The sequence below is a fragment of the Rhipicephalus sanguineus genome, unplaced genomic scaffold (assembly GCF_013339695.2).
Source record: "Rhipicephalus sanguineus isolate Rsan-2018 unplaced genomic scaffold, BIME_Rsan_1.4 Seq994, whole genome shotgun sequence".
Lineage (NCBI taxonomy): Eukaryota > Metazoa > Arthropoda > Arachnida > Ixodida > Ixodidae > Rhipicephalus > Rhipicephalus sanguineus.
The window spans coordinates 1-60,001 of NW_023616444.1; the positions used below are offsets into that span (position 1 = coordinate 1).

Consider the following 60,001-nt stretch of genomic DNA (forward strand, 5'->3'; position numbering starts at 1 on the left):
AGCTCGACACTTGAAGCACGCTAGTTTCCTTCGCTGCTTCGGCCACCTTTGCAACAGGAGCGCTGTTCAAACTGAGAGTATCCATTGGCGAGCCTCACTTCGTATAGCATTAGTTTTTTGCTATCGCATTCATTGCTTCGCCCTTGCGGCGAAGCTGTGACTTTTTTTATGGGAACTTTCAACCCTTCTTCAATCGATCGTGCCCCGAAAAGGGTACGCACCAACGCAACGTCACTGTTCTGTCCTAAAAGCAAAGAAACATTTCCGAAATTTCATGTGCTTCACTACGAGCAACCGACGACAAAAGCTAGAGCTATTTCGCCATTCGTAGTGGCCTAGTGCCTAAAAGAGACGATTGGAGCCTGTTACAAGGCCACAAAGATGGCAAGAGGGGATCTGCTGCTCGAACTAAAAGAAAAAGAACAGTTCAACAAACTCGCTCATTTAGTAGGTTTTGGTAACATCCCTGTATCTGTAAGTCCGCACCGAACCATGAACACAGTCAAAGGCGTAGTGTCGGACGAAGACTTGATGACATTGAACGAAGATGAACTCCTCGACGGATGGGAGGGACCAAGGTGTAATCCTTGTGCAACGAATCAAAATCAGGCGGAACAACATCGAAATCGCAACGAAGCATCTAATAATTACCTTCAGTCCAGCCACACTACCCGAGACTTGAAACCGGCTATGTCAAGCTTCATGTCCGACCTAATTCCTAATCCCTAGTTCGAGGCGTCGCTTCAAGTGCCAGAGATTTGGTCAGGAATCGCAGAGCTGTCGAGGGCAGCTTATTTGCGCTAAGTGTGGCACCACCGGCCACAGTACTGATGACTGCAGAAATGATAAGGTCCACTGTGCAAACTGCGAGTCACCCCGCATGCTTCAGAGCTTGCCCGGCCTGGAAGGAATAAAAGGAAATAAACACTGTAAAGGTAAAGGAAAATATATCATTCCGCGAAGCAAGACAAGGGATTTCATCGGTATTCCCACTGAAAACATCCTTCGCCGAAGTGGTGCAACGAGGGGCGGCACTACTAAGGCCCCTGGGAGTTGCCCGGACCACGCCTAGGTACCGAGGCTAACGCCACTCGCCCCTACGGCGGGAGCGGCCAGCGCTGCCCTGCCAACTGTAACCCAGTCCGCACCAGTGGCCTTCGCAAGTTCTGGCAGCAGCCGAAGGGGTCCCATCGACCTGCGGCTTGGTGGGCGCGAAGACTTCGTCAACCGTGGCGAAGTCTACGCTACGGAACACCGCTCGGTAAAGCGACTGTCTGTCGCCTCTGAAGAGGCGATGGACACTACTGGTGCACCGGCGCAGGCTGCGCCGAAGGAGCGGCGAGCATCCCTCGAGCCCTCCAAAAAAGACAAAAACCCTAATCACAGGGCCTGACAAAGGCTCTGTAACATAAGTGACTCCCCTTTTTTGCGAGATGCAGCACACGCACACTTTAAACATGGACACAATATTACAATGGAACATTAGAGGGCTGTTGCACAATCTAGACGATATTCATGAACTCCAGAGTAAATTGTGTCCAAAGGTGATGAAGGTGCTGTGTGTACAGGAGACACACTTAAATCCCAAACACACAAATTTCGTACGTCAATATGTTGTTTTCCGGAAAGACCGCTAGGATGCTGCCGCGTAATCTGGCGGTGTGGCAAATATACTGGACAGAAATGTAGTATGCCAGCACTTCCCACTCCAAACGGCACTGGAGGCAGTGGCGGTTCGTGCTATACTCGCAAACAAGCTTATAACTATCTGTTCTGTATACATACTTCCTCATTACCAGCTACACAAACACGCATTCCAATCATTTATAGACGAGTTGCCCGAGCCTTACCTCGTTCTCGGTGATTTTAATGCTCACAGAAGCCTGTGGGGCGACTCCCGCACCGACGCGCGAGGTCGCCTCATTGAGAATTTCGTTTTTTCCACAGGCACATGTTTACTGAACAAGAAAGAACCCTCGTTTTTTAGCCTCGGGAACACATCTTATTCAGCAATTGATCTTAGTATCATCTCTCCATCGATTTTACCTGATTTTAACTGGGAAGTGGTTAAATTCCCTTACGGGAGTGACCACTTCCCAATACTCCTCAAAACACAAAAACAAAATGAATGTCCACCCAAGGCTCCTCGGTGGAAGCTTGACAAAGCCAATTGGGAGGAGTTTTACGAACTCACTAAGATCTAGTGGGCAGACATTTCTTCTTTTAGTATTGACACTGCTGTTGAGTATTTTACCGCTTTTATAATTAACGCTTCTCTTAGATGTATACCAGAAATAACTAGGGGAACAAGGAAGCGTCGTGTTTTCTGGTGGAACGACGAGTGCCGCAAGGCTCGGCGGCAACAGAATAAAGCGTGGGGGATTTTGCGTGATTCTCCCACAGCAGAAAATCTTATAAATTTTAAACAGATCAAATCGCAAGGCCGCAGAATGCGCCGGCAGGCTAGAAGGGACAGCTGGCAGAAGTTCATATCTGGCATAAACTCCTGTAGAGATGAGGCCAAGGTATGGGATAGCGTAAAGAAAGTACGAGGTCTACAATCCTATTCAGTACCCTTAGTAGACACCCAGGGGGAAAGCCTGGAAGACCAAGCTGACTCTCTGGGAGCGCACTTCGAATTCGTATCAAGTTCCACAAACTATTCCGAAACCCTCCAAAGGTATAAAATGAAATTGGAATGAGAGCGGTTAGAAAGAAAATCTAAAAATAATGAAGCATACAACCAACCGTTCCGCTTAGCAGAGCTGCAGGCAGCACTGAACTGCTGCAACAAATCTGCCCCAGGTTTTGATCGTATTATATATGATATGATGAAACACTTCTCCCACGAAACACCAAAAACACTACTTTCCCTCTACAATTCCATATGGTTTTCCGGCAAAATACTTACCTCCTCGAAAGGGGCTATTGTGATACCTATTCTGAAAGAGTGAAAGGATCCATCCTCTGTCACTAGTTACAGACCCATCGCGCTAACAAGTTGCCTGTGTAAAGTCTTCGAAAAAATGATAAACTGCCGTTTCATATATTTCCTCGAAACAAACAAATTACTTGACTCGTACCAGTCGGATTCCGAGCAGCTCGATCCACAACCGACCACTGAATACGTATTGAGGCTGAAATTCTCGAAGCATTTGTTCATAAGCAGTTTTTTCTATCAGTATTCCTCGACATGAAAAAGGCCTACGATGTGACTTGGCGCTTTGGAATACTGCGGTCTCTTACGAGGCAGAATGCTGACCATAATAGAAAACTACTTGTCCGATCGCACTTTCCGTGTCCAAGTGGGAAATGTGTTATCACGAGCATTTGTCCAGGAAAGTGGAGGGCTGCAGGGTGATGTCCTCAGTTGCACACTTTTCCTAATAAAAGTGAATTCCCTGCGTGTGTGCATCCCGCGTACCATGTTTTACTGCGTGTACGTGGATGACGTACAGATAGGTTTTAAATCTTGTAATCTTCCAGTGTGTGAGCGGCAGGTAAAACTTGGTTTGAACAAAGTTGCCAAATGGGCAGACGAGAACGGGTTCCATATCAATCCACGAAAAACCACACGCGTCCTGTTCTCTAGAAACAGAGGCCTGCGCCCTGATCCGGACATTAACCTGTATGGTCAGCGGCTACCTGTCCAAATGGAACACAAATTCCTAGGTGTGATATTAGACTCCAAACTGACATTCACGCCGCACATTAAATATATTAGGGAAAACTGCATGAAAACGATGAACGTTTTAAAGGTTCTGTCGCGCACTGCATGGGGTAGTGACAAAAAGTGTCTTATAAATTTGTACAAGAGCCTCATGCGCACACGACTAGATTATTGGGCCATATTATACAGTCAGCGACACTCACCACTTCAAAAATGCTCGACCCTGTCCACCATCTAGGCCTTCGCCTATCTACGGGTGCTTTTATGACGAGCCCCGTAGAAAGCCTACACTCTAAACAGAAAAACGCCCAGATGGGAGTTTTTGGCTTGTCCTCTAGAACACTCCCATCTGTACATCTTTCTATGCCCTCAGAAAGGGCGTAAAAAAATAACTCCCATAGGAGGGCGTGTATAGAGTGTACGTTGGGAATAAATGTTACTCCCTTTGTGTCTGAATAGAATATTTCCACGAGAGACAAAGGGGGTTATGTCGTTCTCATTAGGGAGGTTTTTCGGTGTAATAATGGTGGCATATAACTCCCTTAGATGGGCATTTATGGGGCTTACGTCGGGCATAAGTTTTACTCCCTTTGTGCACCAATAAAATATTTTGCGAGGCACAATGGGGGGTTTTATCGTTCTTATTAGGGAGCATTTAAGGCGTAATGCAGTCGTTTCTAGGGGGGGAAATGGGAGTTTTTGTTATTAAGCGAGCACGTTTTTGTTTTGTTTTTTCTTAAGTTTGGGAGTGAATTCGGTGCTTTTAGGGTACTTTAGCTTACTCCTCTGGGGAGTGCTTGCGGTAGTAAACGGGAGTAACCTTTGCTGTATAACTCCCTCTAGAGCTTCTATGCCATTTCTACATTGCCAAAATACAGTCTCGCAAAAACTGAAGCCATGCTAGCATTCTTGCAAAACTGTATCTCGACAATTTAGACATTAATAAAAGCTTTGGGGGGAGGGGGGGCTTTTCAGCAGAAGTGGCGATGCAGAACTTCCGAAAGGGTTCCTGCTTGCGCCGTTGGAGAAGACACACACCAAACATTGACAAAAATATTTACTGTAGGTAAATGTCCAATAGCATATATAATACAAGTCTAGTGTTGAATTTCCGGCAGCGAGCACTTCTGCGGACAGAAACATACAAAATGCAGGTATTGTATAGCAGTGCCTTAACTGCCAGTAAATGATAAGCCTATATAAATGTAAAAGAAGGTGGCCCTATCAGATATCGATATCACACATTCATGACATTTCTATAAACTGAAACAGCTAATTGCGCAGTACTATGTGTAAAGCACTTTCACACATGACTAGAGATCTGTGCTGTCAACTAAATTTAACAGCAATTTTCACGGCTGCAATTATTCTGTTCACCATGACTTAGCACAATGAAATAAATCGTGGATACCTTAAAAACATATTGAGACAGGTCAACTGATCACATTTGTTTCATGACAAAAAGGCTGACAAACTTGTAAACCTTGATACCTTAAATATAACCTATAATATATGGCTACCACATATACCATACACAAACAATACAAATGCAAGTAAGATACCTGTAGTCACCATTTTATCACTCATGATGTCACAACATTCAAAAGTGACTAGGCTTTCTTACTGAATACTCAAGACCTGGGTGGCCCGTCTAAAAATTGCAATGGTGGATAAAACATTTTAGAGCAAGTAGCCAACCTGCGAGGCCATGGGCACATTGTTGACATCACAAAATGAAAATTATTTTTATAAATGCTGCCAGGCATGGTTTAATAATAAAAAAAATTTTAAGAAAGGGAAAATAGACAACCACCCATTTGTAGCCTGAAGCGACAAGGAAATCAATATGGATTTCTCAGAAAGAAAAGCTTTTTAGTTGCAGAAAAATTCGTTCTTTTCTGGGGTCCCCAGACCCCGGACCAGGAAAGATTTTTAGGCAACTAAAAAGCTATGAGTTCTGTGAAATCCCGCAAGGTGGGGGAAAGGTTAAGAAAGAGAAAACAGATAACCACCCGTTTGTAGCACGAAGCCACAAGGCAATCCATACGGATTTATCCGAAAGAAAAGCTTCCTCGTTGCCGAAAAATTCGTCCTAGTCCGGGACCCCAAACTAGGACGAATTTTTTTGCAACGAAGAAGCTTTTTTTTCCCTAAGAAAGTTGCATGAATTTTCTTGTGGCTTCATGCTACAAACAGGTGGTTGTCTATTTTCCCTTTCTTAATCTTTCCTCCACCTTGCGGGATACCGCAGAACCTGTTTGCAATAAAAAAATGTACACATTGGTTGTACAAGTGCACGCCGTATTCTACATGCGACACATGACCAAGGTTTAAGAAAAAAAAAACCTTGCACAAAAAAATGCAATATTAACATTTGTCTGTCACATTTCTTTTTTTTTCACCTCTTCTCAAGGAACAGAAGTCCGAAATGCCAGCTTGCACAATGTACTTGAAGAAAACTACAAAACTACAATTGTGAAACTAAATGTTACTCGTTAAAAAAAATTTATAAGTTCCAGAGCTCTGACACTCGGCTTCACGTGTGAAAGGTGTAGGAACGCGTGCTCAAGGAATGTGAGCATTTTGTGTGCCTTTTTTTTGGGTATTCCACATGGAATACCCAAAACGATGCAAACAGGCACGCCATTCCTGCAAGAAGTGATGGCACACTCAAAACGGGCTCCCCGTCAATGTGTAGAGTAAGTCCTTCTTTCTCCACAAGGCAAGGTGTGAGCAGGGCTTGTTCCTATGATTGAAGAAAAAAAAAGAATGCTGTTAAGCGTGATGTAACTTTTAGTGTCGATAATGCTGAACCAAACAAAAAAAATATTCCTTAGAACTATGCAGAAGAACTGCCTGTTCTGATAAGGTCAGCGAGGCATGAGGGGTGATCCTTTCTAGTTTTCTGCCACTTCATCTGCTTCCCCAAAGTTGAGAATAACGTAACTGAGCATCTTGAAGCCACTCTTCATTTCATGGAGCACACTTCTTTGGAAAAAGAGTTCAAACTCTGAAAGTAGCTGGCAAAAAAAGATAAGAAAGATCGTTCCCAAAATATTTCCCCTATTTCCAAGTAATTGCACAGCTAATGACACTTATTGAAGATGATATGCCAGACAGAACAAGGGTTGAGGTCTATTTGTTACAACCATAAGGACAAAAACAGTGCAGCGAGAGAAAGGAAAATGAATGTGCACAAAAAAGGACTTGCTACAGGTGAGAAACACACACAATCTACTGCAGCAGCCATCCTTTAGTTTCCTTGGGATATATGTTAAATTAACTCTGGGAATGTCATCCTGTGCCAGTGAGGGCCAAGGAAGCAGGAAAACATCTATTAAATGCAAAGCATTTCTCAGCAAACCAAATGCACTTTAACTGCTTCTTTCTGTTTATCTATCTATTAAGCCGCGTATGCCAGGGCGCTCTCGTGGTCATCTCCTTACCGTGGCACATACCGAAATTAGCATATGAAACCGTGAGTATATGACAGACACGATTCACAGCTGATGTCTTGAACGAATGAACAGCCCCAAAGAACAAGGACAAACAAAAGAAGCTAAAAATGGCACAGGTTCTCATTTGGCTCTTCATTGTTGCAAAAGTGCTTGTAATCCATGTTTAGATAGGACAGAAATTTTGCATCGGCACAGGGATCAGCACATGCGAGAAATCATGGAAGCCTTTTACATGTCACTGGAAGGTCACAAGTGCATCAGCCAACCTTCGGTAGCCTTATCACAGGCATATGTATCATATCTCAGGAATAGTTTGCCTCATGTTCATGCATAATCAGCCACTTGGATATCTTTTGTTACTTTTGTTACCTTGTGCATGCATGATGATTGTTTATAATCCTTCTCCAGTTGCTAATTTATTCTGTTCATTTCAGAATAACGCTTTTAGTTGTGAGTTAGCACCGTTGTCTTGTTTCGTTCTTGTTCTTTCGCACTGTTTATTCGTTCAAGATGGAAGTGCACTAACTTGGCCAGTTAAATGTTCTGATGTCACAGCTGATGTCCTGAATAATGTGATGACTGGTCAACTACAGTAAAAGCACATTAATTCAAACTCAAAGGGGAGTATAAAACTGTTCTAACTAAGCGGAGTTCGAATTAGCGTGCGGGCACTAGATTGAACAGATATCGAGCCACACCGTGTGGAGAGAACCCAGAGAAGCCACCTCTGGACTCGTTCCTGCAAATTAGGCGATATTACACATTTGTGGCAGGTAATTTCGTAAGTTAAGTTCATGCTCAAACAACCAACAGAATTTATTGATCAGTCAGTGATATGCCAGAAACAAGCAGGGACTTGCATTCACGTGAGCAGTCAGCCTTAATGCCAAAATATACGAAGCTATTTGTGCTCCAAAACATGTTCATTTACATGGCACAGTTAACACAATCAAAATTTAAGGTCTTTCTTTCTTAGTTTACTTATAGAAAAATATTGAAATTGTCCAAGGTAGAGCACTGCACGGGCCCGGGCCGGCCCGAAAGCCCGCGCCCGACCCGGCCCGGGTAAGGGATTGTTGGATCGGGCCCGGGCCGGGCTCGGGCCCGAGCCAGGCCCGTATTAGGCCCGGGTCTCATACGTATCTGTATAATCACGCTCCGGACACCCGACACGTCACGTTGACGGGGATCGCTAAAGAGGCCGCCGGCTGGTTCACTTCGGCGCTCTAATAGACAGTTGTTTTGGAAGCCCTTAGTCCGGTCTCGCTTTAAGGCGTAACATTTTCAAAGATCGAAGGCGGTCACACGAAGACGACGAGACAGCCATCTTCAGGGAACAGCGAGGACGGTGGCTCGCTCTCTAACGGGTGTGCCTCGCTGTGACAGATCTATGGCACTGCGGTGGCGGTGACTCGGGGAAGAAGGGTGGGACAAAGAACGTTCTTGTTTTGAACACGAAAACGTTGTGTACGTTGGGTGCAGTTGCCTGCCGAGGAGTCAACACGACAGCTTTAATTTATGTAACGCTGCCCAGCCTGGTGTATTCCTACCAGAAGCAGCTAGAGCACGTTTTTTTTTTTCATTGCATTGTGCAATAGATGAAGTTTGCAGACTTGCTACTTTTACTCAACAGCCCTAGCTCGTACGCAATTAATGTAAAACTTAAACTAAAAATGCCTCCCATGTTTTTTTTTTTTCAGTTTATGGAGGTATATATTGTAGTCATTCTTTGAAATGCAAAAATAAGATTGCGTGGTTAGCACTGCGTGCGTACATGAAACAGCCAGCTATGACTCCAATTATATTTTATATTGCCCGGCAATTATTTCGCAAGAGTGTTACGGGCGTAATTAACCGAAAGTATACACAGTACCAGTGAAAGTCGTGACACTGAAAGAAGTTCCCAAAACAATCTCTAGAAAATATCTTGTGTGCGGCAGGTATCTTCACAATAACCGAAGGTTAGACAGTGCCTCCTTTATGCTCAAGGCATAACTAGCTGAAACGGGTCGGGTCGGGTCGGGCCGGGCCCAAACCTTTCGGGCCCAGGCCGGGTACGGGCCACATTTAAGAACACAGGGCCGGGCTCGGGCGGGCCGGAGCATGGCGTTTTCGGGCCGGGCCGGGCCCAGGCCGGAAAAATCGGCCCGTGCAGTGCTCTAGTCCAAGGGGACACGGCTAAAGGCAAACACTGCCTGACTGGGCCATGCCACCCATACAGCAGTAGCAGCAGACAGACGACATTTGCAACCATAAAATCATACATGGAAATCAATCACTACACTTGTTTTACAGATGAAAGTAATGAGTAATTTGGGTGATCATTCTGGGCCGATTTCTGTGAGGAGGAACGAAAGCCAGAGGGCTCCCAGTTTGAATTCACCGTTGTAGATACCAACGCATTCGAATTATCAGGAGTTTTCCCCGATAGAAATACATAGGGCTGTGCCAGGACCAGGGCGTCAGTTCATATTAGCAGTAAGTTCGAATTAACCAAGTTTGAATTAACGAGCTTTTACTGTACCTCATTAAACTCTTCCCACCAGCAACATGTGGCACATGCCTGCATACCACAGCCTGTGGTATCACAGGTGATACACTGTCTTTACTAGCGACAGTGAGAATAGACTTTGGAAATGTTAACATGATAGTGCTAAAGAGAAAACCATGTGCCGGCATTCAAAGCTTGAGCCAGAATCAAACCCAGGCATTCTGCACAGCATTTAAGTATTCTACCAGAGACACCAGTGCTCCAAGCTCTTTTGAAAAAAGACGCTGCAGAAGCATCATGTCAGGGCAATGCTAATTATGGTTGCAGTGCCTGCGATCCACTTTTATAACAGCGTCGCAACCATTACATATGTACTCCTGCGACTCGGTAAGGTATGGTCAAGCATTGCTCAAATATGCCAGTCATCACAACGCAGTGTGGACTTCATTGCAATGAAAGTGACATCTACGTTGTAACATGAGTGACAATGTTACATAGAACCATGAGCTCACATTATTCTTGTCATTACCGATGAATCGTACTTTTCATACACTCATGTCTTCCAATGCCAATTTTAGTGTCTACCAAGGAGACATGATCACAAGAGTACCACGACATAGGGGGTTAGGTAGATAGGTGGGCAGATGAAACAGTCAAAGTGCCTGTGGTTCGTGAAGAAATGCGTTGCATTTAAAATAGCGCACAGAAAGAAAACATGCTGCAAGTGGAAGCTGCATCCACCACACAAACATGTAGTACACGCCAAGCAGGTGAATAATAGGAACTGGGCTCAGGTCGCGCATGCATCAGCATTTTTTATATACTTTCATTTCACTATTAATTATTGTATTTAACTATCAATCATACATAATCGTGTAACCATGCTTCGCTTGGATTCACTGACTGCATTTTTACAGTTGCAAATAAACGTTCAAGCTCCTGGTCTCCTCCTTGTTATTATATATTCAATCCTCAAAGTTGGCAGTATTAATGCCAAATGAGGATTCATCCTTGGTATTATTGACAGGAGGATAGCAATAAAGTAAACTGGAGAACCTGAACACTGTGGATGTTTCAGTAAAGCACAACATGAATTTGAACAATGTGCATTTGGCTGCTACTTGCAGAAAGCTGCCTTTTCATCCAGTTTGACTGCACTTTAGCTTATTTCAAATGACAGTTTCCTAATCCCTTCTTTGGCATCATTGATGATGATGATATATGGTGTTTTATGGCGCAAGGACCATTGATGGCCAAAGAGCGCCAGGACCTGATAATTTGGCATCATTGTTTTCGCCTTGCATGAACAGCCACTAAATATATCAGCCAGTATTTTAAGGAGTTGACGATATCCCACATTTACAAGGCAAATGAAGTTGTATGAATATTTGGACTTATCCACATTGCTGCACTGACTGAAGCACATGTCTTGGTGATTGGATGAACGCTAGGTACTCTATTTCCTAAACCATGATTCTGTTTTTTACTAATGCATTGCAGTATCAGTCGATTGTTGTGCTCTGGTCTACATCCTTTATCACTGTTGAGAAGGTTTGACACAGTACTCATCCCGAAGTACCATTCAGTTTTCATATCAGATTTCATCACTGCAGCATAAACCCATGTTATCCTGTGATAAAAATGACACTGCAATTACTGCCTGAGATACACAGGAGCCACTAAAACAGACAAACAAAAAAGAAAGCAAAGGGTCTTGCTCGAACTTACCAATGCCTCAGTTCCAAGAAATGGAAACAGTAAAAGAGCATCCGACAGGGTGAGGCTGCGAAGCTCCTATGCCTGTCCAGTGCTGTTGCCCGCAACCTTGGCCTTCCTGTAGCTTCATCGTGGCAGGCTGCATTATTCTGGAGCCTTTCGTTATGAATTTGCAAGGACTCAACGGTTTCTCCATATGTAGTAAGATGGCTGCAGTCCTGAAATGCAAGAAAAATGAAATGGTGCAGTGCAACTACAAGAATGCAGACAATCACTCATCCAAAAATTCAGCAGGTCCCACGCATCACGGGAATCTGTTTCATGCAAAGCAGACAGCAAGCAGCTGTCTATGCTGCATTTTTTTTGGCTTTGTGTGAAGCATTACGAGGTGGACTGCCACGTTTTCGTAAATGAAGTAGTTGTGTGCAAATCGTGCTCTTACTGGGCAGGCTGACTACATTGATGTTTAATGGGCCTGAGGTAAAGTCAGCACTCATGTTAGAGCAAGGACCTCGGTTTTATTGAAACGAAGCGCACGCCACGGTGCGACTCACATTTCGCAATGCTCGACCCTGGAGCAATACCCTTACGAATGCTACGTGTGATATTCACAACATCGCACGCTACGATGTGACACTGCGAATATGATACGTAACATTCTTTAGTGTATTCTCCGCATGCAAATTCGGCACTCAGCAGCTTTGGACTTTATTGCGCGCGCAAAGCCACAAAACTCAAACAACGCAGAAGCCGTTGAATGCCAAGAGCTTTCAGCCGCAGTCCTCATGCTGGCATAAAACTTGATTGCTATGTCGCGATGAACAAACAATCAGTTGCCAAACATTTTATCAGAGAAAAAAGTACCGTCACATATGTGGTGGTGTTGGTGGTGGCGGCGGTACGTTATAAGGGAGGGGTGTAGAGCACACTTCAGGCTAATTAAACACTGGAGTCTTGTGCCATGGTCACCATGTGAATGCAGTCACAGGATGACTAATGCGGCTTTTACACTGCTCTTATGCAAAGAAATACAGGATGTACTTATTTATCAGAAAATGAAAGTGTATTAACGTAACAGGCATTTGTTTATTGATTTCTTGATACTTTCAATAACATGGCACTCTGTTAATTCGGTCATTTTTTTTTCGGTCTGATGATATCCAAATTGACGAGCTTTTATTGCACAATGTAACTAATTTATTTTTCCTGCATTTGTCACTTTAGTTATTTAAGAAATCTGCTGCCACACAGCACTAAATAATAGCGCAGCACCAGTGGTACTGCAGCTGCTACACCAAGATACCATCAGAAGATGTAAGAAATATTTTTCAAAGAAACTCACAAAAAGACGGCACAATTTGTTGTTTGCCACTTCTTCAGATGGTGCCTGCATTTGCTTTGGCAGACAGCGTTTCTTTCGAATTAGCATTTCCTCCGAACAGTTTTGTAGCTTTTTTCTTGTGTTGTTGGAACTTGTTCCTCAGGGCCATCACCCATGATTCCTGTAAAGTTTTAAACACATACATTAATAACAATCATTAAAAAATTCATCAGTGTTGCAGGTGTACACACGGAACTAACTACACAAATGATATAGCTGACGGCACCGTTATAGCACCGAACTTGAACAGAACTAATGAACCAGACACCATGTAGGGCCCAGTATGCACAGTTTTATGTTGCTGAAAGAAACACTGAACAAAATTTTTGCCCCCTAGATTCTCAGCCATACTGAAAGATTGGGTGCCGCATTCTGTAGCCACAACCTTCATTTCAAGCGGAAACTAATGGAAAAGAATGAATTGAATGAGTTTTTCACAAATTGCTCCGTGCAGCGGCCATGCTATGAACTAGAGGAGGTGATGCTTAACGCCCCTGGCAATGGGAGTGCCAACTTTGCCAGCCATTGCCTGCATCTCTCAACTGGCTCTGCTTTCACTATGGTTCCTAGAGCCCGTATGATCGGCACCGACAGCGAACAATGCTCTTGGTTGGGGTAAAGGCCCGAACGGGTGTGGCACACCTCAGTGCCTTTGTGAAAGCCGTTTAGTGCGATGCAGATGAGAGGCTGAAAAAGGGAGGTAGCAGAACAGGAAAACAGGCACCCTGCATTCGCCAGGGAGGCATTTAATCTCACAGCCGTCGATGTGCCCCTCTCACTCTGACGTGCAGCTGTCACGCACTGTTAATCCACCAAAACTACACCCAACTGTTTAAAATATGTGAAATAAACTGTTTATCTGAACACTAGCGCCTTTCAAGTAGTATTTTGTCATTTTTTACCTATTTTTGTTAAGCATTGCTTTAAGAGCTACATTGAGTTCATCACATATCAACTAGCTAGCCCATCTATCGTCCTTCATTTTCCTGCACTGAGCATGACTGTACCGCTATGACGAGCATTCTGAAATTTTCATGGCAAATGTATCATAAATTTGGAATGTCCACACGCAGTTTTCACCAAAATGAGAGCGCACGTCACTTCTGTATCAACATAAATACAAATTTCGCTCTACATGTTACCGTAGATCCCACCTAAAGCATCAAAACAAAAAAATGGCAGCACCTATAAAAAAAACAGGTTAAATCATAAACAGCAATTTGATCTGCAATTTGAAGGGTCCTTGTTTCAAGAATGTCTGTGGCAAACTGGTAAATGTGTGGTGGCGCTCCAGCTTATGACACTCCTGAAATGGTGAAGGCTATATCATTATACTTGAAAAGCTGAGACAAAGAATCAGGTGGTCAACTGTCACTTAATGATGTAGCAAAACTTTATGCACGAGTGGATGCCTCATTGCTTGTAGACTGGCAGACAGATGTTGCAAAAATAGCAAAGCAGGCTGGCATAATGCAGGGCATATTCCCACCTAAAATTTATGAAAATTAAACTAAATGTTGCAGTTTGATGCGTCCAAACCACAATATTATTATGTGGCACACCCAAATGGTGGGGAGTCCAGATTAATTCGGACCCCCTGGTGTTTTTTAACGTCTGTCTACATTGGTAGAGCATCGGGGCGCATTACACGAAGGCTACAGGTTCGGTCCTTGCCAGCGGCAAGTTGCCTTTTGTCCACTTTACTTTCTTCGCATCTACTATATTGCGATTACCACAATGCACTTAAAGCAGTACAGTTAACACCCCCTATACCTTCTTTGGCTTCATTATCTGCTGGTCTTTATCAAGGTTGAATCTGAGCACATGGCTTTTGTATTTTAACCCTTAATGAAATGTACCCACCACAGACGAGACACAAGTTCTGCATTCTCGTTCATAACAATGGTACACGTTCACCACAGAACTGCCCCAGCAGGCACGCCTTTTTTTTTTCATTCTTAAAGGGACTGTCTACCGCTCGGAAAAAATTTTCTGATTGTGGTGAAAATGAGAATATCGTTCGTCGCATCGGCAGCCACGAGGATGCTTTTGCGCCATAAAAGAGGAATTATATTTTTAATTTGATGTTGAAAATCGTGAAAGAATGACCGCTAGCGTCACCCAATGGCGATGTGGTTCAATCTACTGGTATGACAAGAAATCCACGCAGGTAGACTCATTTTGCTTAAAAACAAACATGTATAACTTGAAATTGTATTTTACGCACTTGAGGCACCCTTCGGTTGAGTCAGAGAGTAATTTTTTGCTTTTTTTTTCTCACGCATCCAAAAAGGCGCCTGGTGGCGCTGCTTATGGCGCCATCTTCGATTTCGTCTGCTTCAACTCATGCGGTAGGCCATGCGGCCCCTCCCGAAATTTTGATGACACATGGTGTTTTATTACAAATAAATCATGAAAGTAGCCGTTTTTCTCAAATAGTCAAGGCTTTCAGCAAGTGGGCCTCCCTCGAAAAAATTTCCTGGCTACGGGCCTGACCCCAGATATTATTATTTATGATTGATCTTCTTGTGTAAAGACTTCAATGTGTAATACATGTTGCATTATTAAGCTAGGCCACTGCCTCTTTCGCATTTAGTATAATGCCCACAGACATGGCATTATACTAAACCACTGGCAAAATGCCACTTTCCTCCGCAAAACTTCAGCAATATTAAGTTTGGGGCTTAAAGGGGAGATATTGAACAAAAATATGGAAAAATGATGAAAGCATCGTATATTCCCTCAGAAGATACTGGATAAACAGTCAATTTCAGGTATTCTTCCAAGTTTCCCATGGTGCATCGACATTAGCTTGGCGTCAGGCTACAGTACTAATTTTGGTGACTACACGCAGCAGTCTGGCTAGTTGTGATTGATGTCGGGTACCAAAATTTCCGAAATGGCCACTTGTGTGTCACTGAAACACCCGAAATTGTCACTCGTGCCCCACCAACGAAGCCACGGTGTGAAACGGTTATGAAAATATCACGATATCTTGTGCTAGCACATGAGGTGAAGTGGTCATGCAAATATCATGATATCTTGTGCTAGAGCATGAGGAGAAGCTCACACAGTGTTTTGACGCACGGGTACAGTAGGAACCAAAACTAGCTTTTAAAAACATACTATAATTATTTCTTCAGGATGGGCTTCTAGGCTCTTGAGGGCTTGGCTTTTCATTTGGCAGAAAGAAAACGACAACTGAAAATTACTGTATGAGTACCCCTTTAGACCATTAACCAAATCAGTAACGTGGTAGTCAGACTAGTTTTATTTTGACAAGGCTGCACGCTGCAGCCAGCAGCGCTTTTACGTATCAAAGTGCGCGAGGCAGATAGCGTTTGCTGTCTCTAGAAATACTCCCACACGAACACGGTGGTTACTTTTGTTATTTAATAATTTATGCAGCAGATGGCACCAATAGTCTCTATAAAACTTTCTTGCTCTGCCTGCTCGCACATTAAATGCATTCGTTCTCCCTGTCTTTGAATATCGGCAGCTTTTCGTAGCTGCATGTGGCCGTCTTCCTCGCTGTATCGCCCTAACATCGGACGAATTTCTGCTCGGACTGCCCTCGCGGACTTTTCACATGTGCAAACGTGTATTAGTGGCAAATAAAATGCCACAGTAGGTTTTGGGTGACACTACGCTGCAATTTCAGATTTCAAAGGACTGAAAAATCCCTCCCTCAATTTTACAAACTTCCTGATTCAATTAAATAATTTGAGCCCCTTCGTCACTTCAATAAGTCGAGTTTCAACTGTATTTTATATACATATACTCAAATACTTGACAACCAATGCTGTTAAATTTTTCCACTTTGGTGAACATGAGCCTAAAGTTCCCTTGGTTTAGTGCATACTCTCGAGTGGCTCGCTATATTCTTGGTACCCATTTATAAAATTAACTAATTACCATGGGCCAAACCTAGGTCATGCTACCATTTACTTTCATTATCTTATGAAATGCTTGCTAGTGAATGTAAGAAACTCTTTACTGTGAACCTTTTATGTTCAAATTCTCCACAACATTGTAAAATCTCAAGGCAGCAGTCTTCTAACGATCCAACCAGATTGTCTAGCTTGCTTTCACTGTGCAACTAGGGGCCAACTGCAATAAAATCTCATTTTCTTTAAATTTGTTATGAGTGAGCATTATTTACCTCTAAAGCCATCTTGGTAAGCCTGTAAAGCTGATAACCGTATATTTCTTGTTAGCTGCCTAAAACAGTTCTTAAAGGAGCACCAACACAAAAATTTTGCACCTTTTTTCTGTTGCAATAAGTAGATAATAATCCACTTATCATGGCTGGAAAGCTCGTTTGCTCGAGTGCACCGCGGTTAATTATTGGGAAGGGTTTTATACCGCCCAGTCGCAGTTTCCGTTTCAGAGAGTGCGGAGCGAGATGGGACCTAGAGTGGTTTTCGTGTAAACATAAGTTGGCTACGTGAGGACAAAAAACCGCGTGCACGTGAGCACCGCCTTGACAGCTCTTTTCAACGAAGGCTTCAATGAAATATACGTGACCCCCTAAAAATGCACTGCCAAGGCAAAGGACACCAGCCTTTGTGCTCCCGTGCAAGCCTACCCCCTCTTTCCATTGAAAAGGTCTGCTAAGAGACAGCGCTCGCAAGGATAACGGCAGCCAACACAAACTCGTGACGCAGGTGGCGGTTGGTTGTTTACAAGGAAACCAGAGGCACGTTTCACTTGCAGTGCCACGACACATACTTTGAAATTGATTTTAAATAGTTCTAGGCTGCATTATCCATTGATATTTTGTAGATGATACATGTGTGTCCACACAAATCTATCCCACAAGTTATCTCGCCTTCAAAATTTTGTGTCAGTACTCCTTTAAGTAGGCAATCCATGCACATGGTGGTTGTCATTATGACATAGGTCCCAACATGCTGGTTGTGATGTGCTTCAGCACCTTCATATCTCAGAAGTCACGCTTAAAAGGAATCCGGCAATTTTTCGATATTCACCAGTTTCAATAAAACTTTCAAATATGTTCTCTTCGGTACCTTGATGATATGTGGCAAATTGTACAACCGTGAGTAAGTTAGTTTTCAAGAAAACAAATTTTAAAACTTGGTAGCCAATTCCGGAATCACACTTGCAAACGCGGGCTACCCTGTGTATGCCAACGTAACGTGCCTACTCTTTTCCAGCCCCGCCTCGTCCAGCACATGCAGTGTGTGCTTTCTTCTACGTGGCGACAACGACGCGAGCACAGTTGTTCGGTTTTGTCAGCTGCACAGCATGTTAGTCGTCGCTGACATCGGGTCTTACAGTAAGCACGCACAATATTGAGCAACGAGGAGATCGATGCGGGGGATGTCAGCTACATCATGCGCCGGCGGGTCGAAATCAAAAGGCGATGCTTCCGCGCTCAGATAGTAGCTGTGATCATCGTTGAACTTGTCACTATTAAGTTCAGACAGGCTGGCACAGCTTGATTCCACGTCGGATGACATTGCCAGCTTGCTTTTCGTGCGATAGGAGAAGCACGTGTGCTATGTTTACACCCTGGCTAGTCGTGGCAGCGTGCAGCGTATTTCGTGACGCCATCGCCTACCCACCACGGAGCAGCTCCCTGTTTCGGTTTTGACTCATCTTTTATTGTCTATTTAAAATTATTGAGGAGTCTCTCAGCAAAATGAGCCACCCTAGCTGATACAGGACATCTATTACTATTTGAAAGCGGCACCATCTCAATATGGTCGAAAATGCACTGGAGTTCCCCTTTGAGGGCTCCTCTACGAACTCCAAGCTGATGTATTAAATTTCGTCTGGCCCTCTTGCTCGCGGGCCACTTCTCCGCCTCTGAACACTTCTCTCTACATTCCTACCTCCATGTGCCCTAATACTTATTAAACTCAGTTAACCCCGATAACAGAAGCCCGGTGTTTCATTGGCCACTGAAATAAGTCGTAACAAAACACTAACATCAACTTGCCTATATGCAAGCAAAACTGCAACCATGTCACAAAGCCTGAAGTCTAACTCGTTACATTGCCTCAATTTTCGCTGGACAACTACAATGGTGGGGTCACTGAAGAGCATATACAAGCTGCAATAGCCAAACAATCGATGTGACATTCCATGCACTTGTTGCTGTGCGCAGAGCATGCATCACAGTTTTGTAATGTCCCATGCGCGCTCGAGCTTACAATCAAGCACACTTCTGAATGTTCTTCCACAGATTTGATACAGCCTCAAAGCTGCTTAACTGCCAGATCAGCGACAAGAACATTTCATAACTTCAAAGTTATGCTCAAACGATGCTCAAGACTTTTTTTTGGCTCTCAATTGACAACAGTATGGTTGCAACCAACAAGTGCACAGCTGTTACAAACTAGGAGAAACAAAGGCAACCACTAAAACTTCTATAATACAATTTTAGTTCCCTACAGCTCATTCATGATGAGCAGTTGAGCCATTGAAGTAGTTAAACTACCAAGTTATAGCTAAAGAAAAGAAGCATACATGGAGTGCTTACCATGCGATCTTGATGTATGCGCCAAAGAGCTTGTCAACTATGGCACGGCGCACAGCGCCATTTATTTGTATTTTTCTCCTCAGCACCTCGTCGTAGTGCCCAAAAGAAGGGAGCACAAAATCTAAAAAATCCCGTTCCTTTTCCAGTGGCACCGACTGGATGGACTGCACGTTTTGTGCGTTTTCTGTCACAGGCACTGCAATATAACATACAGAGTGCTTTAAAATTGAAGTTATCAAAAAATTAGCAAAAACTGATTCTCTAAATGTCTGTCAGTTTTATTTTTTTATTTTTACTTTCGCTACTAACAATACCTCTGCTCGGCCATTTCCACAGCTCCTCCTGTACTCTGCACAAAAGTCAACGCAGGGCTGGCACCCTGCAAAAGGGAAACTTATGTTGTAACTCCTCAAAAAGCAAACATGAGGTAACGCGAAGTGGGTTAATAGACATTTGGGAAGACAAAAAGAGAGTTAAGATGTGAATGCCTACTGCAGCAAAGGAGCTGTTGATTGCTTTAACATTGTGAGTCCATGTACACACATGAAGCCAGACAATTCTACCGAATGCCAAAAGCCACTGTGTTGGTGTCTGGTTTTCCTTAAATTTATGGCATTTGCTTTTTGGCATTGGATATTGTAAAAGTGCACCTGCCACAATTTACTCAGTTCCTAAATCTTATTTCGCTTGTTTGATCCTGTTCTCGCTAAATATTGTATGCCAATTCTTTGTAACATTCCACATTGCAAATTACACCGTGATAAAACCCCTGCTTAGAATTGCAGAAAACAAATAAGATATTGCCAACCTGCAACAGTACTCACATCAACACGAAGGCCTTGTTTCCGCGCCAATTTTATTTTAGCCTTGTTTGGGACGTCACTTCCTTCCTCAAGATCGACATAGTCGTCTAGCTCTTCATCATACATTTGGATCTGTTAAATCAACATGTTAATGTAGCAACTTTCTCCGAGTGCACTTCAGTAGCCCACGTTGCAAAATCAGTACAAGATTACAGGAAAACGCGTAAATCAGCATGCAATGACTGGCTGAAGCTTCAAAAACTCAATAAGTTGAATACATGTTACAGCGGAAGATCAAACATGGTTTGTTGTTTGTCTCACTGGGCCGCGCCGTGATATCATACTGATAACATGTATAAGTTATCACTAGGGCTCAGTGTTTTCGGTTGTATCCGAATAAATGCGATAAACATTCGCCGGTAAAATCGTTTAACGTAGTTCAAGATTTTGTTGTGCCCTTTCCTGCCCTGTTGAAACCGTTGCAGGAGCTGCGCCTTAAGTTTGGTCTTGTGTGCTTGGCCATGGGCATGTCCTTCAGTCGCTTAAAACCGTATGTCCGTCAAGGTGGTTCTCTTTTTATGAAGCTCTAGAAGATATTTTGGACTACTGGCGCGCCATTTTGTCTTTATTGGGAAGCGACAAAGCCAACGGAACGAAGTGTGAGAAGCTCAAGAGTCTTATTTCATCGCCTGAAGCTGTACACGACTTGCTTGTTAAGATGAGGTTTCTGAAGACCAATTCGTGTGCCGTGCTCTCAATCATTAAGGAACTTGAGGCAGAGGAAGGAGGCAGAGGAACTTGAGAGTACCCTGGCACACCAAGTTTATCCCATACTGGGGGTTCCTTTGCACGCACTCATCAGTCAATGGCGTGATCCAACCGAGGTCTTCCGCATCAGATGTCACAAGTCTGTTTGACCTTCTTGACGAGAATGACCGCTTAATGACTGTCGCAAACATTCACAATACTACGCTGCTGTCGCCGAAAAGTGGAGACAGACATCTGAGAGCAACCTGTGCGATCAACTCCAGTACAGCAAAGAATCGTTTTGATACTGTGTTCAAATTGTGAATCCAAATGTGAAGCATGAGCTGCCCTGTGCGTTCCAAACATATGCGCCTATTTTTCAATTGGTGCTTCTTGAAACTGACGAACATGAGCCAGCTCCTGAGTGATTTTGCGAACTATCAGTGCTATGAAATATGCAACATTGTTGAATCCCTGTCGTTTTGGAGACTTCACAAATGTCCAGTGGCCAGTGCTTTCTCGCAATGCGCTGCGTCTTCTGGCACTTCCTGTTTCTAGCGCTAACGTTGAAAGGGCGTTTTCAAAGCTGAGAGTCGTCAATCGAAAGGAGCGCGCTTCGATCACTGACAGCAACTTCGCAAAGTATGCTTGCGTGTTTTACAATAAGCTTTAAGCTAAGGTTGTTATACACACAAATGCAGGTGTTTTGTGTTGAAGTATTTCGCTTGTGCATATATGTTTTTGTGCATTCAAGCCTTCTAGAAAAAATAAAATGTGCTTCGTGAGTTTTGATATTTTAGTATTTAGATATGAATTGATCTAAAATTTTGGAGTTTTGAGAATAATGAAAAACTCCGAATTTCGGAGAATTGGAGATTTACGAGAAATAACCTCCGATAAACGCCGAATTTCCGCCAAAAATATAAACTTCGATAAACACCCGCCGACTTTCAAGAAATATAAACACCGAAAACACAGTGCCCTAGCTATCACGCATCTAAGCTGCGGGGTACAGGGAGATCAAAGAACATGCGCGCTCTCATTTGCACACACACATACACTACTCTGACTTTTTGAAACGAAAAATTCCGAATACAAAAGTTTGCCACTGAATTAGCCTAAACCACGGCCTAACTATGAAAAATAGCGAAAATATGTTGGAGCCTAATCAAATAGCTAATTCAAAAGAACAATTACGCACTCTTAAAGAACGAACACGGTCACTAAAATGTATGGCGTGACGTTCCTTCCATAAAGCAGCGAGCTTTTTCTTCGTTTTGCCTTCAGCTATCAAGTCATTCAACAGAACCAAGCATAAAATGACAATAACGGTTTCGCTAGTCTCTTTAAACTTCAAAAACGATTACCAAAGAGCCTGAATCACTTTGCACGCCACAGTGGCAGTACGCGCCAGAACAGTTATGTATGCATGTAGTACATCTCACGACTTATCGGCACTAAGCAAGAAACGAAAGTTTGATTAAAACTTACCAAGGTCTTGTCATGTATGTTGGTTAAGGAAGCGAGAGCATCCATCAGTTCGCCGTAGGCACCGTTAGGGAGTGAAACATTTTTCCGCTGGCCATCCTTCAGCACGACGAGGCAAACGCATCCTGCCATAACTTCCAAAACGCGCACGCATGGGTTCGAAATAGGCGCTGAGCCAGGCAGAGCGGCACAGCTGGCAGAGCGGGAACGAAAACATGACGAAAAGGCGCCAAACAACGCACACAACGCGCATGCGCGCCCCACGCAACCACCGCGACCACAGCGCCAATGCATGGCCTTCGAAATCGAAATTGGATTTCGGTCGCGCGAGTGTTTGCATGGCCTTTAAGACTGGTGTCGCGCTGCCGGCTTTCCTTGATAGCGGTCGATTAGTGAATGTGTCGATTAGATCGTAACTTTACTTTGATGAGTTTGAACTCTACAATCCAATTGGAAGCAAACGTGAAAAGCATAAAGTCCTGGCTGGTTATCTGACAGCTCTAAATTCCCACCCCAATTTCGCTCAAAAGTTTACAGCAAATATCTTGTTCTTCTTGTGAAAACTGCCACTGTAGCAAAATTCACCTTGCACAAGATTATTCAGTCACTGCTTGAGGACCTTCAGCAGCTAGAATCTCATGGACTTGAGATAGATGGACAGTTTGTTAAAGGGTTCCTTCGTTATATGTGCGGAGATTTTTTTGATCGGTGATGGAGATAAGTTGTCTAGCCATAAGATAGGCTGATTTTCGTGAATGCTTTTCATCAGGGCCTATCTGCCGTTTTTGTTTGGCAAAGACAGAACATATTGGTGAGAAGTGGCATGAAGAGGATTTCATAATCAGAACAAGCACCTCATGTGTGCAGTAGTGCAGCTGCACAATTGCAAGTACTCGATGATTTTTACACTGCTTTTAGGGAAACTTTTCCAAATGTAAACGTTATACCAAAAATGCACTTCATGATTCATTATCCGAGGCATCTTCTTTTGTACGGTCCTTTGTGCAGGCTCTCCTGTATGCACTTTGAGGCAAAGCATAAATTTTTCAAGTCCATTGCAAGGAAAACTCGTAACTTTAAGAGCATTTGTGGAACCCTGAGCCGACGACATCAGATGAAGCTTATGTATACTCATTAACCCAGCCGTTAGAATCTGTGGCTGCCATAGGCACAGTAAGAATAGACGTAAACTCATTGCCGGATCTTTGGAAAGACAGACTGCAGGAGCTTGACATGCCTGTGAAAAATATGCACAGTGCGACATCTATCACAGTGTGCGAAAGAAAAATCAGTGTCGGTTGTGTGCTACCTGTATTTATAGCAGATGATGACCTTCCACACTTTGCCCAGGTCACGTTGATTGTGGCTTGTGACCAAAAATATTTTGTTTTCACTTCGTACCGTGAGACAAACTATTTTGATGACCACATGCATGCCTTCGTTGTGAAACGCACAACTCACAATGTCATAGTTGAGGACTTTGGACATCTGTTTTTGACCTGTTAAGCCTGTATAAAGTAAGCGGCAACTACTATGTCACCCCTCGCTATGCTTTTTTACCAGTGCAGGCTGTGACTTCTAAAGAGAACAACAGAGTAATTAAATAGGCATGTACTTTGAAAATAAATGGTCTAAAGGGCAGCACAAGCAGGTGGCAAATAGGAGTGTTCACTGTTCCTTGTTCAAGCTGAACAAGCAGTCGCTTGTACCACCTTTCCTTTCATATGTTTTTATGACAATATTGTAACAATTAGCTTGGTCTCAGACCTAAAATGCCTTGATTGTGTGGTAAATCACAAAATGTAGGTACAAATATGACTAGTTAACTTGAGGCAGTAGTATAAAAAATACTTGAAGTTTGAAGTTTACTATATTTCCTTCTTATACAGGAAGAACATCGTGTCATGGTGGTAGTGCTTAGCCCAATGATATTTTAATCTGTGTGTACGACTAGAGTTTTCCAAGGTGTGCCCATTGACTGTGGTATGTGTTATTGCAATTGGTGTCATGCACATAGGTCGGCAAACTCACTCATGAGTCGACTCACTCAGACTCAGATCGGCCCATGATCTGAGTCTGAGTGAGTATGGGTGAGGAATATTTGGGTGAGTTTGAGTCCGTGTGGGTCCCGTTGAGGAAATGTTTGGTGATTCTGAGTCCGAGTGAGTCAGGTTGAGGAAAATATTGGCGAGTCTGAGTCTGAGTGAGCCCTCAGCGCAAAATATATTTCTTGAGTGAGTCTGAGTGAGCTCCACCTTTTATTGCCGACCTATTGTCCTATCTACTCATCTTCAGCATTACTATCAGCCTTATATATTGGCTTACGTTTGTACTCCAATCTATTTGCACATATGTCAACGCACTCACGTTCATGTGCCACGTCAATATTTATTGGTCAGAGACGTGAATTGGGAGGGGTGCCATGACCTCCCCTTGCAAACTCTTCACTGAAAGTTCTTGATAAAAATATCTCATGTGAGTCGGGTATTTCCTAAAAATGTCCTTACTGGAATAATGATAGCTTGTATTTGAAGGTATAAGATCAAAAGGCGTATCGTAGAGCACCGATTATGTGAGATATTGGCATTAAATAGCATTGACACCAACATCTAAAAAAAGGTAGTTTTAAGCTTATGGACTCCTGAGTCGACTCACTCAGGCTCACTCAGGCTAAAGTCAAGTCGTGAGTCTGAGTCTGAGTCCAGCTGAGTAAACCGCTCATGAGTTTGAGTCCAGTGAGTCCGGTTGAGGAAATTTTTGGTGAGTCTGAGTCCGAGTGAGCCCTCAGAACAGAATATATATTTGCTGAGTGAGTCGACTGAGTGCACTCCAACTTTTTTGCTGAGCGATAGTCATGCATGTGGCAGCTACATTTAAAGAGGAGCTGCTAAGTGAACTTCTGTTGCATTAAATATCATTGTTCATGATAAACTGTAGATGCTTGAAATGTAATGATCAATAAATGTGATTGTGCTCGTGTGTCTTCTGTCTTTTTTGTATTATTACGTCATGCTGGTTTCATTATAATTATGTCCAGAGTTTTTAAAATGATAATCTAATTTGTCTTGTATTGAATTACAAGAAGTCCACATTAGGTGTGAGCTAGCCCAGCCAACCATCAATATTTAGAGGATGTCCACAAATGGTCTGAATATCCTATGTTATTTGTGGATATTCAGTGGATATTGGGTGAACATCTCTATTTAAATATCAAAAAGTGGATATTCATAAAATATTCGTGAACATTGTTTCACTAACATGCACAAGAGAGCTCAGCATCAGGAAGCCCGAGATATTTAGCGTATATAAAAAGTTCACTTGCTTTGTTCCAATACACCATGGTGGTGACACTCATTATTGGAACTGCTGTTATGGCCTCTGTGATGCTGTTGAGGCAATTTTTCAAATTCCAGATTAACCCAGCGAACATGCTTTCCTTCATACACTACTCGTTGAGCATCTATTTTACCCGTATTTATGTTAGCTGTGTCATCAGTGGTGTTAATACACATGTGTATATATGGCAATTAATTATATTTGCGGGCTACCAATGCACAACGCCACCATGAAAACTGCACATATATATATATATATATATATATATATATATATATATATATATATATATATATATTATATAATATATATATATATATATATATATATATATATATATATATATATATATATATATATATATATATATATATAGTATATATATATATATATATGCGCGTTCCCCGAGGCTTTTGCTATATTACGTACAATAACTTTGCCTATAAACCCAGGCGAAAATTTGAAGTGGGATTTCAAGTGGTCCAAAGTGGTCCCACTTGCTGCCACGTGGTTTTCAAAGTAGTACCACTTGCTTTTAAGTGGCCACTGAAGTGGTACCACTTGCTTTCAAGCGCCCATTAAAACAGCACCACTTGGACGGCAACTGGTCTCACTGGGAAAAAAACGTACTTTAATTCTATCGCTGGAGTAGACGTGCGCCAGACCGACACGGCGTTACGAATATTACTGTTGTAGACTTCCAACGAGGTGCCTGCTCATACTGAACCGTTGTGCGAATAACTCGTGTTTAAAACATAGTCACTTCCCTACGAAAAGGAGCCTTTTTTAAACATTCGCCATTATCTGCCCCGACCTAACAGCAATGAACTCTGCTAGCTCCGACTGCTTTTTTCATAATGCCGCCATGTCTGCTCCGTCTGTTTGCAGATGAGTAGGGGTAGCCCTAGTCCCGTATACTTGTTTTTATGTTTTCATGCGCTAATGCTAAATAAAAACCTATTTCATAATATTATTACTAAATAAATAATGTTGTGCTTTTTATTTAGAGCTGAAAGTGTTACTAACAGCGCTCTAATATATTGTAAAACTTATTAAGGCACCACAGTTTCGTACAACACATGGCGACTCGTCGCGGGGCTTTCTTCTAGTGTGTATCCGTTATTGCAGCGAGTTTTGTAGAGGGACCCGTCTAACATTACCATGAAATAGTTGGTATTCTTGGTCAGATTTATCTGTGGAAAGTGTTACACGTAATGACGAGCACGTTTGAGCGGTTTTTGCGGCTGTACTGGCGGTATCTTGGATTCATCAGCGCTGGTCGAACTACACCGATTCCTCAGCAATAATTCTTCCATAAGGAGGTAAGTGTTGCATTATACATTTCAAGTATAAGTGAACGTTTATCCCGAATGTTCGTGGGCTTTATTAAGCATGGTACCGTATTGTATAGTCCTGTATGCGATGTCTATGTATGCGCGAAGTACAGCGCTCAGCGATTGGAATGCGGTAGTCAGCCGGCATGGCGCCTGGCGCTTTCATACATGACCGTTGAGCGCTGAGGACACTGATATACTACTAGTTAAGGTATATATGAAAGGAAAAGCCCTGCTTCCACACTGTGACAACGTTTGACTATCAGGCGAAAACCCAGCATGCACTGATGACTCAAAAAAGCACCAGCTGTCATGCGTTTCTGTTGAACATTCCAAGTACACGGATGAATGAATGATTGGATGGATGGATTCTATGAGCGTGCCATTATAACGGGGTGGCGACCTGTGCGCCCAAGCTAAACAAAGAACTTCTTTGTTATTTTTAATTTGGCCTATTGCCTTGTCTAGTTCAGTTAAATAAAAGTCCATGAATTCGCAGCACAACTTTCTGTACCCTACGGCAAAGTGACCTTAGTTTCACCACTATTTATTTTTGTCATTTCTCCCTACTTTTGCTTCATCAATCCTCTAAACGTATATTACTACTTCTATCGTAGATCTGTTTACCTTTCTATGGTTGTTTCTGAAACCCAAGACTTCATGTAGGTGAGTGCCCAAACATAAACCCAGGTGAATATATTACATTCAATTAAAACATGCTGCGTTGTTTCCTATAGCTTCTCTACAGCATGTACATTTTTCTTCTTTACTGAATCTCGCTTATAACTACGCGTTCTAAGGCAACCCGACCTCACTTCAAATAGTAAAGCACTTCCCCTTAATTTATCATAAAATGCTTCCCTCCTTATTTCGTCTTGCCCTTTCGCTAGGTACTCAAAATATTTCTTGTTTTCCATCGCTACTATCCAATAAATCTTTTTCGCCTCTATGACTTTTCACCTTACGTCTTATGTTGTCATATCGCTTACACTGCCGCCTGGCGAGTCTCCTTGTTTTTCCTCCACTGTGAGTCAACACTCATCGTATACAAATACTGGAGCACTTTCTTTGCCCATTTTCCTTAGCCTCTCTTTGAACCTCATTTCACCCTGCGCTTCTGTCACTTCAATCCTTGCCCATCCCATATTGCCCTTTACAGCCTCATTTTTCGTCTTCCCGTGAGTGCCCAACTCGAGGTGTCCCACAGTCCTTTGATGCATATCAAGTCCTGATTGCACCTCTGACTTCATACACACCACTGAGTTCCCAAATGTAAGTCCCTGAACCATTACACCTTTCCACGAACCTCAAAGTACCTCGTACCTATTGTATCCCCATAACGTTCTGTGCTTCATTATTGCAGCATTTCTCTTTCCATTTATGGTGGTGGATTTTCGTGATGCTTTCTGTATCACCCTCAATAATACACTAAGGTACTTGTATTCTCTTACCGTCGGTATTTCCTGGACCTGTATTGATGCGACCGGATTATTGGTATCGTCCATTATTATCAATCTACATTTTGTTACACTAAATCCTAGTTCTACACCTTCACCTTCCCTTCCGCATGTGTCTTAATTTCATGTGCTGTTTTACAAGTTACAATGAGCTGTATATCATCGCGATTATCCGCGAATAAGACAATATCCTTATAACATAAACCTGCAAGCTGCTTCTCTTGAGTCACGCTCACCTGTTATTGTGGCATATGGAAACCAGTGTTGTCTCATTCTCACTTTTTTCCATCCGCACCATGTATAACATGAATAACAGCTGAGACAGCAGACATTCCTGCCTCAGCCTTTTGCTTATATCAATGTTCTCTTTGCTACTTATTCTTTCTCATTCCATGCAGACTATGATTTCTTGGTGTATCTTCCTCAGAAGCTTATTCGGTCATTACGTATGCCAGCTTCTTTTAATATAGTCCTTAAGATTTCCTAATTAACGTTTTGATGCACCCCAGAGATGTCTAGAAAAGCTACGTTTAATAATCTGTTTCATATTCTAATAGATATTTCTCTACACTGTGTAAGAACAAATAGGTTATCCTCTAAACGCCTGCCGATTTGGAATATGCTCTGAAGTTGCTCTAAAATACCGTTATCTTCTACCCGTGTTTATATTTTTTGTTTCATTGCTTGCATTGTCAACCTTTATGATACCGATGTAATGGCCAGTCATCTACGTGAGCAAATGTTATTTTTCTCTGCCTTGCCTTGATAAATTAAAGTGCTGCATAGTTTGTGTAAGCACCCCCCAATGCTGTGCAATACGGTCATGTCTAATGGTGCACATCTGCCCATGCAGCAAACAATAGTAAATACGTACAAGTTAACTTATTTTAAGTCTATTAAAAGTAGCTTAAAATGTACATTGATAACCGTTTCATGGTTCATCTAGCCAACCAAGTGGGCTGAAGGCACACCTTAAACTGTGCATGTCCTTTGCAAAACGGGCTAAGGGCCATTATGGCTTTTGCTAGAAATGTGTTGATGTGTTTATTGTTTTACTTTTAACTTACTACGCATAAATATTTCTTTCAGGTGGCGTACAGGAACATGTGCAAACACATTCTACATCCCAAGATATGTTGCTGGAAGCGTTCAATAAATGCTGTTAAGTTTCACCATCATACTACTTTTGCTGTGCACTGTTCACTGGACCAGCAGGTCCTGTGATTGATAAAGTAGGAACCACGTGACATGCAATAGCAGCCAGCTAACATCTGTGCGAGATCTGGCCAGTCTGAATTGTACTCGGTATAAACATTCGTTGAGGGATTTCGAGTTGGAAACAAGATTCTAACTGGAAATTATTCCACGGGGGTGGGGGGGGGGGGAACGGGGCAAGTGGGACCACTTCAAGTGGTTTCACTCACTGGAAATTTTTGCCTCGGAAAGCAATCAATACGAGTAAAAGTCTTATTTTGTAGCATATGGTGCAATTGCATGGGTCCATGCACCTAAAATAAATGCATTTGATATATAAATGTTATCTGTGGAACTGCTGTGGACAACCTATGGATGTTCACTTTTGTGAAAATGGACGTCCTCTAAATATTGTACTAATATTGGCAATATGATATCAATATTGTGTGTGGGAACTGCTGTGGACATTCTATGGATGTCCCACTCTGTTCAAAATAGACATCCTCTGAATATTTTATAAATATTAAATTAACATTTGTGGACACCTCTGAAGATTAAATATCTCATGGTTGATATTTATGGAAATGTCCACTGGATGTGAGATGGTTGGCTGGGAGGTGTTTGCACAGCTATGATGGAAGGGGTTGAAGTCAGGTTAGGCATGGGAGGCCGGCTCCCCCTGCATTTTTGACGGGGGTCTGGACCTGCCCTCGGCAGTCAACCGTAGCACTACAGCACCCATTTGAAAAGTGTTGGAGTTGATTTTATTGCGTAGAGAGCCTCGTGCAGGGAAATTCTGAACCATCAGTTTTCCGAATATTGATTCAACTATGATTATTAGGTTGGTATGGTGTGAGCAAAACAGGAAAACGTGTATCGTTGTACTCCTGCATGCATTTCCTTGAGATGATACACACAATGGGTCACCACCTTATTCCACTAAGCTTCTTGGCAGAAGTGCTTGAAACAGTATGCCATACATAGGCGTGTGGAGGGTTCCCCATCAGGGGGGGGGCAAAGGTTCATCGCAGCGCCCCCCCCATCCTACTAAGTCAATCTATGGGGCAGATTTTGTGCCCCCCCTCTTAGGCGACTAGAAGGGTCAATGTACGGGGCAGATATTGCGCCCCCCCCTCTTAGGTGATTAGGGGGGCGGCCGCCCCCCCTTCCCCCCCTGTGCGCATGCCTATGATGCCATAGCATACTGTTTTATGAGGCAACTGAGCGTGAGGCTACCTCTTGTGAATTAATGAAGGCTCACCTTGGTCTCCTTACGTTACCAGTAAATTTTCATTTCTTTAGTAGTGCAAAGCGAGTCTGGTGTAATACTGAAGGAGCACAATTCTCACGTCTTTTAGAGGCAAGTGTATGCAAAAATAAAATATAGCATTGTCGTACCTGAGGTTGTCAGTGCAGTGAGTAAATGAATGTTCTGCGTTGCAGCTAGAGTTATTTCTTTCGAGCTTGCATATCTTTAGCCCTTTACAATCCCAAGTTATTTTTCAAAAATTGTTGCCAAAGTCTTCATTTTTTAGTGCTTGATTGGAAATGCCCAGAATACACTCTGAATAATATATTTCTTTGTGCAAAATTCATAAGCATTTCTTCCTTTTAGAGACAATTGGCTTGACTACACTGCGATTGTCCCTGCAACAACTACTGTATATATGAGCCTGTGAGAGCATGTCCCCCCCCCTCCTATCAAGGGATATTTTAAGCACTGTGATGGGGGATAATGATATCTTACTTCTGCAACAAGCAGTCGCCTACAAACTGTTAATAACACGAATGAGCCACAGAGTGCGTGGGAGTCATCTTTAAGAATAGCCAGCCAGACAGCACTTAAATGCAGCCGCCACAACCACAGTGCATTTTTGTTTCTTGAGCTCTCCAGTACTTCTGAAGGGCGCAAAAGCTTACTTATTGCCGTCCTTGCTGCATTAGATGATACGTACGCAAAGGATTCTTTTATGGAGTCACAAAGCAAAACATTCATGCGCTTTAATTTAAGGGCACGCTACGCAACACCAAACTAAAATTCAACAGTAAACATCTGCAGCATCCCTCATATATAGTCCAGGGTTGCTTTGGAGAGTTAAATCCAATCAATCAATAGACATGCAAATAAAAAATGACAACATATTGGTAGTCATCTTCATGGAGTAAACAAAAAACTCAATAACAAAGCATTTATTATTCGCTAAAGTGCATGCAAAACACTTACAGGCTCGCACGCGTTGGTGGGTTCTGGACACAGATTTAGGTGTCGTAAATGATGACGTTTTTCTCTATTAAACTGCACTGATGTATAAAAGGCTTCCCAGCTTGTGTGCAGGGCGAAATGTCAGCTCTTAAAAGCTGGTTTTAAAAGAGAATGATGAGGAATTACAGGGTCTGTATTTTTTTTTTTAAACTTCTGTTTGACAGCTGTTGCACAAACATCTGGAACACACACATAGCAAACGAAAGGACACTACATGTTGCTTTATCTGTAAAGACACATACATTGCATATGGGCATGACAATCTGTTGATCATATTTACGTCTTTAGGTTACCTTTAAAATAGTGGTGGATTGGTCACTTGTGTGACAAACTGCACAGAATTTCGCAAAAATTGCACATCATTTCAGTTGCAATTCTTCAGGGCATGTTTCCAATATGTAAATGAGACCATTCATTATGTTAAAGTTTTTCATAACTAGTAGGCATGTTTTTCGCCAGCAAGGCACTTATATTATGAATAAATCGCAGTGCTATAACAGACGAACATCTACTTTCTATAAAACTTCGGTTTGGGCTGGATGGTGTTGGCTAATCCTTAAAGTTCGAGAGGATAGCGTTAAAGAACGCTGACAAAAAGGGAACATGTAAATAAGACGGCTGCCCATTTTTTACTACACATAGTCTCATTTACAAAAAAAAAAGTGAAAATGTGATTACCTGCAGCCCGTTGCTCCCGTGCAGGTGTGCATTGCAGCAATGCAAAACTATTTTTATGTGAAGCCTTAATCAGTGGCGGATCTAGCCCCTCGTTTTAGAGGGGGCGGTCCACTTGAAGTAAAACTGGTGAGGGGGGGGTCTTGACCTTTTTTGTTTTTAGTAGTTACTGTCATCACAAAGAAGCTCATCACAGCATAAATACTGTTAATTTGTGCTGACAGTGGTCCCGCCTCATTTGTCGTAATTGGTGATGAGGTCGACAACAGGCAGTGAAGGAGGGGGCAGGGAGCGTGCCTACACAGGCCTTAGGGGCGGGGGGCGGGGGGAATCGCCCCTACCGCCCCCTCTGGATCCGCCACTGGCCTTAATTGTTCTCTTTGTCTCACATTCTAGTGAAATCAATAAACAGTGACTCTAGGGAAGGTATAGAGGACATTACCTGTATATTTTAACCATATATATATCATAGTAATTATGACATAAATGGAAAGAAATTAAAGTGTATGAAAAATCAACCTGCCACAGGTAAGGACTGAACCTACAGCCTTTGGATAACGCGTTCAATGCTCTATCAATTGAGCTACAGCTGTGGTCGCTTTCCCATACCCTGTACTTGGTATCTATGTTCGTGCAATCCTGGAGGCGCTGCCATCTGGCGTGACATAGCATGTCAACTTATTACAAGCCAGAAGCTGACCAACAAACCTTAGCATACTACCTAAGGCACAAAGTCTTCCGAAATGAGACCCTCCCTGCTTGCAGCAAGTTGATCTTTTTTATCCACTAATTCCTTTCCATTTATGTAATAATTACAACACTAAACATACAATTACTGTCCCTTACACCTCCTTAGCTTATTGGTGCACGTTAAGGAGTGGACAAAATTTCCAGAGCCCTCCATTACTCTCATAATCATATCGTGGTTTTGAGGCGTTAAACCCCATCAATTATTATTATATTAAATTAGCTTACTTGCGCACCCCCTTGCCTCCCTTGTAGCTGTGACCTCTGGTCATGTGTAATTACAGCAGGAAATCTATTTCTCGAATAGTGATGCTCAGTACTGTTTCTTGCACTCGAAGTATCATCTAATATTTGTTGCTTAGTTTCATCATGTGGGGCCTTTACCACTTTCAGCGAACCAAACAAATAGTTTATATGCATGTTATGATAACATATCAGTTGCTTTTAAAGGTTGATCTCCATGTAATTGAGGACATGTATACGCTACATTGCTTGTCATTTAGCTGTGAGGGTGGGGGGTGTGTGCGTCTCGTCTGCACCTACTTGGCAGTATTTTGTGGCAATGCTTCGGGGCTATGCTCGATGAGTATTATCATCCACCGCTGATGGCCAGCTGATCACGTGGCGGATCACCGCTTTAACCACTGGCCAAGCACGAAAACTCAAGTGCTGCTGCAAGATATATCGTCTCGAAGGATAACCGAGTAAAACCATCATTTTTCAGGCATTTGCTCTACATACAAATTGCAACTGCTGAAGCCAGTGGCGTAGGCAGAAATTTTTTTTCGGGGGGGGGGGGGGCGGCGGGGGGCGCCTCCTTGATTCCGACATGGGGTCTGGGCAGGGTCGGGTGTCATTTTGTGCTCTGTATACCATGGAAAAAAATGTTTCAGGGGGAGGGGCACGGGCCCGTGTCACATTAGCTGATGCCAGTATCGACACGATAGCGCACTCAGGCTGTTTTGTTAGTCCCATGACTCTCGCAGTAATAGTTCACTTGTCACGGAAGAGCACTTAACTCGCACAAAGTATCCTTGGACGCGGCTTGACACGGCCACTGCTGGGCCACGGTAAATGCACTTCACTCAGCAGGCTGCTGCACTGCGCGATCCGCCGTCAGGTCATTTCGTCATCATAAGCAGCACTTTTCTGTCGATCCACTTGCATGGACTATTTGCTACTTCATCAAAATTTTCGTAGTGGGCGGCCTAATCAGCTTGAACACTTCAACGATGCTAACCCTTTCAGTCACGGTGTGTACATTTGTACACATCAACTTCGGAGTCGCATCACGCACCGCATGTTTCTTCAAATGGCCTGAAACTTAGTGTGCACATTCGTGCAGGCTTCCTGAGTGGACAACAAGCGGTCATTTAACTTAATTATGCTGCTTATTGCTGCAGATTATCACTCTGCTAGAGACACTACCATGTTCGACGATCGTTCGACGTGCGACGTTCCAGGACCGACGTCAAGAGTATTTTTTTTCTTCGCTCGAATAGCATACAATCAAAAAACAAACTGTACATGAATTTTGGGCCTAATAGGTGATTCATTTTATGCAAGGATTGAAGCTGACTGATTACAGATTAATTAAATATTTAATTACACACTAATTAACATTAATTGCTGGAACTCACACAAAACAACACATTCCTTCATTTTATTTCTTGGAATGTAATACTGAGTGCCCTGAAATCATGCCATGCAAATTTGATGCATTTGCAGACAGTGCATCATAATTCGTGACTGAAAGGGCTAAAAAAAAGTTCTTCAACTTCCGCAGGCGAACCGCCATGCTGGTTTGTTGAAGGCGGAGTTCTCACCGATCGCCGGCCGCGCGTTCACGGGCGTTGACCGTGTAGACGTCGCGGGCGTTGTTTGCGTGATAACTTTGCGTATTCACGAGTAAACAGAAACACAGGCACGTCTTGTATATTTTTAACAAAAACGTTGCGAGGCGAACGATCGAGGCAGCAGCGACGAGGCGATCGACTGTCGTAACTTGGGCACGGCCGCTTTGTTTCCAACGCACGTGCAAGGCGCGTAACCAAAGACGATCGGCCAAGGTCAGGGACGCGCTGGCTGTAGCTCGAGTTCACCGGCCGCATTCGGCGCCAGCACAGGAAACACTATACGACGTGAACGTGGACTTCGAGCCTTGAGCACTCTCACTCGGCGTTGTTGCTCTAACTGCATCTCAGGTGCGCTATTGCATCGTCCGTAAATTCGAGACAAAACCGACAACGCCAGGCAACGAGCGTCCAATACTGAACCCTTATGTCGGTTTTTCGCCTAGTAGGTTCCCCTAATACGCACAACACATGTGTACAGATAACGACAACATACGGGTTCTTTGGTGAACAGGCGAGCAAGGGCGTATTTTTAACCCCCTTTGTGGTCTGCGTGCCGTCTCTTCTATTGATACGCCCATTTCACTACGGAATGAAATCAGGTGATGCCACGTTAGTACTCCCTTATTTGAGCATCTCGACGATAAGAGTAAAATAGCGGTTTCAGGCCCATTTTGCGCCCAACCATGGGAGTTCTTACTTTGGGCTTGGAGTTATAAGGAAATGTCGACAGCTAAAAACGCCATATGGGCTAATTTGTGTTTACAGTGGAGTGCATACAACCTGCTCCACATATATTATCTCGAAAAAACTCGTTTTTTAGTGTGGGGCAAGCTATTTCTAGAAGTTCTGTGAGAAGTTAATGAGGGACAAGTACTGAACTGCTTTTACTTCTTTCATATGGGGCTACTTGATTTACCTAAAACGGCCGAGCTAAAGTTAGTAGACCAGGCGCTTACGTAGCTTGTCACCTCACTATTCTGTGCTATTTGCGTTCGTTATTCTTTTATATTCCAAATGGTATGGTGTAATCGCAGCAATGAATATAATACAATAGCTCAGACCCTAACTTTTCATCGCAAGAGGGAATCCGGAGCTCCAGAGCGGGGATACGTTCTGGAAGTTTCAGCCGTCCACTCAAACAAAGGTGTACGCACAGTCCCACTGCATAGAATCGCTATAGGTAAACTGCTTCAGTGGTCTGTGACGCGACCATTGACAGCAAGGACCCTTTGTGTGCCGCATTGTTACCGTTTGAGCTTTCGTCTTGTTCGCTACATGGTGCGAGCGCTACATGCAACTGCCACAATAGCGTTGGAATGTGCAGAAATAGCACATGTCCTTAAACAAAGCGTGGAGAAAAATATCTTTGCTTGGCGAAATAGCCGGCTTGAAAAAAGGCAATTACGAATTCCGTGTCGGGTGATGTCCCCTCACCTTGAACCACATGTATCTAATCAGTAGGCGTCGAGAAGCCTATTCGCGCCTTTACTGCCAAACTAGAGCGTACCCCGAAAATAGATCGAAATCGTTTCGTCCACCTCCTGTCAGTCCTAGCCGCATAGTCCAATGGCCACCTTCTACCGGCACAATATCGTTAGGACGGCATATAACGATTTTAATATAAAAAAAAGATCAAGGTAAAAATGCCCATAACATACAACGCTGAACATGCAATGAAAGGCCCTAAAAAGGGAGTTTATCGATGATATTGAGAGGAGCACGATGTTTGAGAACGAGAGGGTAAAGGATGAGCTCGACAGCTATGTTCATCCTGCCGAACTCCACAAGGACATCTGAAATTTGCTCCAGAAGTGAAAGTTATGAAGAACGACTGCCGACACCTTCACAATTCGCAAGGCACGTATTGTGGCTAGCAGTGGGTTGTGGTGTGATGTACGAAAGAATGCTATGACAAATCGTGTTTTTCTTTCTTTCCTCCTAAACCGCGACACAGCCAGACAGATTTCTGTCGAAATGTTAACATTTAAGAAACTTCAGCGCAGCGAGATATGTGATGCAACAGCGCATGACATGCTTGCGCCGGGAATCTCTTATAATTTTGATTTTTTGTACAACAAGATGTGAATAAACAAACAAACTGTAAACTACTGGCCCATAAAACTTATAGATTGCTAATACTAGCAGTGGTGTGATGTATGAAAAGAATGCTATGACAAATATTATTTTTCTTCCTTCCAGATTTTTATACGCATTTCGAAAAGTACACGTAGTGCAGGAGCTGTTTTTAATTTTTATCTAGGTTAGTGTATTCACGGCAAAAGGTAATAACCTTGGCTTTTTTCCCCATATTTGACTTGCTGTCGGCAAGGCCCTACTATGCTGAAGACAGGTTGCTACATACCAGAAGGGGTGCCGATTAGCTTTGTTGGTGACCATGCTTTAAATTTCCATTAGATAGCGCAATAAAACAGAAAGGGAACAGAGGGTTCTGTTCTCTGCCCCCTGTGTTTTATAACGCACGCCATTTAAAGTGAACTCATGCTGAAAATCACTTTCTTGCTACAATATCTGCTACAAAACGCTCTTGACGATTTCCACTGTATCTACAGAAAAGATAGGTACAGTATACCAGTTCCGAACAAACGTTCATCGTTCTCAGTACGTTGGCTCAACTGTTTCCACCGTGAAGCCCTTTTGTACAAGGAATTACCGTAGATTAAAGCACACTTGTCAGCGTAGCATGCGCCAACAAAGCGCAGATATTTGATACTTAAAACGCCTTGCTGTTGATTACATTTTTCAGGCAACACCACCTAGATTATTGTCTCGGGCCCGATCTGCGGTCGTGCAGGGCCGGGCCAGACAGAGTAATTTTTTTTCTCTGTTACGGGCTGGGCCCGGGACTCCCTTTGAGTCACCGGGCCGGGATCTGGGGCCCGATTCACGAGTGCCGGGTCCGGGCTGAGAATCACGGCCCGCGCGGTGCTCTAATCTGGGCTGCGGAGAAGGGCATCCAAGGATTCTAGAGTGCGCGAGCTATCGTACTGAGTCGGACACGTCCACACCATGTGGACCAAATTTGCTGCCCCATCACAAAATTTTCACTGTGGCCTGAATACCTTTGGGCGCCACTTCCCGTAGAGTACGGGGTGTGGAAAAACCCCGTCTGTTATTTTCGCCACATGACCTCCTCTTTCTTACGGCGCGATCTGCCCGCTCACGGGTATACTTGCCGATTTAGCGTGTAGTGTGCTTTTATTGCTTAGTACGCGCACATATCCTCTCTTCTGTTAGTATTTTCGGTGACTTGGGAGGTTCCGGGGTCGACCGGTCAGTGAGACCTCGGGTGACCGAGTGAGCCTTCTCGTTCCCGCTAAGTCCCTGGTGAGCAGAATCATCTCTCAGTTATCATCAGCAGTTATCACCTATCCTATTGCTCTATGAATCACTATAGCAGGTAACGGATCACTCGCAAGAAAAACAAACAGACGGAACTGACACACATACATTTATATCAGTTGTTAACTGCTACTTGCGATGTATTTGAGCGCTTGGCGAATACGTATAAGGCCGTGTCACAAATTAGCGGGTTATAAAGCGCGCGCGAGGCCGCTTTCAAACTGCTACGAGACAGAACGGCGCGAGCCGCTCGCCAAGAAGCGCGAAAAGACGAAAAAAAAACAAGCATAAAAAGACGCCGGCGCGCCGCATCCTCCTCACCCAATCGAGCCAGGCGCAGACGACGCGAGCAAACCGCCAGGGCAAATCCTGGATGTTTCTAGAAGGAGGGGGGGACGCATCCGCGAGCGATGCCGCCGCGATTCGAACCTACGAGAAAGCTCTCGCCCTTTCCCCAGGCTTAGCTGTACTGCACGCAGAAGAAACATCCCGACGCTTCTAGAACCCGGGGGAGAAGGGACAAAAGCGTGCAATCGACGGTACTGCAGTCAGTGAAGGGAGTCGGACAGTGAGACAAGAGTGAGTCAGTCGGCCCGGTGATGGTGAAGTTACGCGAAGTGTGGCTCCGTTAGCCAAAGAAGACGTGTTTATGATGGTGTGCGGTCAGTCGCCCGTCGATCTGGAAGAATCCGATGACGACACCGTGTGAGCCGTGACAATTCACGACGACGGTTGAGCTACGACGATCAACGCTGGAACTGGCGTGAGTGTTTCCTTGAAGAGAAGCATTCGATTACCGTCCAAGTATTGCGGACTGGATACGCCATTGTTTATTCAGGACTTTAACTGTCGTTGAATAGTCGTAATGCATGCGATTGCATTCGTAGCGTGTGATCTGTTTGTTTAGCTCCCGTTGTGTAAACACCATCTGAATTATATGGTGAAGTTGTAACTGGTACCAGCCGAGTGTGCATGTGTTTGTGTTATTTGTATTGCCTTAACTGAGAATATATTTCGTTTTCGTTTGTGTTATCGACTCTCGGCTCTGACTCGGTCTTTGGACCACAACCGGCGTTCGCTGGTGCACCAAAGGACCAACTCTCAATTGTCCGCGCTTTCGTGGTGCGTTTTCGGAGGGCCTTGACGCCAGCCCTTAGAATCCGCCCGGCGATTGCCGTCCCCATTAACGGGATCAGTGACAATTATTCTGGCGTCCGCGACACAGGACCTTCTTGGTGCACAGTGTGTCCAAAGTAGGGAGAAAGAGCCTTGAGACGTTGATAGTGCTTGCGAACGATTTTTGGTTGTTGCACCGCGTTCTCGCTAACCTGTGTGCAGAGAGTGTTTCTGAATTCGAAGTTAGGCAGATATTTTGTGCACGCGGCTAGGTTTTGTCGACTGGCATCATGGATCTCGAAAAATTAGTTGCCCTTGGTGAGAAGATGGGGTTTGTCCTGGGGCCGAACTACGAAAGTGGGTCAGCCAAAAGGAAAAAAGAAGAAAAAAGAAAGAGTTAAGGAAGAAAAAGCTGCAGAACTTGAAAGAGAGAGGTTGGCGGCTGAGAGGGCGAAGGAAGAAAGAGAGCAACAATTGAAACTAGAGCTTTGAAAGAGAGAGGCTAGCAGCTGAGGAGGGAGAGAGAAGAAATATAGGCGCAGATGGCTGAGAGAGAAAGGCAACGGCAGCACGAAATTGGAACTCGAACGGCTCCGTTTGCAGCAGCGCATAGAGACTCCCGTGCAAGCTAGAGTGGAGAGGGAAGCGAAAGGGAAGATCATAGCTTCCGTTTGAACCAAGCAAACTGCTTGTGGCGTTGTGATGAGAGGAAGATGACCTTGATGCATACCTGCACAGGTTGAGACAATAGCTAGAAGCCAAAATTGGCCGGAACAGCAATGGACAACAGCTTTGAGCACTTGCTTGATGGGCGAAGCGCTCAGTGTGTACGGTAGGCTGAACACCTACCGATGCAGCTAATTACACGAAAGTGAAAGCTGCTTTGCTGAAGCGATTTCGATTCACCGTGGAAGGCTTCCGAGATCGGTTCCGTACGGGAAGGCCAGCTGATGGCGAGACGGCAACGCAGTATGCCGCGCGGCTCAGCCATTATTTTGACAGGTGGATCGAACTTTCAGAAGACGGCGCAGGAGTACGGTGAGCTTAGAGAGCTTTTAATCAGAGAGCAATTTCTCACCAGTTGCCACCCGAGCCTGTCGCTGTATCTGAAAGAGAGGAGGATAAATCGCTCGAGGATATGCTTGATTGGCCGATCAATTCTTGGAAGCGCAAGGTGGCACGAACCTGGCCAAAGTAAAAAAGAAGTTCACGAGATTCGAAGAAATCGGCACCTGAAGAAACAAGCGTGCACCAGAGAGTGTCCGCGATGCTTTCTGTGTAACCGCGTGGGTCCATCGCGCTAACAGCTGTCGGACCAACTTCCACGCCCCCAGTGTAATGAAGTGTTTTAAATGTGGACAAACTGGGCACAAAGCAGACGCATGTCGAAGCGATGCGAGTAAGGTCCACCAAGCCGCTTGTGCGTATTCCCGCCAAACGAAGAAGCAAAAGCGGACCAATGATGAATTGGCCGAGCTGAAAATGGGAAGAAGATGCATTTCATTGGTGCTGCGGGTGACAACAGACTCAACTAAAGGAATGCCGACACTTAAGGGGAAAAAGTTGGTTGAAAGGAAGTCACAGTACTAAGAGATAGTGGATGCACCACGGTTATCGTCACGAAAGAAATTGGTCGAGAGAGTGATTCACAGGCAATACCCAACCGGTTCGCCTGCTTGATAGTTGTATTCGAATGCTTCCTGAAGCCACGATTGAGGTTGAGACCCTTTACTTCAGCGGGAGAGTTACTGCCCTGTGCCATGAATAACCCCCTGTTCGACCTAATCGTGGGAAACATCGGACGGAAGCTCGAGGGCCATACGATCCTGAACGTTTGGAGAGCCCCGAAGATGGAGCCCTCGTCAGTTCGCCGAACCGCGACAAAAAGGAAGCGCGGAAGGGAATCCCATGAAGGATTGCCGCCCGTAGCTCAAATGAGGCCGAGGTATCACGGAATCTAATGAGGGGAGCACCAACGGTCGCTGTACCGCCTGTGAAGACGCGCCAAGCAGATGATGTTGCAACTGAGCGGCCACCATCATCGCGGCTCAAAAGATGACGAAGGTTGGTCGTCCAAGCAAAACACCACGGCGCGCAGAAGTTGGCAAAGCACCGCGAACGTTCTAACGAACGCGAGCACGCCTTGCTAGCGTCAAATGTGTCGACGGCCGCAGAGACGCCCCCTCCGGTACCGTCAAATGGAACGGCTCGCAAGAAGAAGAAGAGGAACAAATTGAGAGCGAGCGAGCACCGAAAGAAGGGGCGCAAGCGCGGCACGATTTAAACAGTACAGGGTGTTGGAGTTGAAAGTGTTTTTAGTGTTTGAGTTTTGAATGAGTTGTGTTATTACACCGAGTGTCGAGTGTGTATGGCTAGCGAGCCCAAGTGTTACTTGCGTTATTTTATGTGTACAATGCTATTGATATATTTGTATATGCATTATAATTGAAGAGCTTTGTTTTGAGCGTTCGCACTGTTATATGAAATGTATGATGGCGTTTTGTACTTATGTACTTGTGTTTATATTTCGACATTGAAATGCCCTGTGAATTGTATTCAGAGTTCTATTATGAATGTGACGCGCATTGTGTGTGGACTGAGTTATGGACTCTGTATGTGGGACATTTTTGGATGTGTATGTGCGCGCTAATTTGTGTTGTTTGAATATTATGTGATAATATTCTTGAAGTTGGGGGCAGTGTCACGAATTAGCGGGTTATAAAGCGCGCGCGAGGCCGCTTTCAAACTGCTACGAGACAGAACGGCGCGAGCCGCTCGCCAAGAAGCGCGAAAAGACGAAAAAAAACAAGCATAAAAAGACGCCGGCGCGCCGCATCCTCCTCAACCAATCGAGCCAGGCGCAGACGACGCGAGCAAACGCCCGGCAAATCCTGGATGTTTCTAGAAGGAGGGGGGGACGCATCCGCGAGCGATGCCGCCGCGATTCGAACCTACGAGAAAGCTCTCGCCCTTTCCCCAGGCTTAGCTGTACTGCACGCAGAAGAAATATCCCGACGCTTCTAGAACCCGGGGGAGAAGGGATAAAAGCGTGCAATCGACGGTACTGCAGTCAGTGAAGGGAGTCGGACAGTGAGACAGGAGTGAGTCAGTCGGCCCGGTGATGGTGAAGTTACGCGAAGTGTGGCTCCGTTAGCCAAAGAAGACGTGTTTATGATGGTGTGCGGTCAGTCGGTCGTGGATCTGGAAGAATCCGATGACGACACCGTGTGAGCCGTGACAAGTCACGACGACGGTTGAGCTACGACGATCAACGCTGGAACTGGCGTGAGTGTTTCCTTGAAGAGAAGCATTCGATTACCGTCCAAGTATTGTGGACTGGATACGCGATTATCTATTCAGGACTGTAACTGTCGTTGAATAGTTTAATGCATGTGATTGCATTTGTTGCGTGTGATCTGTTTGTCTAGCTCCCGTTGTGTAAACAGCATCTGAATTATATTGTGAAGTTGTAACTGGTACCAGCCGAGTGTGCATGTGTTTGTGTTATTTGTATTGCCTTAACTGAGAATATATTTCGTTTTCGTTTGTGTTATCGACTCTCGGCTCTGACTCGGTCTTTGGACCACAACCGGCGTTCGCTGGCGCACCAAAGGACCAACTGTAAATTGTCCGCGCTTTCGTGGTGCGTTTTCGGAGGGCCTTGACGCCAGCCCTTAGAATCCGCCCGGCGATTGCCGTCCCCATTAACGGGATCAGTGACAGGCCGCCTTTGCATCGCACACGTGCGGCTTGAAATTGATCCGTGCTTTTGAGTTATACGCACGAGCAAAATGTGGCGATTCTGAAGTGAAGCAGTGAAACGTCTATGGAATCGACAGGACGGGGGCACACCTAGTTTATACTATCCTGAAAAGCCTCCGTGCTAGATCAGGCTCTGATTGTGGGTTCGGCTGCCTATTCAAAGTAACATTACTTGTAATATGCACAATAAAATTCTGTGCAAAAAGTAAATGAACTTTCCAGATTATCCTTTAGGCAAATAACTACAAAATACAGAAAATAGTTGCAAAGGAGCCGTCTAATGTGTGCTACGAATTCATCACCAAACAAGGGAGAACATCTGCTGAATGAAGCCCTGAGAACCAATCGTATGACCACAGGAATGCATGAACGAATGAAAGAAAGCATTTAATAATTATTAATATAAATAAATGTTTAAGTCAATACTTATTGAAAATCCACGCAGAATCCAAGAAGAGTCCAAGGAGGCTTTTTTAACCTGCTTGGAGAGATGTCTCATGTATCGTCAAAAGTGCAAATAAACGTCAGACTTCATACTTTCAAACTTTCCTTAGAGTTATCTAAGTGATGCGCAATACATAGCGCTTTAAAGTAGGTTGCAGCTTTCCCTAGAACTTTGCTTTTTGGGTGGCATCGGCATGGCACCTTTCACCTTCTTCCTAGCGTTCGTCAGCGTCTGAAACGGTGCAGCGCTAGCCGCATCCCGCGACCACCGCGATTCAGCCCTTTAATTTTAGCAATGTCTACGTTTTCATGGTGCGTAAAATCCTCCATGTTCGCTTTACATCTTGTCTTCGAGAGGGATTTTATTCCACTACCAAGAAATTCACCGATGCGCCTTCACAGGAGGTGTCCTCCTTTTACGTTTGTTTTGCACAGCGTGTAAATCGCGTTCATGTGGTATACATATATTCCCGTTTCGCAATACTGGATGTCTAGCACTAGGTGAACAGTAAAGGCCAAGGAGCCTGATCTGGTCGTACGGGAGTCCTTCATCGTCATCTATTGGCACAATAATACCCGCCAAATAACGGCGGGCTACCATTGTGAGCCGAATGCCTGAGCGACGCTTGCATATTTTGGTCAATGTCTGTAGCCGTATCCTGAAGTGCTCAACCCTGGCCAGGGTCGAAACCCTGAGAGCGCGTTTAGGAATTTCACAAATACCAAGTAACGCTATAGTAACGGCCGGCTACTAATGTGTATTTTGTTGATGCATAATCTATAAGAATGAAATTTGTGTTGCTAACATGTCGATGACTGACAATAAGAAAAACACTTGACAGGTTGGTAACATATACAGCACTTGGCAAATTCATGTTGCAGTAAAGCAATTGGTACTCTGAAGGCCTTAGGCGTAGCGCCCATGACACCGAACCGCGCAACACGACAAACACACATGACGCCAAACGTCAACATGCTTCAGTGTTCGAAGCATACATCTACGGTGGGAAGGCTAATTATATGGCGGGCACTGAATGAAACCGTTGCAAGCTAAGAATATAAACAGTCAGTCTGGCCCCGAAGGAACAGGTAAAGACCGCCTGAATGAGCCTGCCGCACGAAATGCACTTCTCCAAGGACGGCAGATTAAATTATTTTTAAAATACAAGCCAGACATTTAATTAAATGAAGTTTCAGCTATTCTTTGCACTTGAAAATCAAATGTAATGCGAACTTCCTTTTCGATATAGCTAGTTAAAAAATTTCCTGCATGTTAGAATCCAGTACCATGCCGAAACAATATACAGTGTCATCACCATCATAGAATGGTGCTGGAGCGCATTTTGTTGCAAGTTGATGTAGATTGATTTCATGCGCGACTGCGGTTTGTGTGCGTTATATTTCTTCCCAATGAAGTGCGATTACTGATGTGTCACTCTTATTATGATTGCTCACGTCAAAGGAAAGTTATTCTGCACGTTGAAGATAGCTCGCAGTGTCCATTCTGCGTACTTGAGGCCTGTGACCATGACTAGCGTAAACAAAGGGACATCTTCAGCTGTATGTTGACTACAAAGTTTCTACAGGCCGAGAACGGGAGAATATGCAGACCTCAAAGAGAAGCTTGACGACTAGCTTAAGCGACTCCGTGCGCATCAAGCTGGTTAGGTAATGGCCCTGGAATTATGGACGCAATCAAGGTGTATTCGGAAGCGATCTTAAAGCGGATAAAACTGGATCACATAAGAAAATCAACTATCAGGAGAACAACTTTTCCATTCTCTGAAGGAAAAATTGTACTTGTGTCTTTCTCTTTTGTTCTTTTTTCTAATCATCAACGTAGGGGCACGTCAGTTTTATATTTAAAAAATCACACCATCTCCCGCTAAAGGGGACCATGAGGCGATGTGAAGCCGGAGCACTTGCACGATCGCGTTCCGTTGGCGTTCGTTCTGCATGCTACCGAGCTCGCGTCGTGGAACGCGAAGAGGGACGCTACGCGCGTCGTATCTTCCATCTAGCCTGGCCGTTAATTCTCACAGGGCGAGCGGGTAACGCGGTCGACAGGCGGGCGAGAGGGGGGCAGCGTAGAAGAGGAGAGAGAAGGGGAGGGGACGCGCATGCGCTCGAGCTCGTCGCGGCGTTGCGCAGGAGAGAATTTCGGCATGTCTAGCCCGCGTATCAGGGGAAGAGTGGAAAGGGGCAGGGGATAGGGGTATGGGAAGGGGGAGCGGAGAGGAAAAGTGGAGAGGGAAAGTGGAGAGGGGGATGGGAGAGGGTGAGTGGAGAGGGTGTATGTGGAGAGGGTATGCGCATGCGCAGTAAGGGTGGTCACGCCGCACACCACCACCACCGGATTGAGCTCCGCCTTAAGATACTTCGCATCTAAAAAAAAGATGGTTGATCCCTCCTTCGTAGGAATCGGAATAACACGAAAGTACAGCGTGCCCTTACAGAAGTAACTGAATTGATATAAGCCAGTTTGCACAATGTATATTGATGTCTGACAGCTATAGCACCGTTTACCGTGTACATAGCTTTAGGTGCACGGTAATGAACTCCAGGTGGTCGAAATTTCCGGATCCCTCCACTACGGCGTCCCTCATAATCACATCGTGGATTTGGGACTTTAAACCCCAGATATTATTATTAATATAGCACCGTTTAACGTGGATGCACCCACTTCGATGATTGGTGGTACATCTTCATTCCGACGACTATAACGTCCATGTTCAATGATTAAGCAAACCCTTGTGGTAGCTGTGGTAGTTAACGGTGAAAGCGTAATCAGAGAACGAGGTGTGATAGCCAGAAGAGCGTCGCATATTGAACGCTCAACTTGTTCGCCATCCCACGGCATGTTAAAGGGCCCCTCACCAGGTGACATAACGAATTTTAATTAGACATTGGAAGTTGTTACGGGCCCAATAAAGAGCATTATGCCACAAGAATTTTTCTAATCGGTCCGTTAGAAGCTGAGAAAAACAATAATTTGTAGCGGCGCGAAACCATGATGCGAGGAGGCGAGCTGCAAACCCTTGCCGCTCGCCCCGTGTAGCCTTCGCAAGCCAAATCCCTTCCCTGCCCTCTTCACTTGACACATACGCATGAACACGTCATGCGCATGCATGGTCACGTGCGCATGACGTGCCCGAGCCAGCCCAAGCACGCGAGCGGCGTTGCACGGCCGCTACCTTTTTTTTTTATGTAGCGGCCATGAGCGTTTTGTCGGCGTTCTCTGTACTGCCTGTTTCAGCGGGACGGGCATGAAAGTTGAGACATTTGTACGGGAACGAGAGTGGCGGTATCACATGAGCCAGTGCAGCATTAACGTTTACTTGGACGCGGTAGAATAAATGAGTATAATGAGTGCTCGAACGCGCCAGAACATTCCCAGGCAGCACAGCACATTGGTCCAATATTGTTTATACGTTGGCAAATGATGGCCCAATGATGGCCCATACAAACCACTATAAAACCAATGTTGGCAAGCCAGCCTACAAGGATGCCAATAATGGTCCATCTTTGCCAGCCAACATACAATATTGGTCGTGCTATTCTTTGAGGTTGGCAACAACGGCCCATGGTTCCCGATGTAAATACGATATTGGCAGAACCAGGCCGTATGGATGGCAATATTGGGCCAGCTTATCCGTTGGTAAAACAATATTGGTTAAGTAATGTCAGTAGATTGGATATATTGTCCAGTCAATCTGACTGGTTAAACAATATTGGACGGCCAATGCTATGCGCCGGACAATATTGTCCAGACTTACACGTTGTCGCTCCAATGTCTTAAACACTGGCAAGCATATGCATGATTAATCGGCAAGAATGTTTTTTCCCCTTTTACCATCACTGAGGGAAGGTTAGCCCGAATCGAGCCACCACCTGCATGCACGCTATTATGAAAATCACTTTGTCCGGCATCCAGCGCACCTCAAAGAAGATTTCTGGTTACTTATCACCATAGGCGTGCGCAGAGTTCCCCATTAGGGAGGGGGGCAAAGGTTCGTCGCAGCGTCCCCCACCCTACTAAGAGGTTCGTCCGAATTAACCGGGTTGCGGACAGGTATGGCCGAATTAACGAGAGTGTGATGCCGTTAAACAATAAACATGCTTGCAGGGACCAGAGAACGCGTCCTAATTATCCGACTTTCCGAATTATTAAGTGTGGAATTAACGAGCTTTTACTGTATAAAGATGGCAAAAACAGTCCATCGTTGTCAGCCAACAAACAAAACTGCAAATTCCAAACTATAAGAAAGGGAACAATGGCGCACACAGGGTCTCGATTTTTAGGTTGGCATTTAGTGTGGCACAAAATATATGCAAAATAGTTGGACAAAATTCGTTTTACAGATGTTGAGCAATGTAAAATAAGTACCAAGTTCTCAACTGAGTTTTGCGCGCTGTTGGAAATACATCTATGAGAACGGAAACACAAAACAAAATCTCACTTTGCAATGCTTGTTGAAAGTTAACGTTAATTGTGTGATACAGCCAGCGTATACATCGCAACTGTATAAAAACAACCAAAAAACTCTACTTTTACATTGATTGAAGCTGTACATAGCGTTGACGAGTTAATGGAGTAGAATAGAAGTCATCTGCTTCGCAATGGGCCTCTGCGCTGGTGCGCCTTCTGCGCACCGCACACGCACCGAAATTATTCTCACGGCTTTATTAGCGGCAAACAATCAAAACATTTCATGTGACTTCAACCACGCTGTGTATTTTCGTGTTTGCTACACGACTGGTTGAATTACAGGATTATAACTTCTTTGTGTGCGCGCTACAGCGACGTGCTGTCCAAGACTACGGTATCGCCCGCGGAATCTTTAAATGATCGATGAGTTATGTTTGCACTTTCAACGCTTCACACAACCAGACGTGTGCACTTTGAATAAATGTTCTCGGTGATCGGAAGGCCGGAGAAGCAGCGCGGCGCCATGTTTTGCTCCGGAATTCGTCCTCTCCTCGCGGCAGTGGGGCAGCGCGGTGGTCGCTGGTCATAAAACACTTGTCACTTGACGGCTGCTCCGCCCACGACGGTTCGCTTTCAATGCCTGTGACAACGAGGGGGGGGGGGTTGAGGGAGATGGCGGGAGACAACGGCAGCTCGGAAGATGCGTACGCGTTTCGGCCCCTTCTGGCCGGCGGCTATTCTTCGTCAGTCAGTGGCGGTTACTTTCCCTCGTTCGGGCTCCCAGCTTCGGCGGGCGCGCGCCCCTCAGTATTCAGTCGATAGTCATCGGGAAAAAACGGAGTCGGATACCGAGACAGGATGCCACGATTCTACGGATACCGAGATTCGACGGCGATGCCACAGTGAGAAGGCAGCTGCCCTGTTCTTCATCGGACCTGACTGTTTTGACTTTTGAAGAGCGATCCGCAGATGAGCGCCGATGTGTTCTGACAACTCGCAAACTTTCCGCCGGATTTTTGTGTTCGTATCGCGTTCAGTAAGTCGATTTTCTCCTTCGTCGCATGTTACTTTCCGTGTTGTTCGTAAGTGAAATGTGTGCTGCGTTTATTATTGTCTACATTACCGCGTAAGTTTTTTTAAATTTGCTAGTTTATGAATACCGATGTGGGGGGCTTTATTGTGCGCTTCGAAGTAGGTTGGTTAAGTTCTCGCCCTCAGCGATGTTGTCAGCATTTGCGTGTGCTATTTTGTTCTTTTCTCGCGTTGTAGTGCGTCAGCTTAACACCCTTTTTTCATTTTCCCTTCGCCGCTGGATTCGCGCAAAGAAATGATGGATTTGTAACACACAAATTTTTATTAGTTGTGAAGTTGTCGCAGACTTTCAAGCTCTTGCCGCAGTCACCTTTTAATTAATAAAGAGGCGATGAACTTTCTGGTAGTTCAAGGTGGTTATGGATCTCGGCTGTATCGAATGTCTGTTCACGTGTACATGTTCATTTATTTCATTTTGTATCACGCTTCGCTTTTCACTGACTTCCTTTTGAACCTTCGGTGAACTGACAAATCAAATAAGCGCTAACACCTAGGGAGGCTGTGTGTGTTTGTGAGTGGTCCCGTTTCCCCGATTTCTAATATAAGGACGTTATTGAAGGTAATTAGTGTAGGTTCTGTGCAGCTGTTATCTGCCAGCAAGCGGTCAGCAGAACAAAGCGCGAAATGCGAAATTATTTCAAAACTTGCAGTATCTTTGCCATATGTATACATGCAGAATAAACTTGTGTGTACTCTCAGCTTTTGTACGCTGATTATCCCTGCTGCTTGCCTAAAAGTAAAAGCGTGGGCAACATGCATTTATTTACGTGCACAAAAATTTACCTCACGTTAAACTACACATTCAGTGGAAAATGTTTTCATTTCCAGCGTTAAACGCTGGAAATGAAAGAACGATGGTGCAGCCAACGATAAAGGCTGGCAAAAAACATTGGAGCTGCCAATATTTATACAATGTTGGCGATACGTACGACGAACAATGTTGGCTACAGCCATCCTTGCCATTATTGGCGATATGTTGGACGGACAATGTTGGCTACAACCATCCTTGCCATTATTGGAAAATCATTGGCATCCAATATTGGACCAATGCACATTTAGGTGTAGCAAACCCCCAAAAGCCAACGCAGGACCAATATTTCTGCCAATGTTTACCAACATTGTTCCGAGATTGGTCCAATGCCGGCGTGCTGCCTGGGTTACTTTCGTTTCCAGGGCTGGCGTCTGCTCGATGCGCTAACCGCGGGGACACGAACGCATGGGAAAGGGAGGCACATTAGCCCCGCATCTCGCTGCAATTCACGAAAAAAAAATGAAAAAGACGCACACATTCCCTTTGTGTGTCTCATTATTTCTCTCGGGTTTTATTAATCTATTCAAGCAACAAATTACACAAACTACACATGTCGTGTCAAATAATTATCGCAGTGTCACGTGCTACTGTTGGCGACGTCAGAGGACAGTCGTCTACGTAGAGGAGCGATGTCACAGCACTACCATCTACGTAGGGCCATTTTCTCATGTACGTCATCCCCTCATTCTCTAAAGCGCGCGCCCGCGAGAGGAAGGACAAGCAGCGTTCACCTTCAAATTTGACCCATTTGCGCGGCGCGTAGCGTTGCAAATTTTGGCAGACGTGATCGTGAACGCCCAGTGTATGCATTGCGCTCGTTAGCTCAAAATTGTCAAACCTGGTGAGGGGCCCTTTAAAATGCGGCTGAACACCACGGCCGCACTAGAGGGAAACGCAAAGTGCGTCCTGCCGCCCCGGTAGCCCAGCCGCGATTTTTCTCGGGGCGATCGCGTTAGCGGTGAACGCGGTGTTACAGCCAGGTGAGGCAGGCGCGCGTCGCAGAGCTATTTTCGGTTTGGATTAGCGTGATGCAATGAGCGAGGCCAACGCTTTTGCGACGCTTGGTCTAACATCGCCACCTCGCGGTGTGTTAAGGCATTGACAAAATTGAACGCGCCGAATGGAATGGACGTGTAACGCGTTGCAGGAGCTAATCGCGGAGGCCACAGTAATGACGAATTACTTTACCGCTCCCAGAGGACAACACCACGCCGCCGACCGGGAGAGTGGTAGATAGAAAAGGCGCGTTTGTAAAGGCTTTGGAGTCTGTGGCCGTGGCGCAGTGGATAGCGTGCCCGGCATCTGTTGTTGCGGACCGAGCGGTCGTGGGTTCGATGCCCTTTGACGGAATTTTTTTTCTTTGACATTTGATCGTGTAAATTTTTTCTACGTCATTTCCGTGACGGAAATACGTGACTGAAGTCTTGGTGGACCCCGGCATAAAACACTTTCGTGTTAAAAAACACCGCATATCCACGAAGTGAATGATGATGAGTGGGCGATGCACCGGGGGATCAATCTGCAGCACAACAATGGCGTTGGTACGAGACTGTTCGTATTGAATCTTGGCAATTTTCGTCAAATTGTTGTCAAACCACAGGTGATCGCATACCTTGCAGCTCTGCCTGAAGCTCCGGTCAAGGAAATCGCGCTGGAACCGAGTATTGGCGCCACCAACCTCAGGTAGCGAACGCTTCCGGCGTTTTGCCACCGCTTCCCGCGCTCTCCCCGCCTTCCCGCGCAGCTTTCCGCGCCTTAGACTCCGGGTCCGCTCGTTGTCTGCGTCGCCGTGCTGCTGCAGCCTCGCGAGCCCTCAGCTCCGGGCCCGATTGCCGGCTTTGCCGCTTTGCTGCAGCTTTACGAGCCCTCGACTCCGCTTGCAGTTGAGACGCCACTCTCGCATTTTCTTCCATAGCGTGTGGGACCGTCCATGGCCGAAGAGAGAGAAAGAGAGAGCGCGTCGGCAGCAAGCGCTTACATAACACTTGGGGCACCGCAGCGCCCCTAGCGGACTCTGTGCAAACCAGGGCAACAACGGAGGAACAAGGCTCGGCCCTAAGCTGCTCCGCCCCTAAAAAAAAGTTGATCACAAGCTTGCACTAAGCCGCTCAAAGCTCGTGCACAGTGAAGCTGATCCGTGTCATGCTTATTTAATGCTGTAAAGAGGTTGATTTTGCCTTTATCTAGGCAAAACTTGGCTGTGACGAGGCTAAACTTGGCTTCAAACGAATTTTCGGCATAGCTCGGGTCTCTTACGCTGCGCACATTCATACTACCACCCGGTAGGAACCCGGGAGACCAGTTTTTACATTCGCATTCGGCCGGATTGTGATAAACGCGTATGTACGGCTCGCCATTCTGTGTGTGTACGAATCGACCTCCGCGACAGCACAGAGTTGTCCTTCGTCATCAACTAGCATCGGGTACGCCGATCTGCAGGACCACCACATGATTGCATTTGGCATGGACGGATCGCCTACAATGACGGGCACAAGCTTACCGTACGCTTTGGGAGACGCTTCAACGGCTTTGAGAGGCGATTTCATGTCGAGCAAGGGGTGAACGTCATCGGAGACCACCGCTTGAATCTTGCCAAACGGCTGCTCCTTTGGTTCAACGACCCAAACGCATTTCATGTACGCCACTCGAATCCGCCTTTCATCGCCATATAGGCAATCGGCGCAGTCGTAGCGCAAATGAAGTTTGCGTTGTTAACCGCCACGTGCATACCGCCACGGTCAAGCCGAGTCGGCGTTTTATTTGAATCAGAGAGAGACCAAAGAAACTACTGTACATTTATTTACACGAGTAATCATCGTTGAAATCATCGTATTCTTGTTCTTGTTCAAAGTCTGCCCTGAAGGTACACGTCTGGAACTCCTCGGGCATGTCATCACCATTAAAAACCTCGACGAATTCCTCTTATTGTTGTTCTTCTCGCTGCTCTGGCTGCGCCTGCGGCGACTTCTTGGCAAGCAGTTCTTCGACCAAGGGAGAAAGGGGTTCAGCCCGCTTGTTTCAATCCGCATGCAAATATCTATTTTGGTATCTAGGAGCAGGCTGGGGTATCCTAGCTGGGTTCACGGACATCTTCGCCACCAAGACCTTGTTGTCACTGTGGTACACGGCGAATGGTTTGGACAGTTCTCTTATCTATGCGTTGGTGCAAAACTAATGGACGGACGCCACTACCCTACCATTGCCTCGGCGCAAAACAAGGAGCCGAACTCGCTCCTCTTTGATAGCAACGGCGAAGAGCTTTCGTTTCACCAGCCCAGCGGCACATACCCGTTAAGATGTCAGTTTCAGCGATCGACTCACAATGAACGATTTCCTAAAGAGCTTCGCTGTTAAAAAGAGGGGGAGGGGAGGTGTTGCTTAGCGCTGCGGTCAGGACACTCGCCTTTGGAGCGAGGTAGCCTTGGTGAGAAACCCAGCTTTATCAAGAAATGTCATTTTGTTTTGTACAATAATTTATTTTTTATAGTGATAGTCATCTTACGAGGTGGAGGGACGGAAGGGCTGACAGCTTTCTCATTCATTCGGCATAGAAATGCTCACGCATTTAAAAATATCATTGTTCTCGAACTGCTCAGCCAGAGTTCTACCCAACATGCAGCGGCAAATATCATTTGGGAGTTTCCTAAGTGGTGCGGAAGCGTAGGGTTTCATTGTAGGTTGTGGCTTTCCCTAGAACTTTTGTTTTCAAGCGGCATCGGCGCGGCGCGTACAGTTAAATGGCGCCACCGCTCTCCAACGTTCTCCGAGTGCGCAGCGCCAATGCGGCGACTTCGCGCATTTTGTCCCTGTTCCCTTCCCGGTGCGTAGCTGAACTTGTTGCGGTGAACATCGGTGCATGAAGATGCCCAGGCAGCACAGCACATTGGTCCAATATTGTTTATACGTTGGCAAATGATGGCCCAATGATGGCCCATACAAACCACTATAAAACCAATGTTGGCAAGCCAGCCTACAAGGATGCCAATAATGGTCCATCTTTGCCAGCCAACATACAATATTGGTCGTGCTATTCTTTGAGGTTGGCAACAACGGCCCATGGTTCCCGATGTAAATACGATATTGGCAGAACCAGGCCGTATGGATGGCAATATTGGGCCAGCTTATCCGTTGGTAAAACAATATTGGTTAAGTAATGTCAGTAGATTGGATATATTGTCCAGTCAATCTGACTGGTTAAACAATATTGGACGGCCAATGCTACGCGCCGGACAATATTGTCCAGACTTACACGTTTTCGCTCCAATGTCTTAAACACTGGCAAGCATATGCATGATTAATCGGCAAGAATGTTTTTTCCCCTTTTACCATCACTGAGGGAAGGTTAGCCCGAATCGAGCCACCACCTGCATGCACGCTATTATGAAAATCACTTTGTCCGGCATCCAGCGCACCTCAAAGAAGATTTCTGGTTACTTATCACCCAAGGCGTGCGCAGGGTTCCCAATTAGGGGGGGGGGGGGCAAAGGTTCGTCGCAGCGCCCCCCACCCTACTAAGAGGTTCGTCCGAATTAACCGGGTTGCGGACAGGTATGGCCGAATTAACGAGAGTGTGATGCCGTTAAACAATAAACATGCTTGCAGGGACCAGAGAACGCGTCCTAATTATCCGACTTTCCGAAATAATAAGTGTGAAATTAACGAGCTTTTACTGTATAAAGATGGCAAAAACAGTCCATCGTTGTCAGCCAACAAACAAAACTGCAAATTCCAATCTATAAGAAAGGGAACAATGGCGCACACAGGGTCTCGATTTTTAGGTTGGCGTTTAGTGTGGCACAAAATATATGCAAAATAGTTGGAGAAAATTCGTTTTACAGATGTTGAGCAATGTAAAATAAGTACCAAGTTCTCAACTGAGTTTTGCGCGCTGTTGGAAATACATCTATGAGAAAGGAAACACAAAACAAAATCTCACTTTGCAATGCTTGTTGAAAGTTAACGTTAATTGTGTGATACAGCCAGCGTATACATCGCAACTGTATAAAAACAACCAAAAAACCCTACTTTTACATTGATTGAAGCTGTACATAGCGTTGACGAGTTAATGGAGTAGAATAGAAGTCATCTGCTTCGCAATGGGCCTCTGCGCTGGGTGCGTGTGCGGGGCGCCTTCTGCGCACCGCACACGCACCCAAATTATTCTCACGGCTTTATTAGCGGCAAACAATCAAAACATTTCATGTGACTTCAGCCACGCTGTGTATTTTCGTGTTTGCTACACGACTGGTTGAATTACAGGATTATAACTTCTTTGTGTGCGCGCTACAGCGACGTGCTGTCCAAGACTACGGTATCGCCCGCGGAATTTTTAAATGATCGATGAGTTATGTTTGCACTTTCAACGCTTCACAAACCAGACGTGTTCACTTTGAACAAATGTTCTCGGTGATCGGGAGGCCGGAGAAGCAGCGCGGCGCCATGTTTTGCTCCGGAATTCGTGCTCTCCTCGCGGCAGTGGGGCAGCGCGGTGGTCGCTGGTCATAAAACACTTGTCACTTGACGGCTGCTCCGCCCACGACGGTTCGCTTTCAATGCCTGTGACAACGAGGGGGGGGGGGGGTTGAGGGAGATGGCGGGAGACAACGGCAGCTCGGAAGATGCGTACGCGTTTCGGCCCCTTCTGGCCGGCGGCTATTCTTCGTCAGTCAGTGGCGGTTACTTTCCCTCGTTCGGGCTCCCAGCTTCGGCGGGCGCGCGCCCCTCAGTATTCAGTCGAGAGTCATCGGGAAAAAACGGAGTCGGATACCGAGACAGGATGCCACGATTCTACGGATACCGAGATTCGACGGCGATGCCACAGTGAGAAGGCAGCTGCCCTGTTCTTCATCGGACCTGACTGTTTTGACTTTTGAAGAGCGATCCGCAGATGAGCGCCGATGTGTTCTGACAACTCGCAAACTTTCCGCCGGATTTTTTGTGTTCGTATCGCGTTCAGTAAGTCGTTTTTCTCCTTCGTCGCATGTTTCTTTCCGTGTTGTTCGTAAGTGAAATGTGCGCTGCGTTTATTATTGTCTACATTACCGCGTAAGTTTTTTTAAATTTGCTAGTTTGTGAATACCGATGTGGGGGGCTTTATTGTGCGCTTCGAAGTAGGTTGGTTAAGTTCTCGCCCTCAGCGATGTTGTCAGCATTTGCGTGTGCTATTTTGTTCTTTTCTCGCGTTGTAGTGCGTCAGCTTGACACCCTTTTTTCATTTGCCCTTCGCCGCTGGATTCGCGCAAAGAAATGATGGATTTGTAACACACAAATTTTATTAGTTGTGAAGTTGTCGCAGACTTTCAAGCTCTTGCCGCAGTCACCTTTTAATTAATAAATAGGCGATGAACTTTCTGGTAGTTCAAGGTGGTTATGGATCTCGGCTGTATCGAATGTCTGTTCACGTGTACATGTTCATTTATTTCATTTTGTATCACGCTTCGCTTTTCACTGACTTCCTTTTGAACCTTCGGTGAACTGACAAATCAAATAAGCGCTAACACCTAGGGAGGCTGTGTGTGTTTGTGAGTGGTCCTGCTTCCCCGATTTCTAATATAAGGACGTTATTGAAGGTAATTAGTGTAGGTTCTGTGCAGCTGTTATCTGCCAGCAAGCGGTCAGCAGAACAAAGCGCGAAATGCGAAATTATTTTCAAAACTTGCAGTATCTTTGCCATATGTATACATGCAGAATAAACTTGTGTGTACTCTCAGCTTTTGTACGCTGATTATCCCTGCTGCTTGCCTAAAAGCAAAAGCGTGGGCAACATGCATTTATTTACGTGCACAAAAATCTACCTCACGTTAAACTACACATTCAGTGGAAAATGTTTTCATTTCCAGCGTTAAACGCTGGAAATGAAAGAACGATGGTGCAGCCAACGATAAAGGCTGGCAAAAAATATTGGAGCTGCCAATATTTATACAATGTTGGCGATACGTACGACGAACAATGTTGGCTACAGCCATCCTTGCCATTATTGGCGATATGTTGGACGGACAATGTTGGCTACAACCATCCTTGCCATTATTGGAAAATCATTGGCATCCAATATTGGACCAATGCACATTTAGGTGTAGCAAACCCCCAAAAGCCAACGCAGGACCAATATTTCTGCCAATGTTTACCAACATTGTTCCGAGATTGGTCCAATGCCGGCGTGCTGCCTGGGTGGCCACGCAAAGCGAGGGCGGCTTGCTTCCTTGCAGCTACGGACGAATAGCAAATGTTCATAAATACTTCAAACGAAGTAGTTTGCTTCGGGGAGGCGGCTTGCACGCCGCAGATCAGGTTTACTGCGAAAGAGAGGAACTCCACAGTACCATCGGTCCGTCCGAAATACTCTGAAAATGTGCAGCACAAATAAAGAGCGTGAGTACGACGTGCGTTTAGAGGCGATTAAACTTTTTTCTTGGTATACGATAGAAAATACTTTTTATCGGCAGCCTCGCGCGTCGTTTGTGCATGACCAGCGCACATTAACAGAAAGCTGGGATAGTAGAAATCACAGAGTTTCTTACTATAATACCTAGAGGGGAATCTGGCGCTAGTGCTTATGCGGGCTCCTTCAGCGGCGCTTGAGCCATGGGAATGATGGGAAGTACAGGCTTCGGATCTCCTTCGAATGGCTTTCGTTCTTAAGATTCGCGACGCTTGTTTGTCGGGTGTAAAACAAAGTGATTTGAAGTTATTTACAATTAACACGTGCTTCACTATTTTGTACATAATAGTTACTGCAAAACATTGCCGTGATAGTGTGATGGAAGTGAACAAATCCAACCACCAGGGTATGCATTGCTCGACAATTGTGTGACATCATGAATTATTGTTTTACAACACTTAAAACAAACACTCTTGTTTTTCCCTTAAAAGTAAGCATTATCTATTTATGGAAAGAACTGTACTGTATTGAGTGAGAAGCACTTAACGAATCATCTGCTGCGATGCCTGGTGCGTCTGTCCAACTGGTCTGCCCCCAACGCGTCTCTCGTTTTGTTGAGAAGTGAAGTCAGACGAGCGTGACGATGCGTCTACTTAGCTTCGCCGTCGTCTTACAGTCGACAAGTAGCGCTTATCAAAAAACGTGAACCCAGTGCATTTTTCTGCACTGGCATGGGACGCTACATCTATGCGCAGCGGTGAGTGCAAGACGCCTTGCTAAAACTGTAAATACAACCTCTTAAGCTGCAACGTCGCAGCAATCCAAGAGACCTATAGCGGTCTTCAGCCTCTTTGAACAACAAAGGCACTGCTTGAGTGCTTTGTAACGCACGCCCCTACCCACGCTGCGCGAAAAACGAAACTGCTAACGCTTCGCATTGGATAGCGTTCGAAGCCTGTACTTCCCATCATTCCCATGGTGGTTGAACGATCACAGCGCCACTTTCCTCTCTAGGTTATTGTATGAAAATCTATGGCTGATCTAAAATATTAGCAACGATAAAAGGTAGAGACCGCATGAAGTGCGCGTATCTTAGTTTTCTGGCGCTGTTAGTACGTCGAACACTTTGCGAAATTATATTTTTGAACATGTGCAACTGTGTTTTTGTGTCTAGGTCGTCCAATTATAAATCCTGTGCTGAGGCCCCTCAGCCCGACAGCCGACAAAGTGGGCACTGCAGAGGACTGTCTTGCGTCGCACTGATTGCCACAAATCTCTGTACGGGTAACAATAATAAGAGGCACAAGGGAACCAACAATGCGTTAATATTACCTCGAGCAGTAGCGTAGCCAGAGATATTTTTCGGGGGGCTCAACCATACTTTATGTATCTTCGTCCGTGCGTTTGTATGTGTGGGTGTGCACATACACATGAACAATTAAAAAAAAACTTCTTGTGGGGGCAGGGGCGTAGCCAGAAATTTTTTTCGGGGGGGAGGTTCAACCATACTTTATGTATGTTCGTGCGTGCGTTTGTATGTGTGCGTGCCTATATACGCCAGCAAAACTGAAAAAGTTCGGGGGGGGGGGGTTGAACCCCAACCCCCCCCCCTTGGCTACGCCCCTGGGTGGGGGGTTCGAACCCTTGGCTACGCCAGTGAGTTGCACAGAAAGCGAAAGAAACCGTGCGAAGGCAGGACGCGTTTGCTTATCGGGCGAGGCGGACGGCTGCGATCCAACGCTTTCGCTGATCAGCCTCGTACGACTTCCATGAAAAATGATAATTTCACCTTCGGCAGTTTTCCGGCCACGTTCTTCTAGCTGTTATGGCGTCCGAACCCTGAAGAGCAGATAGAAGTCGCTTTTTTTCTCCGTGTATAAACGGTTGCACTCAATGGGGCCATTGCCAACTTGCTGCGGCCCAGCGCGGCGGGAACAAAGATATTTCGCTCTGGGACTGCCCAATCACGCGTCCACGCAGCTCCTCCTACGACTTGGGGTTCACAACACCATACGTGAAATAATTTAAGCACATTTTAACAGCCAAATTGAACGTCTGCAGTGGACAAGACATGGTTGTCTCATTCTCTCTCGGTTGGGATACAGCGTGACAAACAAACCGCAACAAGAGCCCAAACATCTTTCACTTGATATCAGGAGGAAAATTCAAGTAGCCCCCATACCCCGCAATATGCGCCCTGATCGACATAAAGGCCGGAGACGAGCAAGAGTAAAAGCTCTAATGCGAATCGTAGGTGACGGCACATCTAACGCACCAGTCCTTTACACTGATGTGGCCCGATATCCACAAAAACGGGCCATGTGTCTGGTCGTAGTGCACAACACCGATTCTGTAACGGTATCGGCTACGCTTAAAACCCCGGACAGCGGCACGGCAGAGGAGGCTGCTATCGCCCTGGCTATTATACACGCTTCGCAATTACCAGCACCGGACGAACCAATTACCGTGGTTACCGATTCACAAA

At 45.0% G+C, this 60,001-nt stretch overlaps 2 long non-coding RNA genes across 3 annotated transcripts; one reads left to right on the forward strand and one right to left on the reverse strand.

Moving 5' to 3' along the window:
• Positions 1–6,219: 6,219 nt before the first annotated feature.
• LOC119378812 (uncharacterized) lies at positions 6,220–19,409 on the reverse strand. Its single transcript, XR_005181063.2, has 4 exons — positions 19,225–19,409; positions 12,678–12,837; positions 11,348–11,553; positions 6,220–6,416 (listed from the first exon to the last, which is right to left on the reverse strand). It is a non-coding gene; the product is annotated as an uncharacterized LOC119378812 (long non-coding RNA).
• A 7,189-nt stretch (positions 19,410–26,598) lies between these two features.
• On the forward strand, positions 26,599–29,567 carry LOC119378813 (uncharacterized). Of its 2 annotated transcripts, XR_007414811.1 has the most exons (4): positions 26,599–26,920; positions 27,550–27,598; positions 28,092–28,204; positions 29,479–29,567. It is a non-coding gene; the product is annotated as an uncharacterized LOC119378813 (long non-coding RNA). The 2 variants fall into 2 exon arrangements; XR_007414812.1 differs by lacking the exon at positions 26,599–26,920 and having other exon boundaries at positions 27,575–27,622.
• Positions 29,568–60,001: the final 30,434 nt, after the last annotated feature.